This window comes from Aotus nancymaae, unplaced genomic scaffold (genome assembly GCF_030222135.1).
Source record: "Aotus nancymaae isolate 86718 unplaced genomic scaffold, 86718_ANA_hifiasm-v0.15.2.pri h1tg000007l, whole genome shotgun sequence".
Classification (NCBI taxonomy): Eukaryota; Metazoa; Chordata; class Mammalia; order Primates; family Aotidae; genus Aotus; species Aotus nancymaae.
In genome coordinates this window covers 49,486,847-49,558,935 of record NW_026988418.1, presented here as the reverse complement: position 1 = coordinate 49,558,935, position 72,089 = coordinate 49,486,847, and the positions used below count along the sequence as shown (strand labels likewise).

At 38.1% G+C, this 72,089-nt stretch overlaps 1 protein-coding gene across 3 annotated transcripts; it reads right to left on the bottom strand.

Moving 5' to 3' along the window:
• Positions 1–18,810: 18,810 nt before the first annotated feature.
• Positions 18,811–68,242, bottom strand: SH3GLB1 (SH3 domain containing GRB2 like, endophilin B1). 3 transcript variants are annotated; one of them, XM_012464793.2, is made up of 11 exons: positions 67,879–68,242; positions 56,705–56,846; positions 46,975–47,103; positions 44,226–44,359; positions 42,602–42,694; positions 38,011–38,049; positions 36,340–36,363; positions 31,848–31,937; positions 31,370–31,470; positions 24,570–24,798; positions 18,811–23,884 (listed from the first exon to the last, which is right to left on the bottom strand). In XM_012464793.2, the coding sequence occupies exons 1-11, from the start codon at positions 67,948–67,950 to the stop codon at positions 23,777–23,779; spliced, it is 1,161 nt and encodes a 386-aa protein (XP_012320216.1). In that variant the 5' UTR covers positions 67,951–68,242; the 3' UTR covers positions 18,811–23,776. The 3 variants fall into 3 exon arrangements, with proteins under 3 accessions (XP_012320216.1, XP_012320215.1, XP_012320217.1); XM_012464792.2 differs by having other exon boundaries at positions 37,963–38,049; positions 67,879–67,979; XM_012464794.2 differs by lacking the exons at positions 36,340–36,363; positions 38,011–38,049.
• Between the last annotated feature and the right edge of the window lie 3,847 nt (positions 68,243–72,089).

The window sequence follows — 72,089 nt, the reverse complement described above, 5'->3', positions numbered from 1 at the left end:
AAAGGTGAAGAGGGACAAACTAGAAAGAAAAGGACTAACACTGCTATGTAGTTTTAGGTATCAAGGACTTCTAGTCATCAAGCTAATTCTCACCTATGGGTAAGGAATCACTGTTGTAGTCTGAAAGCTGAGGAGATGATGCCTACATTTGTATAGGTAGTGGGTTGTGAAGTCATTTCTAAAGCAGGTTTAGTTCTGAAGTACATAGGAGTTTTACTTTATTGTCTATTGAACTGTAGTTCACAACTCATTAGTGGCTTATGATTAAGGCACATCCAGATAGCTGGCAAAGCACTGTTTCTGTGGATATCTGTGAGGGTGTTTCTGGAAGAGATTGGCATTTGAATCAGTGGACTGAGTAAGGAAGATCCACCCCCACCCAATATAGGTGAGTATCATCCAATCAGCTGAGGGTTCAGAAAGAACAAAAAGGTAGAGGAAAGATGAATTTGCTCTCTCTCACTTTCTCTTTTCAAAAATAAGCAATGGGAAAAGAATTCCATATTCAATAAATGGTGCTGGGACTACCTGGCTAGTTATGCGGAAGAATGAAACTGGAACCCTACATTTCACCATATACAAACACTAGCTCAAGATGGATTAAAGATTTAAATGTAAGACCTCAATCTACATTTTATAGATTATATATTCTAGAATTCTAGAAGGAAGCTTAGGAAACACCATTCTGGACATCAGCCTTGGGAAAGAATTTATGACTAAGGTCTCAAAAGTAATTGCAACAAAACAAAAAATTGACATGTGTGACCTAGTTAAATGAAAGAGCTTCTGAGCAACAAAAGAAACTATCAACAGAGTAAATAGACAACTTATAGAATGGGGGAAAATATTCACAAACTATGCAGCCAACAAAGGTCTAATATCCAGAATCTATAAGGAATTTAAGCAATTAAACAGGCAAAAAAGCAAAACAAAACGAAACTAAACAACCCCATTAAAAAGTGGGCAAAAGACATGAACAATCACTTTTCTGAAGAAGACATAAAAATATTAAAAAAATGGTCAACATCATTAGTCCTTAGAGAAATGCAAATCAAAACCACAATGAGATTTCATCTCACACCTGTTGGAATGGCTATTACTAAAAAGTCAAAACAACAATAGATACTGCTAAGGCTATGGAGAAAAAGGAATGCTTATATATTGTTGGTGGGAATGTAAATTAGTTCAACCACTGTGGAAAGCAGTTTGGAGATTTCTTGAAGAACTTAAAACAGAACTACCATTCAACCCAGGAATCCAGTTACTGGGTATATATCCAAGAGAAAACAAATGATTCTACCAAAAGACACAGGCACTCATGTGTTCATCACAGCACTATTCACATCAGCAGAGATACAGAACCAACCTAGATGACCATCAGCAGTGGACTGAATAAAGAAAATGTGACATGTATACACTATGGAATACTATGCAGTCATAGAAAAAGGATGAGATCATGTCCTCTGCAGCAACATGGATGGAGCTGGAGGCCATTATCCTAAGCAAATTAACATCAGAACAGAAAACCAAATGTCACATGTTCTTACTTATTAGTGGGAGCTAAACATTGAGTACATAAAGATGGCAATTATAGACACCGGAGACTAATAGAGGGGAAGAGAGGGAGAAAGGGCTGAAAAACTAACTGTTGGGTGTTATGTTCAGTATCTGGGTGACAGGATCATTTGTATCGCAAACCTCAGCATCACCTGATATACCCATGTAACACACTTGCACGTGTTCCCCCACATCTAAAGAAAATGAAAGTTGGAATTACTAAAAAAGAAATAAAATAACACTTCAGAACGTACTGAATCTCTTTAGGTTACATACAATTTTAATGGAAAGGAGGAGATTCTCTTTAAGGCCATGACCGTACATTAGGTAAAAGCAGAGTTTTTTTTTTTTTTTTTTAAGTCAGTGAGGTCAGCAGGGATCTTAATTTACTTCTCATGCTTTGCTTAGACAAGATAATGCACTTAGTACTGCTTGGTTGGTCTCAAATGCTTGGCTGCCTTTCAAAGAGCTTTTGATTTGGGGAAGGGATAGGACAGGGCATTCCCAGGCAGCCTTATCAGTACCAGACAGTACTCAGACTGCAGCCTCAATTGTGGAAATGTTCTTTTGTGAAACCTTTAAAAGGCTGGATCTGCTTACAGAGCCATTAACTGTGGGGTCCCAAAAGCCACTGTACAGGGATGGTGGAGCATCTCTAAGTGCACACTGGTCATTAAGCAGGAGCCATTCACTCTTAACCATTTCCAATCCAAGACATATTTAATAGATGCAGGGAGAGTTACAACATCATGCAGATGGGCTGGTCAGAGGAGGTTACTTGGAGGAAGACGGACTTTTTATCCATTAATTTGCTCATGAACTCAGGCTTTCTCAACAGTGGTTCCTCATCTGAACCACAGCACACAGGAATTGATTTGAATGACTATTTTCTCAGTTCTTCCAAGAATGGTGCATAGCTAGTGCCATTCATGAAGCATAGTAGAAAAGTTAATTTACACAGTGAATAATTGGGACATTAATTCTTTCATGGACTCTAGTTCATTTAGTCAGTATATTTACTGAGTGCCTACTTTGTGGCAGGCATTGTTATAGGTAGTGGTTATACAGTTGTGAACAAATGAAGTCCCTTTCATGGAGCTTACATTTTAGTGACTAATTCAGATTCAGAATAAACATAATAATATGTTATATACCTGGATCTTGAAGAGAAGATGGGATTTGCATAGTAGAAGGGAAGGGGAGGCCATTTAACGTGGTCTGGGAAGGCCAGGCCATACAGAAATGGATCTTGGACCCAGCTGCTTTCTGCTCCTTCCTGTAATGAGAAGGGCTGAAAGGGCAGGCTCTTACCAACTCTGACCACTGAAGTGCATAATCCCTAAGCACATGCCTTTTTGTTCATGGTATTATGGTCAGGCTGCACTTTCAGGGACTGATAGTCCTGGAGTCAGGCGTCACCTCAGATGGGACTAGGGGTTTGGTGACAAGCCTGGGGAGCTTGACCCACAGGAAGAGTGGACACCTACCTACATGGTGTGAGTTAGGCCTCCTGAAGGCGTCCTTTGGCCCATAGATTCTTTTCCCAGTGCCTTTTATGGTGCTCCAAATGCTACCCTTACTTACTCTTTTGGTTTAAGGTGGAAGTTTCCAAACCTATCCAGGCACAGTGTCTCACACTTGTAATCCAAGCAGTTTGGGATGCTGAGGCGCGAGGATTGTTTGAGCCTAGGAGTTTGAGATTGGCCTGGGGAAGATAAGGAAGACCCCATCTCTCCGAAAGAGAAAAATAAAAAAATAGCCAGGAATGGTGGTGCATGCCTGTAGTCCCAGCTATTTGGGAGGCTGAGGTGGGAGGATCACTTGAGCCTGGGAGATGGAGGCTGCAATGAGTTATGATTGTGCCACTGTACTCCAGCCTGGGCAGCAGAGTGAGACTCTATCTTGTAAAAAAGGAAGGAAGAAAGGAGAAAGAGAAAGAAAGAAAGAAGAAAGAAAGAAAGAAAGGTTCTCAAACTTTTTTATTTTACAGCACATTTAGTGTCTCAATACTTTTTTCATGAAAAAAAGCCAAAAGAAATATCTAACACTTCTGCTTATTAAGTCCAAATAACTTAATAGTAGTATTTTTTTTAAGGGTCTGATAGATGTTTCTGGGCTTCCCTTGAAAACATTTAAAATGTCCCGCAGTGCCCCGTGAGTTCACTATGGAACACTTAGCATGTGCTTGTTGTTAGGAACTTAAGGCATAGAAAGTCCCTGAGATATAAAGGTTCTTAACAGGGATAACTCATTATCAACTCTGAATGCCAGATACATCCATCGGGTTTGTTATAGAGTGATCTTAGCCTGAAGAGATGGGACACAGAACGACTAAGTGTTGATGGAAGAAAAAAAGAGGTAAAGGCCAGGCCCTAACGTGCTTGTGGTAGTCAGATAAACCTGTGCAGGGAAAAACAGACACGGGATCCCTGCACAGGGAGTCCCCAGAGCTGTATGAAGTGAGATAAAAGAGCAGGTGATGTAGCAAATGTGAGTTATCTACGCCCTTTGGGGTCTGTAGCCCACAGCATGTACCCACTCAAGTGAGAGCCTCTCCCACGTGTGAGAGGCCACACTGAAGGGCTGGCTCACTCTCTTTAGTTGGACCAGCACATTGATATTCCTGATGTTCCAAAGATGCCCCCTACCTGCTTCCCCTCCTATGTGCGCTTCTGGGATGGGCAGGACAGACCACCTCGGCATCCCGCTCACTTTGTTTTTGTATACAAACATTTGCCAGACTCTACCTTGAGCCAGGTGCTAAGGATGAATGAAGCACAATCTCTGTTGATCTGGTTAAAGTGGAATCTCAACATCTACCTGATGACCTTCAGACTCCCCAAGTCTCTTTCCCTCTTGGCTGGGGGATTTTCAGGTTTATCATGCTTTAGGGAAATATGGGTCTCTTGACTAGCTCTGTTCCACATATTGCCTTTGTACTTTGACAATTCATTCCTTTTCCTGACTCACAATGTAGAAGAAACTGAGTGAGAACTATGAAATATCTAAGACTCTAAAATGGCAAACATTGCAAGATGCATCCAATATTTATATATCCCCAATAAAGAAAAAATATACTGCCAATGATAGTTATAAGATATCACTGACTTTAAGATATATCTTGTTTATAGAAATGTTGACATGTGTATGACAGGGTGTGTCTTAAAATAGATAAACTATGGTAAAATTGAGTAAGCATCTGTGATGGTTAGGCATTTGGGGCTAGGCACTATTTATGCTATCTCAGTCAATCCCTACCTCTGTACCTATCCCTAACGATCAATGTCTGGATAACTAAGACACATTCATTGTTTTGCTACATCACCAATAGATTGACCTCTTAGTTTAGGTTTCTCGTAAAGCAGAGCCTAAGTCAAGGACTTACAGAGGAAGGTAGTTATTTGTGAGGTGATCTCAGCAAGCAGGTGTGAAGGGACAGGGAGAGTGCACAAGGAAAAGGAAACAGTCAATCACACGTGCATTGTCAAGGTCACCACTTTAGGCTAAAGGGGCTCAACTCTGAGGGACCATTGAAACCTCCAGAATTGTCCACCCATAGGAGGAAAGGTTGGCACATTTGCATCTAATGGCTCCCATTCTTCTTTGGTTGAGAGTTGTCCCTGGGGGTCTTTGACTACCCTCTCTTCATGGCTGAACATGTATGTGGGCTGAGTGGGCTCCTGTGGTTTTTGAGAATGTACTGTGGTGGAAGAACAGAGGCAGGGTTCACTTGAGGTGACACCATCCATCACAGCTACAGGCGTGGCTGAGGGGCTGAGACGCAGGGCAACAAGGGCATCTGCCCCACTCATGAGAAAACACGGGTGGGGTGAGACTTCTCCTTGTGCCTAGGCTGGTTGTTGGGCTACATTTCTATCACTTGCAACCTCAAGTTCTGATGGACCCAGTAGTTTGATGAGTCAGAGGACTTGGGATCCCAAGTTTTACTCTTGCCTCTGTGTGGTCTTGGGTAGGACTCTTCACTTCCCTGGGCCTCAGCTTGCTCCTCTGCTGAATGAGGGAAGTGGAGTTCACATGTTCTGAGGGGTCCCTTGGTCAACATTCCATCACTTGACCCTAAGTTTCTGTTGGCCGTGACTATCCTGATGATGAGTTTCAGCATCAGCTACCTTGCTACCTACGCTTTTCCTTCTTAAATAGTTTATCGAAGGCCACACAGACAGTAAGGGGTGAGACTTGGAGTTATGTGCAGGTTTGTCTGACTACACCAGCTGACCCTGATTCCACTTTATAACACAGAACTCAAATCAAATTGTCATCCTTCTTGAACCCATTCATTCATTCAATGAATTTTTACTGAGTGTCTACCCTGTGTCAGCTGCCATGCTAGACTCTAGTATGTGGCAGCAAACAAAAGAGAAAGTCCCTGTTCTTTTGGAATTTATATTGTAGTGGAGAGGGACACATAACAAGCAATTGAATAATTAAGTAATGAGGGGAATGTAAGTGCTATGAAGAATAAAGCAGGGTAAGGAGACAGAGAGTGGGAGAGTGCTATTTTGTATAGGATGCAGGCTGGTGGCCAGCCAGGTCTTTGCCCATGACCTTCATTGGTATGGCAGATGTCTGAATGCCAACCTCTGAAGGTTGACAACACTTCCCTAATTCCTTCCACCACTCCCCTCTATTTCTAGCTGGATCCTTGTGTGGAAGGTTGTATTTTCCAAATATGACTGTAAAAATATTTCCTACTCCGTATGCTCCTCTTATAACGTGGCTTTGATGCTCCTGTCCTCAAAAGGTGGGAGCTATGCTCTCTCGCTTTAAATATGAGTGGGTTTCTGACATTGAAAAAGTACTATTTTGTGACTTCCGAGGCTAAGTCATAAAAAATGATGCAGCAAGCAAAGAATTGAACAGATATTTGCACACCTATATTCACAACAGTATTATTCACAATAGTCAACAGGTGGAAGCACCCCAAATGTCCATATGGCATATACATACAATGGAATACTATTCAGCCTTAAAAAGGAAGGATACCCTGTTGTGTGCTTCAGCATGGGTGAACCTCAGGGACACTGTGCTGGATGAAGTGGACCAGTCACTGAAGGACAGATGCTACATGATTCCTCTTCTATGACATATCTAAAGTAGTCAAATTCATAAAAACAGAAAGTAGAACAGTGGTTTCCAGGGGCTTGGGAGAGAGAAAAATGGGGAGTTGTTGTTTAATGGGCATAGAGTTTCAGTTTTGCAAGATGTAAAATTTCTGGAAATTGGATGCATAACAATGTGAATGTACATAACACTAGTGAATTATACACCCAAAAATGGTTAAGATGGAAGATTTTATGTTATTTTTTGTTTGTCTGTTTTGAGGTGGAGTCTCGCCTCAAGAGTTCACAGGTTCTGAGAGGTCCCTTGGTCAGTATTCTATCACTTGACCCCAAGTTTCTGTTGGCTGTGACTATACTGATGATGAGTTTCAGCATCAGCTACCTTGCTACCCATCCTTTTCCCTTCTTTTTTTTTTTTTTGAGACAGAGTTTCGCTCTTGTTGCCCGAGTTGGAGTGCAAGGGCACGATCTTGGCGCACCACAACCTCGCCTCCCCAGTTCAAGGGATTCTCCTGCCTCAGTCTCCTGAGTAGCTGGGATTACAGACATGCGCTACCATGCCCAGCTAATTTTGTATCTTTAAAAGAGATGGGGTTTCTCCATGTTGGTCAGGCTGGCATGATCTTGGCTTACGACAACTTCTGCCTCCTGGGTTCAAGTGATTCTCCTGCCTCAGCCTTCTAAAGAGTTGGGATTAAAGGCAACCACCACCATGCCCAGCTAGTTTTTCTATTTTTAGTAGAGACAGGTTTCACCATGTTGGCCAGGTTGGCCTTGAACTCCAGACCTCAGGTGATCTGCCCACTTCAGCTTCCCAAAGTGCTGGGATTACAGGCATGAGCCACCGTGCCCAGATAATGTTATGCTTTTAACCACATTAAAAAGAAAAAGGTGATGCAACTTCCACTATGCTTGTCGTAAAACCTGCACTTGAGTCCTGAGCCACCATGAAAGTGGTCCAACTACCCTGAAGCTGCCATGCTAGGAGGAAGCCCAACTCACCTGTGCAGAGAGACCATAGGAAGCAGCCTTGAGATTACAGGAATAAGGAGGTATATGGCCAGCCTCCAGCTTCTCCAGCTGCCACCTGAATGCAACCTCATGAGAAACCCTGAACCAGAATGGCCTAGCCAAGTTCTTTCCAAATTCCTGATCAAGAAAACTTTGAGAGATAGTAAAAGTAATTGTTCTTTGAAGTTACTAAATTTTGTCATAATTTGTTCTATGGCAATAGCTAACTGAACAGCTTGTCTCAGTCTTTCAAGAAAGAATTTAAGTAGCTCTACCCTATCACTGTGCAGTGGCTGATGGTCTGGCCCTTGAGAGAAGAGCTCTGTCACCACTGTAGTAGCTGTGGCCTCATCCCCCAAGAGTGCTTGCTACATTTCATTCTACAAATATTTACCAAGTGCCTAATATATCATAGAGACTGTGCTAGAGTTCATTGAAGTCTAAAATATGCTCCTTGCTTTCAAGGAATGTAATCTAATGGAAGAGACAAACATATAAGCAAATAATTCTTCCTAATTAATTATTTTCTTTCACTGAAACACAGTTAACACAGGGGCATAATTTAGCCTGGAGGAGAGTCAAGGCAGGGATCTCTGAGACAGTGAAATGTAAGTTGTGACTAGAAAGATGAGAAAGCATTAGCCTTGGGAAGAATACAGGGAAGAATATTTTAGGCCAAGGAAACGTGGCTTGTGAAAACCTTGAAGCCAAAAATAACTTGCTCTGTGTAATATGCTTGATAAACGTGTTTACCTGGGCTTGCTCTGAGCTGTAGGTGTGGTCCAGGTCTGCTCCACAGGTCTCTCATCCTGTTTGAACTAGGGCTACCAGGGCAGACATTTCTTGTGGTGCCGGCAGAAGCCCAAGAGAGCAAGCCTAACTGTGCAAACACATCCCAGGCCTCTGCTTACCATACCTACTAACATCCCATAGGACCAAGCAAGGCATGCGGCCAAGCACACCATCAACGGGCAGTGGAGGACACTCCTCTCATAGAGGTAAGAGTAAGTGGTTTGTCTACCCACTTTTTGGGGACAATCCTCTACAGTGGTGGACTGTTCTATATCCTCAGCTAGTAAGACCTTTGCCTGGGCTCCTGCTTTTTAATCTATGCTATTGCTTTTTTAGATAGTGCTGCCACCCACTAGGTTGTTCTCATAGGCACTTCTAGCTGGGTTGTGCCCCTTTGCCTGCCCGCTGCAGCCCTCCACGTTGGCCCATGCCAATGCCTTGTTTGATTCTCCAGCCTTGTCAATCTGCTCCATTCCACAACAGTTAACTGTCTGTGCCAGCTGTATCCAGCTATGACAAGAAAATCTGATGAAAATGTAAGGTGCTGGCAAAAATCATTTTATAGAAATACATTAAAATTCACCTAAGCTGATTACAGTGTTGAAGAAGAATTGAACAGAAGCAGGATCATAAAACTCACTTATTGGGATGCCATGAAAATTAGCTAATCAGTGTTCACGGTTTGAACATAAAACAAAAATTGTTATTGATTTACATATAATGTCTTTGTTGGGTCTTCCAAAAGCCTCCTCAGCTAATATATAACAGAAATGGGAAAACAAGTGCTGAGTTTAGAGTCCAACCACCTTGCCTGTACTTTTGTTTGTTTCTGTTTTGCCAGTGGGTGGTTAAGATAGAAGTTCTCTCAGCAGAGAGAGCTGGCTCTGGACCTAGACATTGTAAAGAATTGCAGCGTGGATTGCAAAACACCATCGCATTCATAAGTCATGGCTCATTAGATTTTTGGTAAAAAACTTCAAGGGGCATCTTTTTTCCCTCCTCTGTTCTTGCCCCACCCCCATCACCAGTAGACTGTTCTATAGTAAATGATGGCCAGTTCTCCAGCCTGATTATTCAGGGTGCTTGGCTTGGCGACCATTTTCCTCTTGCCAACCGGCATTCCTTCATTTCACAGCTTCTTAGCCCTAACCTCTGAGAGCAGAGAAGTGGAAATGAAGAGGCGGGACTCAAGCCAGCTCATTATGCCTCTTGGTGGTGCTGGTAAGAGCTTGGCGGGGAAAGGAGACTGAACTGTGGTCCTCATCAGCAGAGGCAAGGGAGGAGGGGTCCTGCGGCTGCTGTTCAGCGCTACATCCTAGTGTAGGGGCAAACCTCCTTCCCCTCAACCTGTCTTAGCAAGGCCAATTGCAAAGGGCTTTTTCGTGGGCTTTGGGTGTGTTAGTGACATTCTGGTGTAATGATAATGGTCATAATCACAAGAGGATGTCTTCAGTGAGTAGGCACCAGACACTGTGCAAAGTGAATTATCTCAATCCCCACCAAGATTCTAGAGGTGGGAATTATTATGGCCCTTCCTTTACAGAGAAGGGAACGAACTTGCTCAAGGTCATGCCTCAGAGCAGCTGTAGAAACTGCGGAGAATGGAGCAAGCTGCTCTCCAGTCTGAGCAGCTCTGCCATCTCCCTGGCCCACCCCATGGACACTTCTTGTTCATGGACCTCTTTCTCTTCTAGAGGCACTGAAGCTTGTGTGGATGTCTCTGTCATACTCTCCCTCACCTTTGTGGAGGGATTCACTAGAGCTTCTGTCCAGCCCACTCCCCACCTGCTTGTGTGTGTGATTTCCACGGGTGCATTGTGGGAGCTGCCTACATGGCAGAGCCTCTGCCAGCCTTGGGTCCTCTTCCCAACTTTCCCATGGGCAATTGGTCACACTGACTTTGGATCCAGACTGCCTGGGTTCTGATCCTGCTTCTATCGCTTGTCACCTCTGTGACCTTGGGAAGTCACTTAACTTCTGTATGCCTCAGTTACTTGAGGCTAATAATTGTGCTTACTGCCTAGAGCTGCTGTGAGGGTTCAGTGAGATCATGCGTTTACAGAGCCATCAAGCACATGGTAAGTGCTCAAAAAACATGAGCTATTATTATTTCCTACTACATGCTGGTTACTGCCCTGGGACTAGAGGAGCATGAAAAAGCCTGGGCGTTGGGGAAGGTGGAGGAAAAAAAAAAAAACCTGGGCTTGGAGAAATTTAGGGGTCTTCAGCAACTCTGCACTGTTCTGGGTTCCGCTGCACTGTCAATTTTCAGGTACATTACAGATTGCGTTGGCTTTGGTGCATTGACCTAAGCGCCTCATCACCATTTATATCACATAAAATGTACTCTGTGTTTTAATTGACTGACTTTCCAAAGAATCTTTGGACAAGTTACTGATATGAGCTGAGTAGACTAGAGACAGAATAGAAGAGGTGCTAATTTTCTATACCAGGGATGAAGCTAGAAAGAGTCCTTGCTTACACTGAGAAGGGGATTCTTGGCCCATTGTCAGTACCATAATAGTGGGTGCCACATGGGTTTAAGGAACATAAGGGAAGGAATGTCACTTCCTGGAATAGCACCCACTGGGCAGGAATATCAAACTGTGCTTGAGTTGTTTGCTCAGCTGTATTTCAGAGGCTGCACTCTACCTTGGTTATAAAAAGGGTAAGTCTCTCTTCCTATCCATTCTAAACACTGGCCATTGGCCAAGTTAAATGGTATAATAGTGCATCGGGGAGTCCTCTGTAGACATTGAGAGCAAGTCTTTTGGAATTAGGGAGCCCTGGGTCAAAGCCCAGGCTCTACCACTCTACAGGCTATGTGATTTAAGAGCCTTCACTTCCCCTTTTGTAAAACACAATTAAGAGTCATACCTACCTCTCAGGTGGTTACAATGAGATAACGAACGTAAATCACTTTAAGCACGGGTGTCTGGTATGCAGCAAGTACTTAAGTTACTGCGGCTAATATTCCTTCATTTTTTCCCCTAAAGTTGCAAGGTCTCTGTTGATAAGACTTTTGGGAGAGAGGAACTGGGGAACAGACTAGGGAAAACAGGCAAAGGAATCCCTGCTCAGCCACCCTGCCCATTACTGTAGCTCCCGTGATCAGTGATGTGAAGCTACCACAAATATAGTGAATGACCACAAATAGAAGGTGATCTTTCAATTGCAGCCAGGTGGTTTTTAATGTAGACACATGGCTGATAACAGCTTAACAAGTTTCTGGGTCTATTACCAAACTCAGATCCTTGTTTTTGCATTTTTGCATTGGAATGTATGCACCATTGGTGGATGTATGTTCTCCATACTAGGGAAGTATAGACATGACCAGTGGTTTCTCCAGTTCTGAAGTGGTGAACAGAGAGCTGTGCTGTGTGGTCAGCAAACTCTGTAGTATAGCATTGTCACAGTAGTAAAGAAGTCACTATTCCAGCAAAATAATTCAAACTCAAAGTTAATCCAACCCATTTAATAATATGCACCCTAGTTGTTGTGCTGTATGGCAGTGAAGCAGAAATGATAAACTATTCACAAAAATGACTCTATTTTCCTTAGTTCTTCCATTGACCAGTCATATTTTCAGCTGTTCTCTTTGCTGGTTTTTGAGTGTGTTCATGTTCAGAATCACTGTGGACACATTTCCCACATCCAAGTCATGCCTTCTGCTACGTACTGACTTTCTTCATTTTCCCTCCAGTGGCATTCTTTTTCCCCAGGCCCTGTAGGTCCTTGAGTTTCAGCAACCCACCTAGCTCAGCTGTCTAGGTGTTGGGGAGCTCAACTTTGCAGAAAATGGTCTTAAAATTAGCGAGAGTGGGCAACATGCTGGGTGTCAAAGGAAAAGTGGGAATGGGCCATGAAGGAAGGCCTAGAGCACTGGCTTCCTTTGCCTGACAGTCTTGGGGTAAAGGTATGATGCATTAACATCAAGAGAAAGAAGAAAAGGGATCTGTAACTCAGGAAATCTATTGTCTCTAGAGACTCAGGAGCCTTGAAATGAGCTTAGCAGATTTACACTTAATGTCTCCATGTATAAACTTTGGTTTTCTCGTCTGCAGAGTGAGGACAACAATCTGTACCTCACAGCACTGTTGCAAACATGAAATGAGAGAATGTGTAAAGCGCCCCACTCAGTGACTGGCATGTGGTAAATGCCAATGATTGGCATCTATTTTTTAAAATAGTGCTCTTGTCCTGCCAAATAGGATATATAAGCCCCTCAGTGGAAACTGAGACACTGGCTAGAAAGAAACAATAAAATTATATTGCTTTCTTACCTGGAAAAAAGACAGATACATAGAACATATTCCCTTACAGCTGAATTTCAAAATAAACTTTTAATCCATGGACTCTTTTCCCTGTTCCTGGAAAAATTATATCCTAAGCATGTTCACGTGCTTACCAAATCACTCATTAATGAGTGTGCTATTTATTGGATAGAGCCAGTAAAATGATATTACAGTTTAATTTGATAGGTTGGAGTAATTTTTGAAGGCCTGTCATTATCCTTTTTCATTGTTTCTGCAGGTGAGTCAGCTTTGAGGTGAGAGGTGGTTTCTCTGCTACATGCAAACAAGTGGCTCTCAAAGATGTGCATTAGAATCACCTGGAGAGCTTATTGAAACACAAGATGGCAGAGTCCCATCCCCCACAAATTCCAGGGCCTGCACTTTGAGAAGCCCTGACTTACGCCAACACTGATTTCTCTGCACTTTCAGCTGTGGCAGTGATGGGGCTGGTAGCTCTCCGCTTGGCTTGATGATGTTTGTAGGTTACTTTAGTTGGTTAAGCAGCAGTTTATAGCTACTTTATGTTAAGAGCAATACTTTTTCTGCCCCAAGAAAAGTTACTAACCTGGGAAGAGTGCAGAAAATAATGGGCCATTGACTATATTTGGGGGGCATATTCCAAAAATAGGTGTCTGTGTTACATACTGATTAAGAGTTTGGGCTTTGCAGTTGGGAAGGCAAGCAATGAGACTTAGCTTTGCTATTTTTTTAGCTGTGCCGCTCTCTAAATTCTATTTTCTCATCTGCAGAATGGGAGAAAGTCTACTTTCTTTCCAGGTTTAAAGAAGGTAAAGCACATAAAGTGCTCAATAAGTGTTAGCAACTTTTTCCAGGGGGGAGTAAAAGCTCAATAATGCCTAAGACTGTGAGTGCCACTGTTCACATAGACTCATTAGAATTCACTAGAAAGTCTGAGCACAAAGTTGGTCCTTTTGAGGTATAAGTCAGTCCAGGTAGAGAGGGATTTCTAAAGGAATTTCTCACAAGGTGTTATTCAGCCTTTTCTAGAAAGATCAGACTGAATAGCTTTATACTCTAAAATATAAACAATCCCGTTACCGACCTGCCAGTAGAACTGTGCATGGTATTCAAGTTAATTCATAATTGTGGGTTTAACATTAGTTACTATGAAAACATGAACAACTTTGGCTTGTTTAGAACATGTTAGAATGCAAGAGCTAGAAGGACCTTAGAGATCATCTGGTTTAATCCTTTTATTTTACAAATAGAAAAATCTGTGGGCTTGAGGAGTTAAGTGAATAATTTGCCTGAAGGTATACAAACCACAAATTTAATTTCTACTGGACTTGCTAGGTAAATGCTCTCAGAAAGAATGGCTTGTGGATGATTATAAAACCACAATTATTTTAGTCTTCTGTAACATGTAATTGATATATATTCAAACAGCCTGGGTAGAGGGTGAATTCATTTAGTTTCCTAGGGTTATTATAAAATAAATTTATCTTGAGGCATTCATCAGAAGTTAAATGAAATAAAGCTGGCCATTTTATGAGAGTATGATAGAAATTGTTTTATAATCACACCATGAAATTGGAAGCATAGGCTTTGAAAAACTTCAGGTGAATATGATCATGGTGATATTCTATGATGTGGCAATAGCTGTGGCAATAATGGGGCTGGCAGCTCAATTGTCCCATTTTTCCATGTGTAGAAGCAGACCCTGACTTTTAGATTCTGAGAAAAATCTTGATCCTTTCTCCAAGTACTTTTGTTTTTGTTTTTATCAGAAGTGGAGTGACTTTCTATATAGATTTCACTTAATTTTTGGTGAAAAGAATTTAAACTCATTTTTTACATGATTGGTTAAAGCATAAGGGTTTGTACTTTATATTCTTGAGACCTTAGCCTCCAGCCTTCAGCTGCCTGATGTCTATGAAAAGCTTTGTTATGAGAACTATATATGAAACTTTCTCCAAAAAGTGTGTAGTTCATTACTTTAGAAATTCTAATAGTGACAATAAGAATAGTTAGAAATTGTTAAGTATTTACTATATGCCTGAGTTCAGCCCTTATATGCCTTTTTTAAAAATCCTGGCAACTGGTGTTTCACCAACTTTGGGATGCATCAAGTCACCTGAGGGCTTGTTAAAACACAAATTGCTTTGCCTCATCCTTAGGGTTTCTGATTCAGTAGCAGCCCGAGAGTGTGCATGTTCTAATACATTTCTAGGTGATGCTGATGCTGCTGAGCTGAGAAGTACTGTTTGCTACAAACCTAGGAGGTAAACATTTCAATCTGTATTTTGTAGATGAAGAAACAGGTTATCGTATCACTTGCTGAACACACAACTAATAAGGTGGCAGAGTTGGGATTTGGAAATTTGCTTCTTTGATTCCAAATTCTATAGTCAATTTCTGTGCTAGGTGGTTTTGTAATGAGACATTCTGTCTGGGCTGAATAGTAATAGTAATATTTTATAGCTTAGGAATAGAGCAGGACTCTATTACTCCTAACAGTGAGGTCCAAATATATTAAAGCATATGGATGTCGTGAGATGGTACTAATCAATGCCAGAGTGTAAGATAAAGTAATATGGCCCTTAAGAGGGACTTTATCATGAAGGTAGAAATAGACAGGTGACAGCTCCCTGACACCAAGGGGAGCTATGGGACAAAGGGGAGCCTTGGTTCCAGGACTGCAAAGTGTCCAACAGTGCAACTTATATTCACCAGACAATTTGGTGAGGGCTTTCTCCTGGGAGAATTGGCTTTGTAGGTGTAAATTTAAAGAGCCCTTACACTTAGAGAGCTGTGCTTTCTGGGAAGCCTGCGATTGAGCGTAATAGGGAAGAAATGGCTCTCATCATGCCATAGAGCTCTGACTTTCCTCTCTGTCTGAGGCAGAAGTGTAAGATAAAGTAATATGTAGGTATTTGATTGTAGGTAGGATTGAGGAAGGGGGTGGGTTAGAGGTCAGCAAGAAGCACAATGGCTGGATCACATCCTTGTCACCATGCGGTTGCCTAGGCAGTGGGCCCCTGTTGTATCAGTGAGGAAAATTCTATCAAGTAACTTAGGTAAGATTTTGAATCTTGATGAGCAAGCTTCTTGCCTCCAATTAAACTCTATGAATTAAAACAGCATTCCATACCTGCTTCTGTAGAATGCTCTATCAGATGCCAGTGACCAACTTTCAGCATGCTAAACCTCAGATTCACTGGCAGTGACCACAGAAAGTTTTTGAGGCAATTAGGGTAGGAGTGTGAGCTAGGATAGAAGGCCCTTCTTCACTAGCAGGTAGAAAGAAGAGGATTGACTTGTGGATATAAGTGTCTCTGGAGATTCTAAAACATACATAGGGGAGGGGAATCCTCCACTTCCTGATAATCTGACAGGCCAAGACTCAGTGACACTGTATTTCAGGGTGTTAATGTGAATAATTTTGTGCTCATTTATACTCTCAGTTTGATGAAAACTTCAATGCAGCAGTCATATAAAACACAATCCCTGAATCAGTGCCAGAACGCTGGCCTCTTAACTCTGCTTTGGTGTTGATGTCTCAGTGCTCTCTTTATGAGTGCTTCTCCCGTATGAGTAGCTGTCTCCTGAGCAACCAGTATGTTTCTGTATGTGAACAGTCAATCTGAAGCCCGGATCATACATCCTTCTTTGGGTCTCAGAAATCTGGGTCAGATTTGCCATTCAAAAATATTAACTGAGCAAGATCTTCTATTATACATTTACCTTTCTCCTGTTTCGTGTCATACATTTTCTCATGTAACTTTTTTGAAAGAAGGGAGAGGGAGAATGTATAGAAATGAAAAAAAGGAAGGGTGGAAAGAGGCAGAGAAAACGAGAAAGGAAGGAAATTTAACCCATTTTACAGAAGACATCTATATAGAAAAGCCCAACAATGGAAACACTCCAATCCAACCTTAAGGTAACTGACCCTGAATTTGAAATAGATGTAGGCAGCAAAAGTCCCTTCTGTAACAAACGACTGTTGTGCAGAGTATGAGTCGGCGATGAGCACTGTAAAATTAACCAGAGCCAATGAAGTAATAACCATGATGGTAGATTCTGGGGATTACTCCCCAAGAAAAGATATGCATTTTCTGTAATATTGATGTCCTAAAGAGCCAATGTTTCTTAGGGCAAATACACATAGTAGCAGCAAATCTGAATCATTAATAGATTTTTTGTAAACCCAATGCTGCAAGCAAGCTATGGGCTTGCCGAAACTCAGCTTTAGGTGTGCTAGGTGTCAGGGGACACAAAATCCTATCCTTAAGCTAAGTTGGCAAGTAATTGCCATCCAAGGCAATGCATGTCATAGTTGTGTGTATGCAGTTCTGCTGAGGGATCCCGAATCTCTTCACGAATGAATGAGTGTTTGAGCTTATTCTTGACAAATGAGGATCTTCAGGTGAAGCTGAACACAAGAAACTATATAGAAAAGGCGCAGGTGTCAAAATGCCTGGTTGTCGGAAACTGCCTACTACAGCTCAAGCTTCAGAGAACTTTACTAGAACACGGGACTAAGCAGAAACATGTGCTCTAAACCCTAGTGCATCAGGCTCTCAGAAAAGTTGCTTATAATGATAGTCCATCTCCTTTTACCTCTAAATAACTGTTTTCTTGTTCTCATAAACCTGAAGCCTCCTATATAGCCTTCCTTACTTACACCCCCCTTAAGTTCTCTTACTACTCATTCTTTATTGGTTGAATAGTTTGAGTTACAATCAACAAACAGATGTTAATTTATTATGGTTCATCCAAATATTAAAATGGGCTGGTCTCTGGGGCTTTGCTATGATTACTGCAGCTCAACCCTGGGACATCTATCTTTTTGAATACTGCTGAGCAACTTTTATAATTCACATACTTCTTTAAATAAATTTATCTCACTATGGATGAATCAATTCTGTGATCTCCAGTCTTGGAGATGCTACTGAGACTTAGCTAATTAACAATACTATTACTGAGCTGAGTTGCCTGTCCCATGTCAGGTTCTCACAGGTAGAGGTACAGCCCTCCAAAGCAATAAGATCAGCTGTGGGCCAAGGGTGGGGCAGTATCAGAAGGGGCAGTTTGCCAAGGCTCATCATTTAAAAAGACTGTGATTACCACTTTTGTACACTCTTGTAAAGCACGATAATGTTGAAATCTTCCACTACACATCTCGTCTGAGAGTTTTATCTGGTTAGATTACTTGAGTACCTGACTGGAAAAAATGAGCCAGATTCCGTAAGAACTAGGGTTGCATAGGTATAATAGGATATACAAGGCAATTCCCATTCAGCTTGACAGCGTTCAAGGAAGATTTTCTTTGGCAACGGCAGATATTTACTCTAGAGTTTGACAATAGCAACTGCTCTAACATACTCATCTAGAAATCCTAGTAAGCCGTAATATTATCCACTAGGTGCCAGACACTCTTCATAATATGATTAATCCTTTCAATGCTACAAAGTAGTTTATATTATTCTCATTCTAGAGATGAGTAAGCAGGCTCAAAGAGGTTTAATGACTGATGAAAGGCCAGGCAAACAAGTGGGAGAGCCACTGTTCTGCCTACCTTCCAAAGTCCTACTTTCCCCATTGTGGCTACATTTCCTAAATCCATCAACAGTAAGCCTGCGTCAAAGATATCACAAGATTCAAGTCTACTTAAGATTGTTCTTCCACTATCTCTGCAAAAGTCAGAAAGGTGATAATACTTCCAGGAGACTAAATAAAAGCAAGAGGGAGCAAGTACTACAAACATTTTCAAAGTATCACAAAATATATGATAGAGAAAGTGGGGAGAACAGTACATGATGTCACGATTTAAGAAACATTTGAGACTGATCTTTAATTTTGCAGGATCTTTTTGTCTCCTGTTACCCTTTATTTTTAATCCAAAGACTCGAAGAACATTCTAGTTGGAAGCCCTCAAAAGAAAGTATTCTTTCATATACTGCTAATAAAAGTATAAACTGCTTAAAGTTTTCTAGGGGGCAACATGGCAGTAACAAAAGCTTTGAAAAACTGGCATACCTTCTTCACTAGCAATTCCACTTAAAGGATTTATCTTCAGAAAATATGAACACATACAAGATTTAGCAACACAATGTCCTTTAAAGCACTTTATTAATGAAAAGTTGGAAACATAAAAATTCAACAGTAGTTTAATAAAATGTGGCACATATGATGGAATATCATGCAGCCATTAAAAGAGATGTAGAAATATACTTGATACAAGACAGTCATGGTATTGTTGAATGAAAAAAAGTTACAAAACAGTATGTACAATTTGATCCCGTTAAAAAAAAATCTATAAATGCACAGAAAAGTCTGGAAGGCCTTATACTTAAATAACAGTGGTTCTCTCTGGATGATGGAATTATCAGTGATTTTTATCTTTCTCACTGAATCTTTTTTATTTTTGCCAACATGGCTATGACTTCTATTATAAAAAAGCATTAACAATTCTTTAAAAAGTCTCCTTTGAAGTAGGAATGAGAGCAGAACTTAGCACCCTAAGAGGCACAGGGATGTACACATTTTCTGATACCGTTTTAATGGTTTGTCAGGGTGTTTTGATGTTAGTCACCAATAAAAAGGCACTATGTTGAGTGAAAATGTGGATGACTGTAGTGCTTACTCTAATTCTTTAAGCAATCTCTTCCTAGAAACCTTCCACAGCAACCAAGTACTGGCATTCTAAGCAACACTTCCCACTATGCATGTCCTTATACCTTCATAACCACTTGTAATATATCCCAGAACTTTCCCCTACATGGATAGGGCAATGTTGTTGGTAAGGGTTACAGAAGGCAGAGTTTTTCAAGTGATGTCAGAGAGTAGGCCTGAAGGTGAAATGCATGTTCTCTTAGTTCTATTGCAGTGGCTCTCAAGCTTTAGAGTGCAATAGTATTACTCAAATGGCTTTTACAACAGATTGCTGGGCTCCACTCTCAGAGTTTGAGTCAGTAGGTCTCTGAAAAGGCTTACAAATTTGCATTTTTCTTTTATTCAGCAAATATTTACTGAGTTCGTACTATGCGCTAGGTCTTGTGCTAAGAGTTGGGAATTTAATAGCCATCAAAAGAATTATAGTCTTTATCTCAGGGAGTCTACATTCTAGAGTGACAGATATATACTAAACAAATAAATTATAAAAATATGTAATTGCAGTGACTAGTGCTAGAACACAATAAAGATTAGAAGACTCAGTTTTTGTCTTAAAATATTTAAAAAGCTGTCACATGGAAGACTAATTCCACAGGCCCTTGAAAACAAAAAAATAAGTACAAACGAAGGTACAAAGTTCTTGAAAGTAGTAACTAGCGTTTTAAACAAGTCTCCAGGAGATGCAGATATTGCCAGTCTAGGGTCTCACACCTTGTGAATCACTGCTCTACTGAGTAGACCTTTTCTTTCTCCTTCAGAGTCTTGCTCTGCTGTCCAGGCTGGAGTGCAGTGGTGCAATCTTGGCTCATGCAGCCTCTGCCTCTGGGGTTCAAGTGATCCTCCTGCCTCAGCCTCCTGAGTAGCTGGAATTACAGGTGCACACCACCATGCCCAGCTAATTGTATTGTTAGTAGAGACCCCCATGTTGGCCAGGCTGGTCTGGAACTCCTGACCTCAGGTGATCTGCCTGCCTCAGCCTCTAAAGTGCTGGGATTACAGGCATGAGCCACTGCGCCCAGTCCTGGGTAGACTTGCTGATTAGCATATTATGTGAGAAAGGGCAGGGGTGGTGGTGGAACTTCCTCTCCAGCTTTTGAGACTCACGTGAGGTAAAAGCCACTTCTTATCTGGAAATCTCGAGGCAAAGTTGGCTATAGGCTGAACTATGAAGCTATCTCTCCATTACGGCACCTCATTGAAGCTTAAAGTGCTAAATAGTAGGGCAATGTATTTCAAAATTTCAGGTGTTTGGGAGATAGGGAAGGAATTTTTCCGGAATCCTGTCGGCATGGAGGTAAGTGGGGCCTCTATGGGTAAACAAGTCTGTGGGTTTTTGCCTTGCCATTCACATCTTCTGCACTCCACAATTTATCCCAGAAATGTTTTCCCAATACTAGCTTCCCAGTCTCACTTGGTTCTTTGTTCAGAGAGAGGACGACAAGAGACTATGAAGATGACTCTACCCCACTGGTGATCCTGGCCTCCAGATTTATTTCCTATGTGACGCAGAGTGAGGAGGCACATTCCCATTTTTGGGTTCATTTCTTAGAACATGAATTTTTCTGATTAGCACCATAAAAAAGTTTTAACACCGTGACCTTTTAGGTTAGATTACTTTGTGGAAAAAGGCAGACATAATCCAATCACTTTTTTTTTCCCATTTGTAGAAGAGCCTACAATTATTTTAGTTTTTCATTCATATATGTATCTTTCACATGTGACTATAATTTTAGATTAAGCTCAGTGGCACAGAGCTTATTTAAACAATTTTGAATTGCACCATGAATTAATAGGCTTCCCAAGCTTTTTCTTCCAAGCCTAAGAAACTTCACAGGCTTTTACCTGAGTAAAAACTAAACTTGACTTTAAAATAAGCCAAAACCAAAATAAAACCCAAACAACTAAACCCCATTAAAATAAAAAGCAATAAACCTAAGAACAAGCATACATATTGTGGTGGTTCTGTGGTAGACAAATGTACCAGTAGTCTTTGAAGCTTAACAGTATTGAAGACTTCTGTACATTACTGGGTTACTAAAATCAACTTTCACTTGATGGAAAGCTGAAAGTTCTAAAAAAGGATTTATACTGACTGTGGTAAGGTTAAACCTGGACTGGGGTCTGATTTAAAGAGGGTGGAGGAGAGGACTGACAGAGAGTAAACAGAGCCTGGATATAAAAGAGGTATCTCTGGTGCACAGTGATATGCAAGGCCTACAGACTTAGTAGGTCAGGATGCTACAAGGGCTAACAAGGAGAAATGGATATTTACAGGATGTGTTTACTATGTGCCAAGGCTTTCCCTAAAAAGCACCTGAAATACAAGATAACATTTGCTATTTAATCCTCGCAACCACCCTAGGGTGTCATAATTATTGTCCTCATTTTACTGGTAAGGAAAAGGCAGTTGTTATACATCTGAGTTGAAGCTTAAAGAGCACAGTATGTGAGGAACACCAGATTTGAACCCAGGACCATTTCACTCCATTACCGATACTCTTTCCCCTGTATTACTGTATTTCCCATAGACCTAATTTATAGTTGCTGTTTAAGTGGACCTGAAGTTTTGGTATGATCTTTCAAAGCCTACATTTGGACTTATAAAACATAATAGATGGCACTCTAGGCTGTAGAACTTCCTTTCTGAGGGAAGAGAAAGTTTCATTTACTTGGTTTTATAGAAAACTGACCAGCCTCAGCAGCTTTTGAGGGTTTAAGAATATGGCAATTCAGAGTGAGTCAAAACATCTTGTACAACTATAAAACTGCAGAAAAATTTGTCTCATGGCACAGAAGTAAAAGGGTAACAACTACTTTTAAAGTTTAGACTGTGAGTTAAATTGTCAACATGTTTACCAAGCTCTTACTAGGAGCTCTTAACACAAAATTTTAAAATGGTAAATGATGTTTAAGAATTCATTTTTTAAAGTACCAAAAGTATTATTTTAGTAGCTTAACATTCCCTCAATAAATGAGCTACACTTTTGTACTTCATGCTTAAGTTAGAGTAAATTACTTTAGTTGTCAGAATGTGCTATGCTGTCTTAGTTATCCATCTTTTTATCTGGAACACTTCTTCCCCAAACTGTCTCTCACTCCCAAAATTGGAGTTAGGTGACTCCCAAGTACAGTACCCTATATTTTCCCCATCACAACACTGATCCTGTTATAGGACAATTGCTTAATTTTCTGTATCCTTTACTGGTCTTTAAGCTCTTCATGAGCAAGAACTGTGTGCATATTGTTCAGGATAGTATCCCCAGTTGACCAGCACACATCTGGCCTTCAAAAAATGTTTGTTGAATGAATGAATGAGAACAGAAGTCTTAACATGGAAACAATCTGCCAATTTGCTGACGTATAGTTATGGCCCAAACAGCAATTTTCTGGCTTCCAATGTGTCACTCATAATTTCATTAGTATGTGTTTCATAACCAGAGAGTCTTATCAAGATAGCCTGTATTTATTAACAAATTTTCAATGTTTTAATATAAGCTCAGAGTCACCCCAAATTTGTTTGTATACAATTTACTCAATAATGTAGTTGCATTATTCCACACTTTTATACAAATTTGTTGTTCAATAAGAACAAATTCTCTTTACTGTACCACAGTTGTTATTAATGGATCCAATCCCAATTATGCATTAAATTGTGCCAATTGAATAATCTTAAAAAAATTTTTGTTAAATGAAGTAAATTTGTCCTTGATTTTTTAGAACCTTAACTACAAATTTATCAGAGAAATATGGTATTGCTTTTCAAGAACTACCTGTTCTTAAATTTAAAAGAAACCATTCCTTAGTATTTAAAAAAAAACCCAAAAAACTCTCAAAATAACCCATCAAAACACAGAAATCATTTGATTTCTGTTGGAAAACCAGGTAAACATGGTATAACTGTATTTTTGTCTATGAAAACATTCAGAAAATTCTACTTTTCACAAAAGAGGTTTATATCCTACAGCTCTTTTTAAAACTGAAAGTTTAAAACAAATTTTAATTTTATTCTTTGGCTATTAATTATACCTAATAAATGAGTCACTGATATTAATTCACAATAGATTTATTTTACATAAAAGAAAAAGCTTGCTGTTAATGAAAAATTCTGTAGAAAACAGTTCTGCTTTAAGTTGAGGCTCAAAAGTAGAAGCTGCTTATTAGCGAAACCTCAATATAAAAGAGAATTTTTAAGAAAACATTCTTGGCATGAAAGCTCTAACATAAATTCTGTAATGAAATATTTACCATGCAACTTTACTGGCAGAAAGGCCTGTTTCTGGTGGCTGGTATTTTCTTTTCAGTCTCTTAACACATTAACATGGAAGATACTTAACCTGCTTTATTTAGAGTTAATTGTATATAAATACAATGTCATGATGGGTAACCTTTCCATAGTCCACCTATTTAATTGAGCAGTTCTAAGTAGGTAATTGGCACCTTGCCCTTCTGGTTTCCCCTTTCTCCCATTAGCCAGTCTGAATCCATTCCAACAACACTGAACACAGTGATCACCTGCAAAATAAAATACTTCCAGTTATTAACTACATTAAAAAATAAACATGTAAAAAACCAATCACATTTATATTTAATTTGTTTAAATTATTCACCAAAAGGACTTTAAACATTATTATCAATTGTGCTGAAAAATAAAGGATTTATTTATTATTATTATTTTTTGAGGCAGGGTCTCACTCTGTTGCCCAGGCTCTAGTGCAGTGGCGTGATCATGGCTCACTGCAGCCTTGACCTCCCATGCTCCCACCTTAGCCTCCTGAGTACCTGGGACTACAGGTGCACACCATTACACTCAGCTATTTTTTTTTACATTTTTTGTAGCGATGAGGTCTTGCTATGTTGCCCAGGCTGGTCTTGAACCCCTGGCCTCAAGTGATCGTCCTGCCTTGGCCTCCCAAAAGTACTGAGATTACAGGTCTGAGCCACCATGTCTGGCCTAGATAAAGGATTTTATTGGAGGGAGTTTTATAAATCTTCAAGTTATTTGGCAGTTAAAAGTTTTAAGTATTTCTATGATATTCAATTATATTAAAGAATAGTAACTACAATTTTATGTTAATATAACTATCTGAAATCTATGAAACTATTTCCAAATAACTAATGAGGAATTTGCATTTTGTTATAATATTAGAAGGTAGGTCCGTTCGTGATATATTTTCCTTCTCATACCCATAATACTCACCTCATCTGCCAGAAGGGATAATTCAGTACTGTTTGCTGCATCATAATCATAGAGAACCCTGGCCTTCCTGCTGCCACTACACTCCTTAAGGTCACTGAGGTTGGAAGGAGAGGTGATTGCTAGGCCACTTGTTGAAGCCACGGCAGAAGAACCAATCGCGTTTGGTAAAACTGATGGTACAGGTGTCAGAGAAGTCTGATTGTTGTTACTAAGATAATTGGATGGAAAACTGTTGAAAAGAAAATGGCGAATTATCTATTTCCAAGTGACTAAAGTTCCTAAATGCTACCACTCGGTGGCACTGTTTACTGTCTACCAATGTTCACATTGGTAAAGATTTACAGATATTAATAATACTTTTATCTATCTTCCTTTTCTCTCTTGGGCCAATTATACTAGAGACAATTCAGGTGGTATTCAAATATAAATCCTTGAAAGTTTGTTTCAAAACTGTCCTTATAATATTAACTTAAAATTAATGGCTGTTTTTTTCACCCCAGGAAAAACAGATAGTTTATTTTTAAAGCACTGCCAAAAAGCTTCCATTAGAATGTTGTCTTAATGAATTGTTAAATCAAAATACTGATGAAAAACTACTTATATATCAGATACTATAAATATGAGGCTTTCTCAATTTAATTCTTTGAGAAATATTTGAATAACTAAACCCTTTTTTCATAAACTGGTCCAATCACATTTTCCTATTCAAATAAAATGTTTATTGTCATTTGTATTGTCAATATTATTTATTTGTATCTACACATTCAGCATTACTATGAGAAGCAGAAGACACAAAATGAAATGATACCATTCCCTTAAGGACATACACACAGTGAGAAGATAGACATTCAAATAATATATTATGATTGCTAATTATCTCAATGAAATTGAAGACTCAATGGTAGAAAGGACAAATTTCACAAGTTCATTTGTTCTATTTAAAAAAAATTTCTATTAGAAATCAGTGATATTTTTTGATTAACGTGCTCATAAATAACTTGAAGACAATTAGAATTTTTGGTTTAAGGCTACTGTTTCCCTAATAATACTAAATAGAAAACAGTACAAAATACTGGTCTGACATAATTCTAATTCAACCATTTCTAAGCTGAAAAATTATCTATGACAATTCATATTTAAGTTTTAATAAATCCATTAAACTAGAAAAGTCCCCTTTTCTTTTCATGACCACTATGCCATCTGGAAATCATTCAGTCATCAGCAAAATTCCCTGTAACCTTAACCTCTTCTCTAAACCTTCCCTTCATCCTCCTGTGCTAGTGTTTGTCTCCTATACTCCTCTTTTATCACTGAACCTAGAGGTCAATGGAGTCTTACGTTCTTCATTACCATTTTTAGACTCTTTTCCCTCAGCAATTCTACCCAATCCTTCAACTTCATGTTATTTGACTATATACACTACCAGTATCTCTTGTTGCAGTCACCTACAGATGCCTCATTCCCTTATTTTCATCTCTAGAAGATTTTAGCGCCTGGCTCACTGACATTGTATCTTAATTTTTGGTGACTTGAATACCCATATGGACAATTCTTCCAACACTTTAGCCTCTTAGATCCTTGAACTTTTCTAGAGACTTTATACCTGATCCTAGTTCAGCCACCCATTTCCACAGTCACATCTAGATCTTACCAATTCCAGTAACCACAACCCTTCCAATAATAATTGTTTTCACCATCCCATTCTCTAACCATCACCTTTTTCTTTCAAGTGCTCTCACATCAACAAGCCTACCAGCGTCTATGATCCTACTGACACCTTCTTCATGTCCATAGTTAATTATTATAATAAACCCTTACATAAGTTCTCATTTCTTATGCCTCTCACTTCATTGTACTGATTTGGTAAAAACCTCCCTATTTACCTACTCAGTATCCATGCATCTACTGTGACAGGAGAAACACAGAAAAGCTTGCTGTTTTATCTTCAATTTATGACTAGGAACCTCACATGCTACCTGGCAATGATACTATATTTCTCTAGTCCATTAACTTTCACTTTCCATTCCCCTGATGACTATTTCATATCCTCTCACCCATCCTCAAAATTCCAGCAATTCTCCCCATAACCATTACATTCAGCTGATGAGTTTGCTTCCTTTTAACTGAGAGGAAAAAGAACAATCAGGAAACTTTTTTTTGGTACAGGATTTCACTCCTTTTGTCCAGGCTGTAGTGCAGTGGTGCAATCTCGGCTCACTGCAACCTCTACCTCCTGGGCTCAAGCAATTCTCTTGCTTCAGCCTCCTGAGTAGCTGGGACTACGAGCATGCACCACCACACCTCGTTAATTTTTGTATATTTTGTAGAGACAGGGTTTTGCATATTGCCCAGACTGATCTCAAACTCCTAGCTCAAGTGATCCACCCACCTTGGCCTCCCAAAGTGCTGGGATTCTAGGCATGAACCCACGCTGGGCCAGGAAACTCTTGAATGAGCTGTCTATGCTCCTGATGCAAATTCCTCCACATGTGCACAAAATCTCATCTCTTTTTGCCTCTCATATCATTCTAGCAATTCTTCCCTTTCCCTCCCACATTATCAAATTTTCTCCATCTATTGTATCATTTCCATCAGCTTACAAACATGCCCTCATTTCTCCTAACTTAAAAGACAAAAAATTGCTAGACCCCACTTTCTTCTCTGGCTACTGCCTCCTTCCTCTGTTCCTCTTCACAATAAAACTCCTAGAAAGATTTACCTAAACTTACAGTCACAATTCCTTTCCTCCCAGTCTCTTACATTACAAACATTACTTTGCTCCTACTGTTTCACCAAAACTACTTGTCAAGGTCAGCAATGACTTTAATGTTCTGCAATCCAATGGTCAATGCACAGTCTTCCTCTCACTTGACCTATGCAGTGACCATTTTCTCCCACTTTCACACATGTTGTTGACTTGACTTCCAGGCCATACTCTTGGTTTCCCTTTCACCTCACTGCTTCACTCCTTATCATCCACCTAGCCTTGTTCCTCAACTCTCCATGCTAGAGTACTTCAGGGATCAGTCCTTGATCCTCTTCTTTTCTCTATACTTACTCCTTTGGTGGTTTATCTAGTTTTACAGATTTAAATATCCTTGATGTGCTGACAACTCTCTAATTTATCTCTCTACCCTGCCCTCATTCTGAGTCTAGACCTGCATATCCTAAAACTGGATATCTCAACTTAAATAGACATCTCGAACTTAACATATTTAACACTGGGCTTCTAATATAACTGACATACTCCCCCCACAACTCCATTCCTGAAACCTGTGTCTCCTCTGGCATTCCCCATTTTAACTAACAACTCCCCATTCTTTTCTTTTTTTTTTTTTTGAGATGGAGCCTCGCTCTGTCACCAGGTTGAAGTGCAGTGGCGCGATCTCGGCTCACTTGCAACCTCCGCCTCCCGGGTTCAAGCAATTCTACTGCCTCAGCCTCCTAAGTCACTGGGACTGCAGATGCGCACCACCACGCCCAGCTAATTTTTCTATTTTTAGTAGAGACAGGGTTTCACCATGTTAGCCAGGATGGTCTCAATCTCTTGACCTTGTGATCTGACCATCTCTGTTTCCCAAAGTGCTGGGATTACAGGCATGAGCCATCGCACCGGGCCAACTCCCCATTCTTTCAGTTGTTTAGGTCAAAAACTTGCAATAATTATTGACATCTTTATGTCCAATATACATATAGTCTGTCAAGTAAATCTTGCTACCTTTAACTGTAAAATACACCCAGGACCTGACCACTTTCATCATATCAACCACAATTACCCTGATCCAAGCGACCACCATCTTCTAACTGAATTACTGACTACATTATTGCAGCAAGTTTGAAACAGATCTGTCAGCTTCAACCCATGCTAACACCTATCCTCAACGTGGCAGCCAGAATGATTCTGTTAAAGCCTAAAATTATGTCACTCCTCAGCTCAAAATTTCCAAACGCTCCACATCTCTGAGTAAAGACCAAAGTCTAAATAGTAGCTTTCAAAGCCTTGCATGTTTTGACTCCCCATTTCCTCTATTCATCTCTAGCCAAGCCCTCCTTGCTGTTCCTTGACTATGCCAGCTATGTCACTCCCTCAGGGTTTTTGTACTTGCTGCACACTCTTCCTGGAGCTTCTTCTCTCAGATGCCTGCATGCTTTGCTTTCTTACATCTTTCACTACTCTCACCAAGGTAGTTCCCTGCTATATTTTTCTGTAAACCATTTATCACCTTCTAATATACTACATAATTTACATACATATTGCTTTTCTGCTCCCTTCTGCCCCCATGTAGAATGTAGATTCCAAGAAGGCAGGAATTTTGGTTATTTTATTTATATACTATTCCTCCACATCTAGAACAGTGCATTTTAAAAATGAAAACCATATGTTCCTCTGATGGATAAAGGGTTTTAATGATAAGAAGAAACAGTTTTAACTATAGCTTTTTCTCTCTAAAATTAAGACTACTGCTCCTAGTATCTCTTCCTCAGGGAACTCGGCTCCTCAGTAGTGATTAAATACATACATTTCTGAAGATAAGAAAAAGCTCTATTAATAGGAATATGTATATACACATGGCTTTTTTAGTTCTCTAACCATGATATTTTACTTTCAAATCTACTAGTATGATTTTAGCCTTTGTTTAGCCACTAAAGTCTACCTATGTCAATTGTGCAGAGTTAAAGATTTAAAAAATGAACTGAAAGGCCATTTTCACCTTCTAAAAACTTTTATTGATACATTAAAAAATCATAGTAAGTACTCATACTATACAAATGTCAATTAAGCCACTGGAGCTTGATATGTAAAAGCCTTCCAATTATTAAAAAAAAGGCTAATCTTGTTACTAGTACTTCTGCTTTCTCATCTTTAAAATATGGATAATAAAAGTACCTACCTCATTTGGTGGTGAGGATTACACAGTTAATAATACATACGAGGTGTCTGGAAGAGCACCTGCGTACAACTTAAGCTCAACCAAAGTGACTGCTGTTATTCAGTTACTACTACCTGTTGGTACTGTTATTACAACTATTAACAATATAATCTGGTTCTATTCTTCATAAATAGCTTTTGAATTTATTAGTGTGGATCTGGATGATTTGTGAAGTTCTATATTTGAATATTTCTATGTACTATCTTAAAAAGTATGAACTGCAACAAATTAAAGAGATAAAACTTCCCACAATGTCATTGGTCATTAGCAATAATATAATTGAGGGTAGAGAGATGAGCTACCCTCGATTATATTGAAAGATTTACCTAAATCTTTTCTACAATAGTAGCACTGGTTTTACTTTGTATTGCTGGAGCTTATCTCAAAGTGCAGTAATAATGTAATAACTGGATTTTGTTTAAATGGCCAAGTCCTAAGCATAGTGTGGCTTTATGCAGAATGTAAGTATAAATGGTAATAAGCAACCCCTATGCCGCACTTCCAGAGTTGCAGGATAAAGTGGAAAAAAGTACTAAGGCTTCTTGGGCTTAAAATAGTTGTAATGATATAAAGATAAAATGGTGTTTTGCCTTAAGATATTAATACCACTGATAAAACCTCAAACATATAGATATGTAAATCCTCCTGTAAATTCTGTTAGATTAACTAATGATTATTACATTACAACAAGTTTTGAAGTGTTAATATGCAGAAAGAAACACCAAAGTGACTTTTTTATTTACCTTATTCCTTGAAACGATTTTTTGATATTCTTCCTTCAGATGCTACATATCACTCCCCTGCTTTAATGGTTCCTCATTATATACATTCCAAACTCCTTACAACAACTTACTTTAAAGGCCATTCATGGTATGACTCTGCTTAACTCCTCTAGATTGAGCTACCATTCCATTCTTGAACACCATGCTCCAGCCTGAATTGACTACTATTAGTTCCCTGAACTTGCCCTACTCTCTCTTTCTTCTGGCTTTTTTATATACATATCCTTCCTTGCTTAGAATGTTCATCCCTGTCCCTTTCTTCATCTAGATTATTCCTACCAAGATAACTTTGCCTGGGAAACTCTGCTAGATATACCTTACTCACAGTTAGATGCCGTCACAATGCCAGGCACCTTCTACTTTTCTACTTACCACATAGCCTGTCTACCAATGGCTTACTTTGTATTTCTACTTCGACTAAGTATTGTGACAGCAGAGACCATGTTTGCCCTATACATTATTTTATTTTCAGTGTCACCTTATAACGTGAGCTCCATAAAGGCAAGCATCTTTGCCTGTTTTATTTGCTGATACTACCCCAGAATATGTAACAGTGTTTGGCACATGACAGATAGTCAATAAATGAATGAGTGATTGAGCTATGTGTTTTACATACTATCATTCTGCTTTAAAGTATATTATCATACTCAAAATAATCACATCAGTAGATATGAGGTCTTACAAAATGATCTAAAACTTTTCTTTTTTTCAAAATAGTAAACAAGTGAGTAATGAATAATTATAAACTAGTTTATTTTTAAGCTTAACTGTAAATGTAATTACATCTTCCTCAACTAATAGCACAAAGTATTCGGTGGCAGGAGAAAAGTTAACCTGAAATACTTTAACCTTATAGCACTGAGAAGGTATTCACTTTTTTTTTCCATTCCTGTTAACATCCCTCTGTGCGAGAAGGGCTCAAAATATTTTGTTACCTCAGAAATCTGATAATTACTTTTCTAAAAAAAGAAACTATTTCTCAGAAAGCTATTAAGAGCCTTTAATTCCTCTAATTTTCATCCCTACTATTACTTCATATGCAAAAATCTGAATTTCTCCTCTTTACACACGAAAAGCAAATTATCACCTTCCCAGTTGTTTCTGGAGGTCCAACATATACTGGTAACACTGTGCATAGTAAGTCATTTGGGCTTCTACAAAGTCATTCAGACAGCGAAGATGATGGGCCTGTGAAGGAAAGTTAATATTTCTTAGCTCTATAATCAACTTGAATGGCAAATGCAAGGGGGAGACAGACCACAATATTGTACTGAGGTAGAATCACCAGTATCTAACATCTTACTACAAGGTTTATTAAGACTGACCTTGGTGAACAGTCACTAGCAAACTCTGCTTAGCCAATAAATACCAACATGTGATCAAAGTGGGAGAACTAGGTGATAAGATGTAAACAAAAATTTAAAATATGTCTTTAGATATATTAGAAAGTAATACAACTTAAATTTCCTTGATAAATCACTGAAAAGTTGAGTTTTTCCTCCCAAAATTGCCTTAGGACTACCAAAGTCTTGTTCCAAATGAATTTCCAATGAATGAATACTCACATGTGTACTGCTGATTCCCTCTAGCAGAAGTCTGGTAATCTCTGCTTGACGATCAAATTCACTTTGAGTTATTCTTAATTCCTGTTCAGACTTAAATTATAATATACTTTTAGAATCTCTTTAGAAGACTCTGTCCATCTTATATACATTTATTTTAGACAAAAAATTCCCCAAACAAACCTCAAGTAAAAATCTAATCATAACCTCAAGTTATAATTGGAATTCCCCAATTCTGCTTTGTATGTAAAATGGTCCCCTGATTTCTAGACCTTAGCTTTTCTGTATTACTCAACTGGACAACTGATTCCAGTACTTCACTCAAAAGAATCTGTTATACTAAAGCTTAATGATCCACTCTTAAGAGCCTAGAAAAACTACTACGGGAAAGTCAAGATATTTCCATAAATTTTCTAGTATCAATTTTGCTAAATTTTAATATTTTATAAAATTTTAAGATGACCGGTTTTACAAGTATAAAATTCTCAATTATTACTATAGTTATTACTTTGACGTTAAAGATAGTCTTCAGTCTCAAATGCAAGACTTTAGAATGAAGCCACAGGATTTTTACCTCATGTTTAGCTGTCAAACACCTGTTGCTATCACCACAGTTTTTAGGTTCATTCAAAGGATTCTTTGTCCTACATTTTAAATGTCTTTTAAGGTTTCTTTTCAAATTGCATAAAAAATGCCTTAAGCAGAAATATAACTTATTAAGATATACTAGGGTTTTAAAAAGTTTTTTAAGTTATAATTGAACTTCAATCAACGGTGTGCTGTTAAATTCTTCTCCAAGAAATAAAAAAAAGCTCTCAAATCCAGATTTTCGTGATATAAATACTCCCACCATGGCTGATTTCCAGCTACTAAGGTGATGTCATAGACTGTGGAGTTGGGAAGAAATGTAAATAATAGTATGCCACTACTGGCTTCAGCCATCTGATAAAGGAGGCTTACTGCTGCAACAAAACAGTTCACTGAAAAATCAACAAGATCTAAAAAAGGCAAATAGTGGCAAAAACATCTCAAACCTTTAGTCAGAGTTGGTTGTTATTAAGTGGGAAAGAGAAATAAAACCTCACAGCTTACTCAGAATAGTTTGCTTATCTTCCATTGAGAATTATCATTGGTAACATCATCATTAGAATACGTTTGACTACCTCTCCAGCACAAACAGCTTTTTCCACCTATGCAAATGATTTATGACATTTCCAAGATATAACAAAAGTGAAAAAACAAAAAAACAAACAAGGTATGAACTTTTTCCTTTCAGGCCTCATCTTCCTCTCCTCACCCTTTTTGGTGCCAATAGTTAACCTATTGAGCCAGTCCACAAGGAAGTAGCAGCAAAGTAGGTAATCAGTTGTTGTGACATCCCATTGGCAACAAACCTAGCAGAGGACTAAGAACTAACCTCTAGCTTGGACTTATGGAAATAAGCTTAAATTACTTAGTAAATCAAAAGTAGAAATTAAATTTACTTGACTAAAACCAGAGCCCATGGTGTTTTGATAGCAGGGCTAAAGTGAGCTTCATCTGGAAGCTAATATGAAGTAGAAAAAAGTCCCAGGAGAAAAAAAGAAGCAACGTTTTTCCTAAGGAGAGCATTAAGGAAAACCAATTACGTCAATGTTACGCTTGCACTATTTACTGTTCTGCTTGGTTGAAAACAAAATGGCTTTCAGTAACATTAGTAACTACAGCAAACCAAAAGTAAATGTACCTCAGAAGTAAACTAAGCTAGTCCATGTAGGTCTTTGATCGTGAAAGTACAGTTTCATTTAATGGCCAAGAAATGGCAGAAAATCCTACTAATTGACATTATTTCTGGGTAAGGTGTAAGCAAGTAAACTAGGTAGCAGATTAAGGTGACAAGAAAGCTTGAGACTAAAGTGAAAATAATGTTTTCATGCTAAGTACACTGAATAAAAAATATTAAATGAAGGATGAGGGATCAGTCTTCCACGTTTGAGTTATATTTAATCATGAAGAAAGGCACCATGTTATAAAGCTTAGGACGTCCTTCTGTACGATCTAGACTTTATTTAGAGAAGGTAGATGATAGGGAAAAAGGTGTCTCATTTCCTGAACAAGTTTCAGTGCATGTTTGGGTGGCTTCAAACAAAGTCAAATGTCCCAAATCATCTATACTTCTGACATATATAACTGATCATAATAATTGATCTGAGAGGCTAAATTAGGTTCAGCATAATCAATTTACTTTGGAAGAAAATGATCTACATTAGAAAGATAGATTTAAAAAAGGGATGAAATTTTGTCCTGTAAAAAATCTCTAGGGAAAAGACCATCTACTGCTAAAAATAACTGCTACTAGACTAACTGATCTAGACTACATGATAGCATAACATGGGTTAGGTAAGCCAGAAGAGTTTTTTTGTTTTAATGTAACTGCAAGACAGACAAGAATCTGTTGGCCCATGATATCAGGATTGGGTATCTGTAAGCCATACATGTACCCCAGAATTTAAAGTACAATAAATCAATTAAAAAAATTTGGTAATGCTTCTGAAGCATTTGCTGTGATTATCTTGATCAGTGTTGCTTAATATACATATGGCTTAAAATCTTAAAATACTCTAGGAATACAGTTTTAACATTTATACATTTTTATTTTATTTATTTATATTTATTTATTTTCTGAGATGGAGTTTTGCTCTTGTTGCCTAGGCTGGGGAGTGCAATAGCTGATCTCGGCTCACTGCAACCTCCACCTCCTGGGTTTAAGCAATTCTCCTGCCTCAGCCTCCCAAGTAGCTGGGATACCATGCCCAGCTAAGCTTGTATTTTTAGTAGAGACGGGGTTTCACCATGTTGGTCAGGCTGGTCTTGAACTCCTGACCTCAGGTCATCTGCCCACATCAGCCTCCCAAAGTGCTGGGATTACAAGTGTGAGCCACTGCACCTGGCCATTTATACATTTTTAATTATAAAAATGTCAGAAGTGAGATGTGTAGAAGAAAAAAAAACCCTCAAATCCATTTTGATATGTTTCTTCAGATTTTTATGTATATGTATATAACATGAACATTTGTTTCATGAATTTCTTCCCATGTATTGTATTAAGTATTTCCTAAAGTGGCAGAGATTACAAAATCAAATCAGAAATTTTCTAGCGTACCTTTACGTCAAGGAGGAAGACATTCTGTTTTTTTTTTGTTCAACCTATATTCTCTCCTGTGTTACTCTGCCTTTTTTCATGCTAGAAGCTCAGGGAGAAATCAGAAGCCAGTGTGGAACTGTAACTAAATAGATGAACAGACTCCACAAAGGGGATAAAAGCATAAGGCAAAAATTTCATACTGGATGTCCAAGTCATAGAATCAACAGCTCTATAACCTAGGCGTAAAACAGACTGTATAATCAATCCTACAAAGCCAGAAAATAAAAGTTAAAGTTTATAAAGCTATTAATTGTCAGGGTTCACAATCACCACCTGTCCTCAGTCTCCAGCGTTATCCTCATGTGGAGGTCAGAGTTTGGTGGGCCTGAACATAAGAAGTAAATGAAAAATGCTTCTTAAGACTTAAAAAAGCATTTGAAACAAGTCTGCATATAATATAGTTTATAATTTTATTCCTTAAATTCTTGCTTAATTATTTGATTTCTGAGCCCACAGAAGATTAGAAATAGTAACACAGACAGAAGAACTGCTAGCAGCAGTCATACAGACAGCTTCTAGAAGCAATAGTCTGATACTGAGGGAAGAGACAACACAGTTGTGAAACAACAAATCCAACTGTTAACAGTATAATAATAAATATTCATAATAATGACCTTAACTGTAGTAAAATCAAATATTTGCTATCCTGTATTTAATGCTTTGGGGGACCGAGGTGGGTGGGTGGATCGCCTGAGGTCAGGACTTCGAGACCAGCCTGGCCAACACGATGAAACCCCATCTCTGCAAAAAATACAAAAAATTAGCCAGGCATAGTGGTGGGCACCTGTAATCTCAGCTATTTGGGAGGCTGAGGCACAAGAATTACTTGATCCCAGGAAGCGTAGGTTGCAGTGAACTGAGATCGTAGCATTGCACTCCAGCCTGAATGACAACAGTGAAACTCCGCCTCAAAAAAAAAATTCATTTGTGTGAAATATGATAGAACCAACTATCTGAAGATACAGGACACAGTGTTAACTATATTTTACATTTTAAAAACTGTTATTTAAAAAACCATTAACAAGCATTTCACTTGCCTTCTATAGCAAGGTACTGTAAGATTACCACTTAGCATAACAAGTATCTAAGATTTATCAGTGTGTGTGCAAACCATATCTCTGCAGGATCATTCAACTGCTTGGTAGAGCTTCTATTAGCTAAAGAGACCTGAATATATCCATCATTTTCAGATTTTATAAGATATAGTAACACAGACTGTGACTGGACCCATGGCTGTTGCCCAATAAATATTTACTAAATTAAAAACAATTAAATTCTTGTTTCAGTTTTGTAGTTTAATAATTTACTTACTTTTGTCACTTCCTCTGCCCAAATCTAGCCAGCATTAAAAATTAGAGAAAAATACAGAGCATGAAAGTTGGAATTTATTTTCCACAACTTAGTATAGAAAAATATAAATATTTGTTTAAATGGCATACTCTTTGTCAGAATAATATTAATAGATTAAACACAGTAGTAACTAAACATACTGTGAAAATATGACTTTTATATGTGTCATTACTATCAATTTAAAAAACTTATGCTAAGTCTATAAATTAACATTTTTTCCAAAATTGAGAATACCTAACCTTTCTGAGCTCCAGTATTCTCATCTGGAAAATTAGAGATTTGGACTAAATGATTTCAAATTCTCATTTATGCATAAATTCTAAAATTTTAGGAAATGAAGCAAAGCAAGGATTAATGGACACTGAATGCCAATACGGCCTTTTTGGAGGGAAACAGTAAGCTGGACATATAATAAATATAAAATTGCCAGCGGTAAATATATTTTACTGTAAGCAGATTACATTAATTGTAAAAACAAATATTCATGAAACAAAGTCTTGTTAATTGTTTAGAATTGTTTTTATCTGAGACAAAAAGAACACCTATGCTTTATATGCTAAATTAGCAATGACTGAAATATTTTCACCTTTTCATTTACCTATAAATAAGACAATGGAAACACATTAATGCTTTCTCTTGCTATCTAAGGTAAGCCCTAATTCAGCCAGGACTTCAATAATTAGTTTTAAAAAAACCAAAAACAAAAATGCATTTTATATATTCTGTACAATAATCTTTCCTATTACTTTCCTGCTTTTAGTTTAATGCTAGTGAATGAAAGCAGCCAATTAATTGCCAATTTGTTAGCTGTATTGCAGGTCCCTTGTCAGTTCTAATCAAGTAATGTATCTAGAAATATAATAAAACACACTATATCTACACATTTTTATTGGCTAATGTGCACAAATTGTTGGCTAAGTTCAGATTTTACAACTTGCAATTTTACTAAAATAAGAAACTGCTAATAGCTCAAAAATTTTCTCAAACTAAGCTCAACATATACACTGGATACCATAAAACAATTTGCATTCTCTATTCTTTCCCAAGGCTATCACTATTCCAAAACTTTCTTAAGTGAGTTAGCACTGGATGGAGAATGAGCCTGGCCACTATAGGAGTACCTAACCTACTGGGGTCTGTCTTGGCCTGAAATGGAAGAAAAAATTAATTCTATGTTGAGTTTGGGTGAAAAAAAGGTAAATTATGAAGGTACTGAGCAGCAAAGTCAATGTGTTTACCTTACACCTTTCTTTAAGTATATTTTGTTAATTTTCTTTGCCAAAAGTGAAGATATGAAATGCCAGCTTAAATTAGCATCTTTTACTCAGTGCAAAAAGGCACTATATATTTATGTATAAATTCATATTCCAAAATCTGTATTTGGTATAAACAACATATTTGGCAATTAGAACGTACAATTTCTTTTGAAGTTCCGGTATCACTTTGGCTAGTATTTTTTCCTTGTATTTTTGCTGTTAGAGATAATGAATACATGGTTCTAATTATTTTACAATTTTACATGCAGCTAATAGCAAGAGAAGGCACTTTGATTCAAGATGTAGAAAACACAGTAGGCCAACAAACCTTCAGCCATTTTACATGCAGGAAGTTGAGCACGTAAGAGAAATTTACCATAATGTTATCTCCTTCAAGGCGAGCTGAGTTTAGTTGCTTAAGTGTGTAAGTAAGAGACAAAAGAACACATTATACCAATGAACACAGTGAAACAAATTACTCTGCACAATAAAGAACACATTAAACAAGCAAAAGAGCCAATAAAATATTTTTTTCTACTTAAAAAACTCCACTATAATTATTGTTCTATGAAACTGCATATAGTGGTGCCTATTCATTTTTCCCCCAAATTCAAATTTTCAAAACAAAATATGTTGATGCTTGACTTTAAATGAGAATCATTTAGGGAAAATGTAACATTTTTAAAACTGCCAATTACCTAAAATTTTTATTAAATTTTCACTAAAAAAGTCCGTCTGCCTACCCCAAAGTTTCCTATTCAAAGATCATTTCTATTTTATGAATTTATGATGCTTTCAGTTACATTCTCTTTTAATCAGCCTCAGCCAGGTCTTGGCATACTCTGAAGAAATATTAAAGGCATGTCAATCCTTGTATTTCTAATAAACTTTAAATTCAAATGTGTACTTAAAGGTTATATGAGGATGCTCTAAATTTATTGAGTTTACAGATTAAAGATTTAGACTACTGTGGAAAACCTTAAATTTGCTATATGTTACTTGAAGAAGTATTTTCCATCAAATTTGGATATCCCAAAATAACTCTAAACCACTAACTGCAGAGCTCTGAAACCAGCTGCTTTTTACCTTTAGCATTACTAAAACTATAAAATATTTTTTAAGTTTACATTAGATTAAAATTAGAAAATGTAGGTGCCTTATCATTGAAATGCATTACAGCTGTGTATCCTTCAGGCAAAATGCCTGGGACCAGAAGTGATTCAGATTTCTGGTTTTGGAATATTTGCATTATACCTTTTTATCCCCCAAACAAGAGAACTACAAGACTTCTACCAGCACTGGCTGAGCAACCCTAATGTGAAAAGCTCCAATAAGCATTTCTTTGGAGCACATATAGGCACTCAAAGAACTTCATATTTTAGAGCATTTCAGATTTCGGATTTTTCGATTAGGGATACTCAACCTGTAGTTATTTTTGTTCTTACTTCTCCGGTATGTTTTATCACTTATACAATGTATTTTTCAAAACTGTATTTTTGTTTATTGTGAAACCTTAAAGTAGGATTTCTTTTTTCTGCTTAATTGGTATATTTTCGAGAAATGCCTTTGACATTGCTTTATCATTCTTCAATATGCTAACTGATAAAAAGCAATATTAGATATAAGAAGAATTTTTTTTACTGATAGAGCTAAATCATCAAAAAGTTTGATGTGTTATACCAGATTGTGAACTGAGGGCAGCAGAGAATTTTACATTATTTATCTATGAACTACTAAGTAGAGTATCTTGCTCAAAATTAGCATTCAATAAATACAGAATTTTTAAAAAGTCACAAGTAAGTAAACTATTCAAAAAGTGCCAATGTGGATAGATCCCAAACTTTACTATAAGAGTAACTAGTTACAAAACAATTAATCCATCAAAATTAATAAAGAAGTGAAATCAAAGTAAGTCTAAGGTTAGATCAACCACTTCAGTTGCCAACTAGGAACCAGGAAATGTATCAAAGAAGGAAAAAAAAGCAAACCCAAACTCCTAGTGATTTCTATTCTTTTGTATTCTTCAAGTAAATGGAAGAGAAATAAAGAGGGTAAAAAAGGATCAGCAAATACAGGCATACCCCCAGGCTTTATGTAATAATAAACTAAGAGAACTTTCCCTTTCCTAAGTATTTCAGACTCACTGCTATAAAGTTTGAAGAAAAATGAATTGGTTATCTAGGGGAAAAATACAATTAAAATCAGGAAATAGGACTTTCTGTCTAGACTAAAACTTTAGTGTTTAGCTGTAAATTTTGCTTTATGTAATATATAAGTTCTAGAAGAGCTGTGTATAAATAAAATTGCTCAGCTGAATAAAATCATTTGTATCATCTTTTACTTTAAACATAAATTCCCATAGAAAAAACCTTTATCCTCAAAACTACACAACAGAGAAAAATTGCCAAGATCTTTTCTAGATATCTCAAAAGGAAACATCTCTCAAAATTGGTCTACTATTATATTTAGGTCCTATATATTTTAAGAGCAGTGGTAAAATAATTTAGAAATATTAAAGGACTTTGTACACTGTTAAATCTATATGTGCTTTCTGGTACTTTTCCAAGTAGAAAAGCAGACTATCATTCCTGCAATAGTGCTTATTAAACAAAGTTTTATACTGAAACTTGACAACAGTATTTTTATTCCACAATCATCACTGAGCACATAAAGGCATCTTGAATACAGAGATTCTGTCCCCATTAAAATTATTTATTTCCAAATGATCCTTAAGTTTTTTTCCCTGCTTATGAAATTACCATCTTTAAAAAACAGTTTATAATTTACTTTTCAAATTCATTATTAGCAACTAGAAACTAATAAAAGAATTCAAGGTCTCCTGCTATCTACAGTGTTCATTTTCAAAGTTTGGATGCTGCAGATAGTCTGTTTAGGGAAGTTTTGTTGTTTGTGATGATGATGTAACGACAAACTGTGAAGTGAAAATGCCAGTGAATTTGGAATTAATGTCTTATCAAAGATAGCTCTTCTCTAGCAGTATCTAATACAGTGTCTCCAAAAAAGAAAAAAAACATAGAAAAAAATAACTTATTCTGCTCATACACAGTATGGGGTAGTTCATAAGACATTACTACCCAGTACCAAGTTAATCAGTTTTAAATTTCACTCTAAACTAGTTTTCAACCTTTTAATCCCCCAAACAAGGGAACTACAAGACTTCTACCAGCACTGCAGTAATATGCTCATTAAGGCAATCACTCTTGATGTTGTCAGTGGCAGTGACTTGGAAACAGAAGGCAGGGGTAATACCATGCCATAGGTCAAATTAAGAATTAACTAGTTAGCATCTTCTAACAAATTCATACTTGGTTTATTTTGTACTATTTTAAAGGTATACCAATTCAAATCTGATTAATGTTTCAAATTTTGAAATGAAAATATGGACAGTATAACTTTGATTAAAAAGCTTATAAATAAATCTTTGAAGAAAAATTTAATTACTATATTTAATATACACCTACTCAATTTTAAGACTATCCTGGGCCGGGTGCGGTGGGTCACGCCTGTAATCCCAGCACTTTGGGAGGCCGAGGCGGGTGGATCACAAGGTCAAGAGATCGAGATCATCCTGGCCAACATGGTGAAACCTCGTCTCTACTAAACATACAAAACTTAGCTGGGTGTGGTGGCATGCGCCTGTAGTCCCAGCTACTTGGGAGGCTGAGGCAGGAGAATTGCTTGAACCCGGGAGGCAGAGGTTGCAGTGAGCCAAGATCGCGCCACTGCACTCCAGCCTGGTGCCCGGCAATGAAGCAAGACTCTGTCTCAAAAAAAAAATAAATAAATAAAAAATAAAAGACTATTCTGAGGTTGATTTTCTGAAACATCAACTAGAATTTATTTATCCAAATGAGTTTCCTCTCATTCAACTTCGCTGCCTGAAAGTCCAAATTGCCACTGTTTGTTTGAATGATTTTGGAACTATTCTTGGTGAACATTTTTAGTTAGTTTGTAGTATGTGAAAAGGAAACTGATCTAATTTTTAAGCCACATACACGTATTCTCAAACTTGATTCTCATCTTAATTATTATCCTTTTTGTTATTTCCAATTATAATAAATCTGTCTCCAAAAATATCTGCTACCACCAAGGATATTTAAAAAAAACATGACACAGCATTAGGAGCTACCATAGTTTTTATTCTTCAGCAGCAGCTGTATAGCAAAATATCACTTGTTTTTTTGTTTTTTTTTTTTAAAGACAGGGTCTTGCTCTGTCACCGAGGCTGGAGTGCAGTGGTACAAACTCAGCCCACTGCAACCTCCACTTCCCATGCTCAAGATCCTCCCGTCAGCCGGGACTACAGGTGCGTGCCACCATTTTCGTACTTTTTGTAGAGATGGCGCTTCGCCATGTTGCCCAGGCTGGTCTCAAACTCCTGGGCTCAAGCCATCTGCCTGCCTCAGCCTCCCAAAGTGTTGGGTAACAGCATGAGCCACTGTGCCTGGCCATGAATATCATCTTTTGATATGACTACTTTACACTGATTTCGATGTACTAAGTTCTGATGAATTTGCTTAGGAAGCACAAAAACAAGCTCCTAAAGTTATGTTCTCGTCTTAATGATAGTCTGTATCTTTCATGGTATATTACAAATCTTTTTTTTTTTTTTGAGAAGGAGTCTTGCTCTGCTGGCCAGGTTGGAATGCAGTGGCAGGATCTCGGCTCACTGCAACCTCTGCCTGCCAGGTTCAAATGATTCTCCTGCCTCAGCCCTCGAGTAGCTGGGACTACAGGCACGTGCCATCACGCCCAGTTAATTTTTTCTATTTTCAGTAGAGACGAGGTTTCACCGTGTTAACCAGGATGGTCTCAATCTCCTGACCTTGTGATCCACCCACCTTGGCCTCCTAAAGTGCTGAGATTACAGGCATGAGACACTGTGCCTGGCCAGTATTTTACAAATCTTAAAGTTATTAATAAAAAATATTTTTCTATTTACTTACTGAATTTCTAGTTTCTGCAGCTTTTGCCTTTTTTAGTCTGGTTTTTGCAGCATCCAAATCCAGTCTCTTATTTTGCAGTAGTTTCCTTTCTTTCTATAAATATAGAAAAAAAAAAAAGGCTAAGATGCTAAAATCCTGTAAAAGCATACACATTTAAAGTATTATTCCCTAGTAAACATATGTATCATTTGCTAAAGATCTATGACTACCAAATTGGCTATAAAGTGACCATTCAGGTATCTGTCCCCTCACCCCCTTGTTACTGTTTTAAATTCTAAAATAACTGAAACATTATAAATGTCTGGGAAAGATGGCAGGTGATGATGGAAACAAAGGAATATCAGTTTTAATATTTTGTGATCCTACCCCCGCCTCGGGAACATTTGGCAATACCATTTTGGTTGTCACAACTGGGGGAGGGATGTTATTGGTGTCCGCTAGCCAGAAGCCAGAAATGCAGTCAAACATTCCACAAGACAGTCTGTCTCTGCAATGAATTATGCAGCCCCAAAGTCATTAGTAGCCAGACTGAAAAACTGTTTCAAATTGTTTCAGATTATCCAGAAAGTGCCTATAAAGAAGGAAGTATGGGCCTGGGGCAAGGTTCCTTGATGCCTGAGCAGGCTACTCTTAATGTGTCATAGCACCAAATACAACCTAACCAGTCCAAAACAGAATTTCAAATTTGCAGAATAATGAATAAACATTAGTATAGTATCTTAGAATTCTTCAGGGAATTTCAAGCTTCTGTATAATACGTAAGTTTATTATAATTAAGTTTGCTTAATTTCACCCCACTGACAAGCTATTATCTTTTTTTATTTTTATTTTATTTTTTTGAGATGGAGTCTCTGTCACCCAGGCTGGAGTGCACTGGCACGATCTCAGCTCACTGCAATCTCCGCCTCCTGGGTTCAAGCGATTCTCCTGCCTCAGCCTCGGGAGTATCTGGGATTACAGGCACCTGCCACGATGCCCGGCTAATTTTTAGTAGAGATGGGGTTTCACTATGTTGGCCAGGCTAGTTTCGAACTCCTGACCTGAAATGATCCGCCCACCTCAGCCTCCCAAAGTGCTAGGATTACAGGTGTGAGCTACTGTGCCCAGCCGCTAATATCTTTTAACTTATACTTTAACTTGGTAGTTCTTCTGTCTCAAGCCAAATACTTGTTTATATAGAGACAAATCCATTGTGAACATATTGAAAGTTTCTATAATATATTGTAACAAGAAATCTGCAAATTAAAGTTTGAAGTATTTATAATAAAGAGCAGCTTTGTAAAACTTCAGAAAATTTTCATTCTCTATCACTACATGGTGATATTTTAGACCATATTTTCATAATCATTCCAGGAACCTCTCTATAGATTTTTAGGGTTGCTCATGAATGAAAAGGGATAAAAGCATCTCAGTAACACTGTAGAATACACAAATGGCATAAATATATCAGAGTCCTTTATTTTGGTTTAATTTTGTTTTCTGGTGAACATGCACCTACCCAGATTATTTAATTTTGTAATCCACTACATCTACACAGTCATTAAGAGGCCAAATTACTCATTAAAAAGAATAACTATATTATCTAAATTATTTTACTAAATAATGGAGACATTTTTCAACTCACAGCAATTGTTTTGTAATCTCCTTCTATAAAGTTTCTTAAAGGAGTAAGAAAATTTAAGGCTGACGTTTGAATCAGTTCTCTGTCTGCCGTTCCAATTCTTTTCTGGGTTTCTCCACATTTAATAAGGGCGTTACCTGCAAAGGAAAATAATTTTTTAAAATCATTGTCTGGTAATATCAGAAAATAAAATCATATAAAGATAAATCAGCAATTTGGTCTGTTTAAAAGTTAACTGTTACTTGTTTGCTTAAGTGAAATCCAATAGAATTACTGTAATTAAGGTAGTTTTATTTTAAAAGTAAATTTAAGAGTATAAATTTCTAAATGAAGGAGACAAAAATGAACTTCCTATTGTATCATAGATAATTGTACCAATTCTACCAATGGGACTAAAGAGGGCAGATATACCCCAAAATATTTATGGTCACAACTCAAATAGTGTACAGTTGGCCCTATGGGTTCTGCATCCATGGACTCAACCAACCACAGATCAAAAATACTCAGAAAAACAAAGATGGTCGAGGAGCCAGGCACAGTGGTGGCATGTGACTGTAGTCCCAGCTACTCTGAAGCTGAGGCAGGAGGATCATTTGAGCCCAGGAGTTTAAGGCCAGCCTGGGCAACACAGCAGGGCCTGTTACTATTTTTTTTTAAAAAAGAAAAGAAAAGAAAAAAAAGATGATTGCCTCTGTACCAAATATGTACAGCCTTTTCCCCCTTGTCATTATTCCCTAAAATATACAGCATAACAACCATTTATATAGCATTTACATTCAGATGATTTAAAGTATAAGGGAGGATGTGCATAGGTATATGCAAACACTGTGCCATTTTATACAAGGCACTTGAGTATTCATGGATTTTGGTATCCTTAGGGTCGGGGGGGGTGGCCTGGAACCAATCCCCCATGGATACTGAGGGGTGACAATGGTTATACTTATAAAAATATAATGCTTACAAGAGATCAAGTCACAATTTGTCCTGTTTCTACATTCTTGCGCTTATCATCTCAAATATCTATAAGTAATAGTTCATACCAATAAGTTAAAAACAAATCCATGCTTTTGCAATATATATACGCTGATACTTAAATAAGACAAGTACAGTAAGAAAGTAGAAGTAGAAAGTAGAACAGAAAGAAAAGAAATCCCAATATCAGGGTTCCATTTCTAGTTTTACTTCTAATAAGCTTTAGCTTTGTGGATCTTAATCCCTTCATGTTAGAATAAGCTTGGATCTGACTGGTAAGGAAGGTAATATGGATAGTAGTTAAGAGCTTTGTCACTGGATATAGACAGATCTTCATTTGAATTACTATTCTAGTTATGTGATTGTGGATTAATTATTTAACTTTTCCAAACCTGTTTCCCTGTCTTTAAAATGAAGGTAATATAATTTATCTTAAATGCAGAATATAATGAGAATTTACTTCAGTAATATGTAAAAATATATACTATATAATGCTAAGCCCATGCCTGAGATACTCAATTTTTAGTTATTAATTACTAATAAGGTAATAGGTTCACAAATCCCAATTCTAATAACCAGGGTACATTCACTGGAATTACTAGAGGTGCAAACAAATTTAAATGGCAAGAAAATCTATAAGGCTTACTCATGTTCATGCTCTGCTAAAATCTTTTTCAGCCTGGTGAAGGAAGGCGCTGCTGAGTCTCTTTCACATACCTTTATGATCCCAGCATCATCTAACTGAGCTGGCACAAATAGGCAATAAAACATCTGTTTAATGTATAATGTTTTTCTAAAAATTAACAGTTAAATTCAGAAATAATTTTATTTTGAAGTTAAGCATTTTCAGACTTAAAAATTAGATTCTGAAGAACATAACGTAGAAGTTTCAATAAAATGTAGAAGTTTCAAAGCTGTGTATCTAAAAAAGCCTGTCAAAGGATTAGTGGCATTGGTATTTAGGTTATTTCCTTCCGACATAAAGATAACTACTAAAATTTAAAATCCATTTAATCCTAAAATTTGTAAACTATTCAGTAAATCAGAACTATGTGTAGAAACATATACCTACCATTTCATACCCAAATAAAGACCAGTATCTTGCAGATGTATTAATAAAGACAATTATTAGACATAAACAACAGGAAAAACTACTGAAATCTGTAATGATCTCATGTTATGAGAAAATTAGATCAGAGTAACAATAAAGATGTTTAATTTAAAGTCTGTGCAGCAACTAATAAAGCTGTTGTAACTAAACCACGACTATAGGAAGTCTGAAATACATAAGAGAAAAACAGAAATGAAATGTAATCCAAACATCCAGAGATAAGTCATTAATATTTTTTGGTTACTGACATTATTGCAAAATTATAACAAAAGCACTGATTTGTTCAAGCACTATGTGCCAAGTACTTTTAATATAAAATAAGCCCAGAAAGATTTTTTTAAAAAATGAAGAGAAATATACAAACAATAATTGTAATATCACAATTATTACAACATAGGTATTATAAGGTCAATGGGAGTATAAGTGAAGAATTCATTTGACTTTTTAGAACTAAAAAAGATGCAAATTATCTGAATAACTAAATATAAGCTTAAATATATTAAATATTAAATTTAACTGTACATATTTTACCTATATTTTTCACTTCATCAATAATTTTTAACATAATAAATTTGAAGTTAAAATCAATTCTACTAATATGTTAATAACAGCTCTAATAAATCTAAACATAAAGATATCCCTTATTAGAACTTTTTGCTTTTCACTTACCATAAGCTGTTCCTGGGCCAAACTCAGTCCCTGCATCAATCATATATTGTCCCAAAAGTTCTGGGTTGTTTATACGACTTGGAGCTTTTCTATCCAGTTTCTCATAAACAAATTCTTCTATCCTGGCATCTAGGAGAAAGGTTAAAATTACCAACGATTTCTAAAAAGCCAAACTAATTAAAAGATTGTTTTGTTCCTCTATCAGCAGCCATCTATTATCTGCTAAATATAAAATTAGCATTCATTCAAGCTCATATCTTAATAAACACATATTTTAAATTTTGTTAGACTATTATATAATTAAAAAATTATATTTTGGAAATTTGATAAAATATCTTGGCACAAAAGCATTTTAAAATAAAAGTAAACTTATTATTTGATTATTCTACAAGATTTTAAGTTCTAGAACAGGACTGATTAATTCACTTAATATTTATTGAAGGTGTCTTTGCCCTGTTTTAGCAGTTTAACTCTAATTTTTATTCTGAATGTACATTCATAATTTAAAAATCAGGATTTCTGGCCAAGAAAATATGAATATAAAGTACCTAGAAGAACCTAAGACTTACATCTGACAGCTTTAGCATAAGCATTTGCTCTCTCTTTTTCTTGCCTAGAGTCTAAATATAGACACAGGTGCTTAAGCAATAGAACAATCCAGGCATGGAATAGTCTACAGACAGATTAGCAATATGATGCCTTAGCTTTAATTTATGTTTAAAGTATACAAGTATGTATATATTATCTCTGAGCATGCATTCACTCAAAAGATTTCACCATTAAAAATAAGTTTAAAATACTAAAGGTTAAATGCAATAATAGAACATTAGAACAAATGGAAAGGGGGAAAAAAACAATAAAAGCTGAATAAACACTTGGTTAGCAAAAAGTTTAAGACCAAAGACATTAACATTTACAATGTTGTCCAACATAGAGGTATTTCAGGAACAAATGAGAAAATGGCTTAAGTTTACAGAAGCAATGGTTAAGTATAAATTGAAGCTAAGTCAAATAGGGTCCCTATAAGTACCTCACATAGATTCCTACACATGAGGAAGTTTCACACAATGCACTGAAAATTTCAAAAATGAGTTGAACCAGTAACAGAAACATTTCAGGAGTTGGTAAAAGGGTTGTTATAATACATAAAATAGAGTATGGCAATAATACTTGCTTTTGTGGTAGATTTTAGTATAAAATCAGAAGTTTTAAAGCAGAAATTAAATACCTTTAAACAGTTAAAACCAAAAAGAGTTTTTTTTAAAACATAACCACTTAGAATACACTAGTTAAATTTCAGAACTTCATTTTTGGCTGGGCATGGTGGTTCATGCCTGTAATCCCAGTACTTTGGGAGGCCGAGGTGGGAGGATCACCTAAGGTCAGGAGTTTGAGACCAGCCTGGCTGACATGGTGAAACCCCATCTCTACTAAAAAAAAATACAAACAAGAGCCAGGTGTGGTAGCACATGCCTGTAATCCCAGACAGGACAATCACTTGAATCCAGGAGGCAGATCTTGCAGTGAGCAGAGACTGTGCTGCCACTGCATTCCAGCCTGGGTGAAAGACTGAGACTCTGTCTCCCCCCCAAGAAAAAAAAATTTAAAAAACCCCCAAAACTTCGTTTCTTTACTCTGATTCTTAATTTTGACTGCTTTTCTACCTAGCTGGTCAAAAGTTTAAAATGGAATATTACGTTGACTTCATTCAGTTAATAAAATATTTGGTATATTAATGTTTAATTTCAATAGGTTATAATAAAATCTTAAAATATGCACGCAATTCTGCTACAATGCAATATGTATTTCTGCATAACATATTTTTGAAAAACCCTTTCCTGAAGATCATATACTGTAAACAACATAGGAATTACAAGAAAAGGAGGGTTGGGTTTGGCTACCCAAAATCTATGTAACTTGATAACTAGAGCACTGGCTGGGCATGGTGGCTCACGACTGTAATCCCAGCACTTTGAGAGGCCAAGGTGGGCGGATCACCTGAGGTCAGGAGTTCAAGACCAGCCTGGCCAAGATGGAGAAACCCTGTCTCTACTAAAAATACAAAAATTAGCTGGGTGTGGTGGCAGACACCTGTAATCCCAGCTACTCCTGGGAGGCTGAGGCAGGAGAGTCGCTTAAACCCAGGAGGTGGAAGTTGCAGTGAGCCAAGATCATGCCACAGCACTCCAGCCTGGGTGACAGAGTGAGACTCTGTCTCAAATCAAAACAAAAACAAAAAACCAAAACCAGAGCACAAACAAAAAACATAAACGATTCTTACTACTACTTCCTGACACAAAACAGGGGCAGGAGGGAATTGTATTTTATTTCCCTGCTTACCAGTTGTGAATGAGCTTATTTGCCATTTAGAACAAGAAGAAAAATGTCTATTACTTTTTTTTTTTTTTTTTTTTTTTGTTGGAATGATTTTTTTTTTTTTTTTTTTTTTTAATTGCATTTTAGGTTTTGGGGTACATGTGAAAAACATGCAAGGTTGTTGCTTAGGTGCATACGTGGCAGTGTGATTTGCTGCCTTCCTCCCCTTCACCCATATCTGGCATTTCTCCCCATGCTATCCCTCCCCAATTCCCCACCCCCCCCGCTGTCCCCCCCACTCCCCCACAACAGACCCCCATGTATAGTGCTCCCCTCCCTGTGTCCATGTGTTCTCCTTGTTCAACACCCGCCTATGAGTGAGAACATGTGGTGTTTGATTTTGTGTTCTTGTGTCAGTTTGCTGAGAATGATGGTTTCCAGGTTCATCCATGTCCCTACAAAGGACGCGAACTCCTCGTTTTTAATGGCTGCATAATATTCCATGGTGTATATGTGCCACATTTTTCCTGTACAGTCTATCATCGATGGGCATTTGGGTTGGTTCCAGGTCTTTGCTATTGTAAACTGTGCTGCAATGAACATTCGTGTGCATGTGTCCTTATAGTAGAACGATTTATAATCCTTTGGATATATGCCCAGTAATGGGATTGCTGGGTCAAATGGAATTTCTATTTCTAGGTCCTTGAGGAATCGCCACACTGTTTTCCACAATGGTTGAACTAATTTACACTCCCACCAACAGTGTAAAAGTGTTCCTATTTCTCCACATCCTCTCCAGCATCTGTTGTCTCCAGATTTTTTAATGATTGCCATTCTAACTGGTGTGAGATGGTATCTCAATGTAGTTTTGATTTGCATTTCTCTAATGGCCAGTGATGATGAGCATTTTTTCATATGCTTGTTGGCCTCATGTATGTCTTCTTTTGTAAAGTATCTGTTCATGTCCTTCGCCCACTTTTGAATGGGCTTGTTTGTTTTTTTCTTGTAAATCTTTTTTAGCTCGTTGTAAATTCTGGATATCAGCCCTTTGTCAGATGGGTAGGCTGCAAAAATTTTTTCCCATTCTGTTGGTTGCCGATTCACTCTATTGACTGTTTCTTTTGCTGTGCAGAAGCTGTGGAGTTTGATTAGGTCCCATTTGTCTATTTTGGCTTTTGTTGCCAATGCTTTTGGTGTTTTGGTCATGAAGTCCTTGCCTACTCCTATGTCCTGAATGGTTTTGCCTAGGTTTCCTTCTAGTGTTTTTATGGTGTTAGGTCTTACGTTTAAGTCTTTAATCCATCTGGAGTCAATTTTAGTGTAAGGTGTCAGGAAGGGGTCCATTTTCTGCTTTCTGCATATGGCTAGCCAGTTTTCCCAACACCACTTATTGAACAGGGAATCCTTTCCCCATTGCTTGTTTTTATCAGGTTTGTCAAAGATCAGGTGGTTGTAGATATGTTGTGTTGCCTCCGATGCCTCTGTTCTGTTCCATTGGTCTATATCTCTGTTTTGGTACCAGTACCATGCTGTTTTGATTACTGTAGCCTTGTAGTAGAGTTTGATGTCTGGTAGTGTGATGCCTCCTGCTTTGTTCTTTTTGCTTAGAATTGACTTGGCTATGCGGGCTCTCTTTTGGTTCCATATGAAGTTTAAGGTGGTTTTTTCCAGTTCTGTGAAGAAGGTCATTGGTAGCTTGATGGGGATAGCATTGAATCTGTATATTACTTTGGGCAGTATGGCCATTTTCACGATATTAATTCTTCCTAACCATGAACATGGAATGTTTCTCCATCTGTTTGTGTCCTCTCTTATTTCGTTGAGCAGTGATTTGTAGTTCTCCTTGAAGAGGTCCTTTACATTCCTTGTTAGTTGTATTCCTAGGTATTTTATTCTCTTTGTAGCGATTGTGAATGGCAGTTCGTTCTTGATTTGGCTCTCTTTAAGTCTGTTATTGGTGTATAGGAACGCTTGTGATTTTTGCACATTGATTTTGTATCCTGAGACTTTGCTGAAGTTGCTTATCAGTTTCAGGAGCTTTTGGGCTGAGATGAGGGGGTCTTCTAGATATACAATCATGTCGTCTGCAAATAGAGACAATTTGACTTCCTCCTTTCCTAATTGAATACCCTTTATTTCTTTTTCTTGCCTGATTGCTCTGGCTAGAACTTCCAGTACTATATTGAATAGGAGTGGTGAGAGAGGGCATCCTTGTCTAGTGCCAGATTTCAAAGGGAATGCTTCCAGTTTTTGCCCGTTCAGTATGATATTGGCTGTCGGTTTGTCGTAAATAGCTTTTATTATTTTGAGATACGTTCCATCGATACCTAGTTTATTGAGGGTTTTTAGCATAAAGCGCTGTTGAATTTTGTCGAAGGCCTTCTCTGCATCAATTGAGATAATCATGTGGTTTTTGTCTTTGGTTCTGTTTATGTGGTGAATTACATTTATAGACTTGCGTATATTGAACCAGCCTTGCATCCCCGGGATGAATCCTACTTGATCATGGTGGATAAGCTTTTTGATGTGCTGTTGTAATCGGCTTGCCATTATTTTATTGAAGATTTTTGCATCTATGTTCATCATGGATATTGGCCTGTAGTTTTCTTTTCTTGTTGAGTCTCTGCCAGGTTTTGGTATTAGGATGATGTTGGTCTCATAAAATGATTTGGGAAGGATTCCCTCTTTTTGGATTATTTGGAATAGTTTCAGTAGGAATGGTATCAGTTCCTCTTTGTATGTCTGGTAGAATTCGGCTGTGAACCCATCTGGGCCTGGGCTTTTTTTGGGTGGTAGGCTCTTAATTGCTGCCTCGACTTCAGACCTTGTTATTGGTCTATTCAGGGTTTCGACTTCTTCCTGGTTTAGGCTTGGCAGGAGGCAGCTGTCCAGGAATTTATCCATTTCCTCCAGGTTTTCTAATTTATGTGCATAGAGTTGTTTGTAATAATCTCTGATGATGGTTTGAATTTCTGTAGAATCTGTGGTGATATCCCCTTTGTCATTTTTTATTGCATCTATTTGGTTATTCTCTCTTTTCTTTTTTATTAGTCTGGCTAGTGGTCTGTCTATTTTGTTGATCTTTTCAAAAAACCAGCTCCTGGATTTATTGATTTTTTGAAGGGTTTTTCGTGTCTCTATCTCCTTTAATTCTGCTTTGATCTTAGTTATTTCTTGTCTTCTGCTAGGTTTTGAGTTTTTTTGATCTTGCTCCTCTAGCTCTTTCAATTTTGACGATAGGGTGTCAATTTTAGATCTCTCCTTTCTTCTCATGTGGGCACTTATTGCTATATATTTTCCTCTAGAGACTGCTTTAAATGTGTCCCAGAGATTCTGGTATGTGGTGTCTTCATTCTCGTTGGTTTCGAAGAACGTCTTTATTTCTGCCTTCATTTCATTGTTTATCCAGTCAACATTCAGGAGAAAGTTGTTCATTTTCCATGAGGCTGTGCGGTTCTGGGTTGGTTTCTGAATTCTGAGTTCTAACTTGATTGCACTGTGGTCTGAGAGACTGTTTGTTATGGTTTCCGTTCTTTTGCATTTGCTGAGGAGTGATTTACTTCCAATTATGTGGTCAATTTTAGAGTAGGTGTGATGTGGTGCTGAGAAGAATGTATATTCTGTGGATTTGGGGTGGAGAGTTCTGTAAATGTCTATTAGGTTTGCTTGTTCCAGGTCTGAGTTCAAGTCCTGGATATCCTTGTTAATTTTCTGTCTCGTTGATCTGTCTAATATTGACAGTGGTGTGTTGAAGTCTCCCACTATTATTGTGTGGGAGTCTAAGTCTCTTTGTAAGTCTTTAAGAACTTGCCTTATGTATCTGGGTGCTCCTGTATTAGGTGCATATATATTTAGGATCGTTAGCTCTTCTTGCTGCATTGATCCTTTTACCATTATGTAATGTCCTTCTTTGTCTCTTTTGATCTTTGTTGCTTTAAAGTCTATTTTATCAGAGATGAGAATTGCAACTCCTGCTTTTTTTTGCTCTCCATTTGCTTGGTAAATCTTCCTCCATCCCTTTATTTTGAGCCTTTGTGTATCCTTGCATGCGAGATGGGTTTCCTGGATACAGCACACTGATGGGTTTTGGCTTTTTATCCAATTTGCCAGTCTGTGTCTTTTGATTGGGGCATTTAGTCCGTTTACATTTAGGGTTAATATTGTTATGTGTGAATTCAATCCTGTCATTTTGGTGCTAGGTGGCTGTTTTGCCCTTTGGTTGATGCAGATTCTTCATTGTGTTGATGCTCTTTACCTTTTCGTGTGTTTTTGGAGTGGCTGGTACTGGTTGTTCTTTTCTATGTGTAGTGCCTCCTTCAGGAGCTCTTGTAGAGCTGGTCTGGTGGTGATGAACTCTCTGAGTTCTTGCTTGTTCACAAAGGATTTTATTTTTCCTTCACTTATGAAGCTTAGTTTGGCTGGATACGAAATTCTGGGTTGAAAGTTCTTTTCCTTAAGGATGTTGAATATCGGCCCCCACTCTCTTCTGGCCTGTAGGGTTTCTGCTGAGAGATCTGCAGTGAGTCTGATGGGCTTCCCTTTGTGGGTAACCCGACCTTTCTCTCTGGCTGCCCTTAGTATTTTCTCCTTCATTTCAACCCTGGTGAATCTGATGATTATGTGTCTTGGGGTTGCTCTTCTAGAGGAGTATCTTTGTGGTGTTCTCTGTATTTCCTGGACTTGAATCTCAGCCTGCCTTGTTAGGTTGGGGAAGTTTTCTTGGATAATATCCTGAAGAGTATTTTCCAGCTTGGGTGCATTCTCTTCGTCACATTCAGGTACACCTATCAAACGTAGATTAGGTCTTTTCACATAGTCCCATATTTCTTGTTGACTTTGTTCATTCCTTTTTACCCTGTTTTCTCTAATCTTGCCTTCTCGTTTTATTTCATTGAGTTGATCTTCGACCTCTGATATCCTTTCTTCTGCTTGGTCAATTCGGCTGTTGAAACTTGTGCATGCTTCACGAAGTTCTCGTGTTGTGTTTTTCAGCTCCATCAATTCGCTCATATTCCTCTCTAAGTTGTCCATTCTTGTTAGCATTTCATCAAGTCTTTTTTCAAGGTTCTTAGTTTCTTTGCATTGGGTTAGAACATGTTCTTTTAGCTCACGGAAGTTTCTTATTATCCACTTTCTGAAAGCTGATTCTGTCATTTCATCACACTCATTCTCCGTCCAGTCTTGTTCCCTTGCTGGTGGGGAGTTGTGATCCCTTGTAGGAGGAGAAGTGTTCTGGTTTTGGGTGTTTTCATCCTTTTTGCGCTGGTTTCTTCCCATCTTTGTGGATTTTTCCACCTGCTGACTTTGTAGTTGTTGTCTTTCTGCTTTTGGTAATTTTAAGTCTGCTGTGGCAGAACTCATAAACCCCCTGCTCTTCCCCCGAGGTGTTCTGTCCCAGGGAGTTACTGTTTTATGATGTTCCCCTGTGCGGTTGCTGTTTTCCCTGCCCACAAGGTGGCAGCCTAGTCACACTCAGGATGCAGAGGCTTCGCTAAGCTGCTGTGGGCTCCACCCAGCTTCCGTGTGAACTTCTGGGTGTAGTTAGAACTGCTTCCGCTATGTTGGCCCGCCCCTGTAGTGACGGAGTCTCTGTAGTGGCGGATTGCCTTGGTACAGAACAGCAGGGTGCCTATGGAGAACGCCCCTCCTCCACAGAGCTGGACCGTCCCGGTTTCAGTTGTGTTTCAGGTCTTCTTGCTGGGTAAGAGGGGACACCGTCTCATCTGATCTGCCTCCGGAGCCGCTGCGTTGGCTAAAGCCGCGGCTCTGAGATTCGTGGCGCTGGCCTGGCTCCCCGTTTCAGCTCCCCTTGCTGGCTTATAGGGGACTCAGACTCTCTCACTTTATACAGTGAGCCGTTGCCTCAGGGTGCCGGCCCAGCGGCTGCGCCGTTCAAGCCAGCGGCGCCAGCGGCGCTGGCGACCCGTGTGGCTTCTCTGCGTGTGAATCTCCTGGTCTGTGGGCAGTAAAAATCAGTCTGGAAATACGGTGTCCACTCACCCTCTGTGCTTTCTCTCGGAGCTGCATTCCCGAGTTCCTCCTAAGCGGCCATCTTGGATCTCCATGTCTATTACTTTTAAAAAGTGCCAGAGTATATAATTTAAATGGCTTTAAATGAATAAAAAATATTACATGGTGTCCAAAGACTTTGGGACTCACTCAAAGTGTAAAAAGCTTATTTTATTTATTTTCAACTTTTATTTTAGATTCAAGGGGTACACATGTAGGTTTGTTACCTGGGTGTATTGAATGATGCTGAAGTTTGGGGTACACATGGACCTGTCACCCAGGTACTGAGCATAGAACCCAACAGTTACGTTTTTCAATCAAAGGCCTTATTTAAAAAGTCACTACCATTTAACTAAAATTATAGAGAATTACTAATATTTGTATAGTGCTTGGAGTTTAAGTTAGTATCTAAAAGTAAGTCTACGGCATATCACAACATGGTCCCAAGCAACACTGGGGCAAACAGGAAAGCATACATTGTACCTTTGTTCTTCAGTTTTGATATGCAAAGCTCACACTGAAAAGACTGGATGTTGATACACCTGGTTCTAGTCCAATTTCCACTTCTAATTGGCTATGCTACATTGGACAAGATGCTAACTCATGAGTTTCGTTCACTAAACAATTATTGTGCACCTTAACTGCAAGGTTATTGAGTTGACTAATCTGAAAATCTTGTAGTTGTCTGAAGATCAAATGAAATAGTTTATGTGAAAATGTAAAACTTAAACATAAAAAAGGTACCTATTTAAGCATCTATGTAACTTTGTCTTAATTATCTAGGAACAATTCTTCCCTAGATGAAAAAGAAAAACATATTTATATACATAGCTCCTCATAACTCTTAAAATTCAAAGTCACTGCCTAAAATTGAGATTTTTTTTTTTGAGACAGACTCCTGCTCTGTCGCCAGGCGCCAGGCCGGAGTGCAGTGGTGCGATCTCGGCTCACTGCAAGCTCTGCCTCCCAGGTTCAAGCAATTCTCCTGCCTCAGCCTCCCAAGTAGCTGGGACTACAGGCGTGTGCCACCACACCCAGCTAATTTTTGTATTTTAGTAGAGATGGGGTTTCACTATGTTGGCCAGGATGGTCTTGATCTCTTGACCTTGTGATCTGCCCGCCTTGGCCTCCCAAAGTGCTGAGATTACAAGCGTGAGGCACTGTGCCCAGCCTAAAATTGAGATTTTTATGAGAATTCTATAGAAGACTGAAAAATGTCATTTTTAAATATGTAGGAGTACATAAGTGTTTATCACTTCACAAAAACACACACAAAAAATCCCACAGACCCTGAAGCTACAATAAAAAAAAAATCCTATGTTTTCAGATAGCCATTAAAACTTTTTCTTAACATTTAAAAACCCACTAATAATACTTAAGGTAGATAAGAGGTAGAATTTCTTACTTGGATTTGGCTGCAATAACACTTCAGTTTGTTTCATTATTTTTTCTGTCCATATTTTGGTACATTCAGCTTTGCTAAGGAGGTTCTCTAAGTGAGCATCCAATTCTGTCTTCTCAGCCTGGCCAAGCTTTTCTTCTGTGAACTGTTATTGATTGTAAAACAAAAATTAAATATACTGCAAATTAATTTTAGGGAATCATATCATTAAGTAAAAAAAAAAACAAATTAAAAGCTAAACAATCCTATACATACAAATAACCATGTTCCAGCTTTGTAAGTCATTGTTTATGAATGCTTTTTTGCCCCTATGGTAATTTATCCATATCTCTTTTGTGGATGACCTTACCTTAGAGTCATCACATATCCTTAGTTCTGCTAAAATGTATGGTGTGAATTCTATAGAAAATTTAAGAATACTTGGTATATAAAGCATGCAACTATTTCAACTACCTACCCTAGGTAGACTAGGTTAATGATAAGGAGTAAGAGCTCTGAGTCAGTTGGATCTGAATTCAAATCTTGACTTCACTGCTTGTTGTGTGACCTGAACAAGGTATTGAATATTTCTTCTTTGGTACCCTTTCTTATAAAAGAGAGACTTGTGTATGTAAGTCACTTTGTTCGGTGCCTTGTAATTATTAAGTTTTAAAAGAGCTGTTTATGTTTATTGTGGTTTATTTATTATTGGCACTTTAATCACACCTAGTTAGATAAATAGTTTCCCAGAACATACCATAAAACCTGTCATTTGGCCGGGCGCGGTGGCTCATGCCTATAATCCCAGCACTTTGGGAGGCCAAGGCGGGTGGTTCACGAGGTCAAGAGATCGAGACCATCCTGATCAACATGGTGAAACCCTGTCTCTACTAAAAATACAAAAAATTAGCTGGGCACAGTGGCGCGTGACTGTAATCCCAGCTACTCAGGAGGCTGAGGCAGGAGAATTGCCTGAACCCAGGAGGCGGAGGTTGCAGTGAGCCGAGATCGCGCCATTGCACTCCAGCCTGGGTAACAAGAGCGAAACTCCGTCTCAAAAAAAAAAAAAAAAAAAAACACCTGTCATTTAAGTTGTTTTTTGAGGATATGTTCCAGCAATTTATTTATAGACTAACTTTTGGAACATATCCTATTCATACTATGAAGGTGTCTAAATTTTAAAGGTCATACAAGTGGTTAAACATACTCAACAAATCTGTTTTTATTACTGGATATACCGGTATTTGAGGAAATATAGCATTGCCTATATAATAATAAAAAGGTAAAAAGATTCTGTGTAGATCTAGAGCCTTCTGGGTACTTTTAATTAAGCATTAGAGGTGATGACTCAAGCTGTTTATCATGCATCATTTTCCTCTAGAATATGTGGCTTTCTCCCATCTTAACACAGATATATCATCAGCACTAATTCTATGTTCAGTAATGACTCACTTCTAGCTGACAAAACAGTGTTCGCCTTGCCTTTTTCTCCTTTCATTTCTTAAAAATCTCTTGCTGCTCTATTTTCTGAGTTTTAGGGTTTCTTTCAGCATCCTTCTTGGTTTAATACTTTCAGGTTATTATCAACACCTTAAGCTGAAGGGGCCTCTAATATTTTATTCTTAGACTTCTGGTTACAATCTCCATTGAGGGTCCTGTTTGAGGGCTAGAAATAACAGTTTAAATAGCTTTTGTAAAATCTTGGGTCTTTTTGAGAGTGGTCTAAAGCCCCAGCCCCTGACCCAATGGGTGGAACTGAAAATAGCAGTTCCAAAGCTATTGCCTGAGCCCATAAACTTGCAGTGTAGTTGCAGGATTGGGCACTGAGCAAAAGCAAACCCTGATTCCAAGGCCAGCTGGATAAACTATGCAACCTAATTCTTAAAAGAGAACCTGGTATTCTTTACAGATCCCTGAAGATTCTAAGCAACAGACCTCCTACTAGACTTTTATATGTTGAAGGTCTACCACCAATGGCTAGTTAAAATAACTCCCAGATAAAGCAACCAATAGGAATGGAAGAAAGGAACTACCTTTCACTCAGGTGAACATCATTTATAAAGAATGATCTAAAAAAAATTCTTCACTTAGCACCTTAAAAATTGAAACCGCATGCAGAGATTTCCCTTTAATAAGCAAGTATATCTATTTGTTTGTACATTTCATTTATTCCTTCAACAAATACTTATTAAGCACCTACAAATGTGTTGGGCACTCTTCTAAATACATGGGTTTCAGCAGCCAACGAAATAGACACGGTTTCTGTTCTTAGGAAGCTTATATTTTAATGGCAAAGACAGACAATAGATAAATAATTTGATCATAAGGATATAAAGATACAAAGATAGTAAACAAAGGACCAACATGGTTGGTTTTATTGTTTCTGAGTGACAAAAATCCAAATACAGAGAAAGAATTCATTCTTCAGGGAGAGGGAGAACAGAAGAAACAGGGAAGGCTTCAGTGGGGGAGGGATGGGCAACTTGGGCCTAGACAGGGGAGCAGGAGTTTGAGGAGTGTGAGATGGGGGTAGTTAGAGAAACAGCATCTCTGAGTAGGTAACAAACGATCTGTGATTGAATGGTATGAACTATGTTAGGATTTAAGCAAAGAGTATAGTCCTGATGATTTATCTTCCAGTTGCACAATTTCTATAAGCTCATTGGTACCACCTTCACACATATTAAACATTAATTTCTCTTTAGAAATCCTTTATAGTTAATAACCAAGAACAGATTAATAGAAAAATTAACAGATCAATAATTTAAAATCAGTATTTATGGCCAGGAGCAGGGGCTCCCGCCTGTAATTCCAGCACTTTGGGAGGCTAAGGTAGGCAGATCACTTGAGCTCAGGAGTTCCAGACCAGCCTAGGCAACATGGCAAAACCACGCCTCTACAAAAAAAAATACAAAAAATTAGCCAGGTATGGTGGTGCACACCTGTAGTCCAGCTGCACTCCACTGCACTTCATCCTGGGTGACAGAGCCAGACCCTATGTCAGATTAATAAATTAATAATAAAATAAATAAATATAAAATAAATTAGTCACTGAGTTTATCCGATACAAATTGGGGTTCAGGGCAAGTTTTCTCCTGATGGTATTTCAGGAAAATCAGCAATTAGAAAGGTAATTATTTGGAAAATAAAGCATTTCAATCTTCAGGTAAAAAGGCCTGTTTGCTTAATTATTTAATATTTTCTTTGTGACTCTCATGAAACTGCTTCCCAGGTATATCATTAAATATACATTCTTTTAGTGAAAAGAGTATGAAAGTATAACAGAGCAAAGATGGGTATTTGCGCCAAGTAATTTATTTGTATGAATCTGAGAAAGGAAGAATATATGTTAACTGATATAAACACACACAATTAGTAGTTTTTTTGTTTTGTTTTGTTTTGTTTTACTATTCTAGTTCAGAATATATATGGAACCCTTACACATGAGTGAGACAGTCTGATTACAGAAAACCTGTTTGGCAAATAGCAGTACTGTAGGAAGGGTCACATGAACAATGTTCTATGTTTCACATTTCAGTACATTATATATAGTTTTGTTTTATTTTCTAATTTTTTTAATGTTTTATTTTTTCAACAAGACCATTTACATCTTTCTTATACTTCTGTGTCAAGGCTTAGTGTATGTTCAAAAATTCCATTAACTAAGCTGTGCATTCTACATCAAATACTCGAAAGAATCTTAAAATATAGGTAGGAATCATAATTTTAGTGATTAATAAATTGAGGCTCAGAGTGATTAAACACTTTGTCCAAGGTGTCAGTGTTGGGATTCAATCTCACATCTGAATCATAGTTTTACTATGCTATACTACCCTTCCAGTAAATACTTCCTGATTTCAAAAAATAATATTTTTGATTTCTATTACTATTATTCAATCATAGTCTGTGCTTCCTTTCCCCTATGTCTGTTTACAGCACTCTGGACAGCTTTCTCCTCCTGTTCACTTCTGCTTCCTATAAGATATTCAATAATTATTCACCAAATTAAGGGTAAACTAAATCCTGTCATGAATGAATAAAAGGGGGGAGGACACACAATAAGGACTCTGCTAATGCTATCATATTTTAAAATTAAAATTATAAATTAAAATCTTATTACTTAAATGTATAATTGTAAAAGACATAATATTTCTCACAATTTTATCATTGTGGAAGCAAAAAGGTTTTTCCATAATTAATCAGAAGGTACAGTGTATTAAGATAACAAAATAATATAGTATTTAATATATTTTCTCTAAAGCACTGTAAATAATGCATCTACTACAGAAATTATGAGCTATCTCAACTAAATTAAGATTTAAATTACTAATCAAAATATTTATGGCTTATATATATTTTCTTCTGACTGCAAGATGATCAGCATATGATGTGCTTCTTGCCCTCAAGGATTTTATGATCTACTAGGATAAATACTGCCTTAACACAAACAAAATTATAATAATGGCACCTTTTCAGAAGGACAAAAGACCTCTTTCTTTTTAAAAAAGATCCCTTTCCTAGTTACCGAAAAATTTTAAATTAACCATAAAAATTTTAGTTTTCAACATCTTCTAGTCAAAAATCATTACTAATTTTGTAATCTCTTGATAACAGGTGTTAATCAGAAACTAGTTGACTGTAAGCATATCAATATAGTTTAATAATTAATAACTTTTGTGTAAATAACCTAGAATAAAAGGCAGACTGTAAATAAGTCATCTTCTTAATAAACCCAATGTTCTCTAAAATATAATTTGATATATAATTTTTTAATATTTCATTTGTAATATGGCAAAGTGGCATAAGACAGAAAGTTTAATCCCCTCTCCTTTATATATTTTCTCTAAATATTACTTTACAGAAAGAATTGTCTTTAAGTCAGCTACATTATACCAGGCACTGTAATCTTTCCTTTACTACAGGATAGGCACATAACTTACATTATTAAATAAGGAGCCTGGATTCCAAACTCTGCTTTTAGGGAAAAAAAGACAAGTAAAATGGGTGTGTGATCAAAGACATCTATTTAATGAAAACTCTAATCACCAGTTCTTTGGGTTAAGAGTAATACTCTAAAAGTAATCTAAGTTTCTTGGAAAATATATAACACAGGCTCTGAATAATGTATTAGTAAACCAAAAAGTGGATCTTTCTCCATTGGTTCTCAATTTTGGCTGCTCTTTAGAATTACTTGGGGAGCTTTAGAAAACACTGATGTCTGATCTAATCCCTAAGATTCTAATTTAATTGGACTGGGGTGCAGCTTATGAATTGGCATTTATAAAGATTTCCAAGTATTTTAAGTGCAGCCAAGACTGAGAATCACTGTTCTAAACTCATTCATAATTATTTAAAAATGTATCACTTGGTTTAGTGCATGCTGCATTACTTTCCTCTTTGGCCCATTTAGGAATTTCAGCTGCTATTACTGTTACCTCACTAAGCTGGAGTTTTGCTTCAAATACATTAACTGTGTTGAAGTTCTACCATTAAGTTGGTCTCCAAAGAATATTAAAGTAATTGACTTAGGTGTTTGATCATTTAAAATATAGTAGCGAAGCAACTAGAAGCACATCAATTGGGTGTGGTTAAGAGTATAGGATCATCTGTAGCTCTGCAATTACCTTAAAAAATACTTTCAAGAAATATGACAAATCGAAAAGTTTCATAGATTTTCTAATTACCTTACTCATGTAGTACATAAGTGAAAATTTTAACATCAGGTTAACAAACTATCTTCTATCTACTTTACTAAAGTAATGTCAATAGCACCAAAGGCTGTGAAAACAGTTTTAAGTAACACTAAACATGCAGAACTTTTATATAACAAGAAAATGTATGACTTTCCAATGTGACATGTTTTACTTATTAGAATTTAAGAAACATGGTAAAGTTGTCACAGTTTGAATTCTGTAAAAGAAACAGGATTTCAGAAGTGCCTGAGAGAGTTGTTTGGCCAAGCTGGAACTCCAGGGAGGGTCTGACAGGAGCTAGTTAATGGCAACATCATATTCATCTTTACATCCTAAGCTTAGACACACCATGACACTTGCCGAAATAAATGGGAGATCAGGGCCAAGCTCAAAACTACACTTTAAAAACTATTTTCCTTAGAAAATAGCTGGTGTTCATGAAATTCATAGTATAACTTCAATAATCAGTTTACAGGAAATGTTAGAAAATTAAAATGAACTCCCTCCCTAAATAACTTGATTTGAAAAATTCTTTTCAGAAAGTATGTGCTCTTATTTTAATGATGGTGAACAAAGATTTGCTTCAGTAAGAATTCTGAATTAAAAACACATCTCTTATTCCTTTATCCACTTGAAAGATTTATCAAATTAAGACATTCACAAAATGGCTATTTACTACAAAGAATATTTAGTGACAAATTTGAGACTATTATTATGAAGTCTTTGAGGGCAGAAACAGGGACTCATTCAGCTTTGTATCTTTCAATGCCAAGCACCTAGGAGGTGCTCAATTTATATACAGGTTCAACAGTTTGTTATTTATACTGGTATTAGTTAACTTCAAGGGCAGCAAATATAATGTTAGAAAATACTGATAAAGATACCGTTATTTAACATGCTTATTGTTGCCTTTCAAAGATTAAACTGCATAATGGATAGTAATTTGCCTGGTTAAAATGACATAAAAGTTAAGATGAACCATGTTAGATGTTGTGAGAGGGGAGTAAGAAACAGATTTGATGCCTTAGCACATATACTTATTAAAGATGTGAAAGTCAAAGTAACAATTTTAGAGTTCCAAGAGATCTAACATAATAGTTCATTAGAAGAAAAGTGCCATATAATCACTCAGAGTTGAAAATGATTCAGGATTTCACAGCAAGCTTTTGTGGTCTAAGCCTTCTCAGCTGAGATGGACTTGAAGTTATATCTTCAAAAAATTTTCTTTATTTTTACTCTCTCCATTGTAGATAAATAAAATTGTATCTTAAGGAAAGGAAAGAACAGGCAGACAGGACACTCGAGGAGTTTAACTATATGAACAAAAGCCTAAAATAAGTACAAGATATTTTGGAAATTAGAAAATAATTTGAAAAACAGTGTTTATACAAGTGAGAGAAAGGACCAGATTGTAAGGGAGTATGTAATACTCAACTAAGAAGTTTGGATTGAAAAGATGGATTCTAAGAATAAATGGCTTTTAAAACGCTAGTTAAATAACAATTAAGCATGGGTAAATTACCTGATACTTTTGTATTTTACCATCTTGAGGAACTTAAAAACAAGCACCCAAATGGACTAGTTAAGAATAAATATTCCTACTCATTTATACATTCTACTTTAACATTCTTTTGAAAGTACCAAGGCTTCTAAACAAATTTTAAAAGGAGGGAAGTGGAGTGGTGATGGGACTCATCTATGTGCTTTACTAGTTTGACCTTTTTTAAAACAAGAAACATGTTTAATTTTTAACTTAGAAATTTTTAAGTAAAATGGAAAACAATGTGTGACAATTGGCCAACCAAAGAATGGTATATTCCTTAAAGTACAATTTGATTTGAATGAAAATTATTATTTATAAATGTGAACGTTTAATTATCTCTCTACTGTTCTTATTGCTTATAAAGAGATAATGGCATAGCTCTTAAGCTATTTTTAGCTTGAAACTTGGTACCTTGGCATTACACTGATGTCAACGCAATTAAATGTAGGAACTCAGTAACGAAATAAATACTGAGATGAGAAAGCAGTGTTTTGTTGAAAATTACCACACTGCATTCCAAATTTCACATGTTCTATTTTAAAAGCATCCTTTTTTTGTCTTACAAATTTTATCTTTTTAAAAAGTATTGTGGAAAATGTCAAACATATACAAAAGTATAATAGTATAATGAAACCTCCTGAACCCATAACCAGTCTTCCTCAACTATCAACATTCTGCTAATATTTTTTCAGTGACCTCTTTTGTTTTCTTCTGAAATATTTAAAAGCAAATCTCAACGGGGCATGGTGACTTACACCTGTAATCCCAGCACTTTGGGAGGGCAAGGCAGGTAGATAACCTGAGGTCAGGAGTTCAAGACCAGACTGACCAACATGGTGAAACCCCATCTCTACTACAAATACAAAAATTAGCTGGGCATGGTGGTGCACGCCTGTAGTCCCAGCTACTCGGGAGGCGGAGGCAGGAGAATTGCTTGAACCCAGGAGACGGAGGTTGCGGTGAGCCGAGATCACGCCATTGCACTACAGCCTGGGTAACAAGAGCGAAACTCCGTCTCAAAAAAAAAAAAAAAATACAAAATTAGCCAGGTGTGGTGGCACATGCCTGTAATTCCAGCTACTTGGGAGGCAGAGGTAGGAGATTCACCTGAACCCGGGAGGCAGAGGTTGCAGTGAGCCGAGATCGAGTCATTGCACTCCAGCCTGGGCAACAAGAGCAAAACTCCATCTCAAACACATACACATACACATACACATACACATACACATACACATACACATACACATACACATACACATACACATACACACACACACACACACACACCAAATTTCAGATATGGTATAAGTTTATCCATAAACATTTCAGTATGTATCTCTAACAATTACACACATTATAAAAAGACACATTAAAGGAGCCTGTTTCTCCTCAATTTTTCCCTCAGTAAATGGCTCAAGCCAAAACCTTGGAGTCATCCTTGACTCCTGTTTCTCTCATACCTCAGAGCCAGTCCGACAGCCAATACTGGATAACTTTGAACCTTCCCTGCTACCACTGTAATCTAAGTCACAATCGCTTTTTACCTGTACTATGGCCACAGCTCTCTCATTGGTCTCCCTAATACCCCTGCAACTTCAGTCTTTGTACTTCTTCCTGCTGCCTGAAATTCTTTTATTCCAAAAAAAAAAAAAAAACAAAACCTGGGTCTGTCACTTCCTTGAGGTCTCTCTCTTGAATTTCATTCTATTAGAAAGACTTGCCCTGACCATCCTATCTATACAATATGATAACAACCACCATCCCTGTCTTTATTCTATGCTTCTGGCCATGTTTTTATTTTTTTATTTTTTATCATCACCTGATATATTTACAAGCTTAACTTCTGCTACAATGTAAGCTCCAGGAAGCAGACACTTTGTTCATTTTATTCATCGCTGTATCACCAGTGTCCACAGTAGTCATAAGCAGACATGCAGTAGGCACTTACATATTTAATACTGGAAAGAAAATTATTTGATAGCTAACAGATTAGCATAAATTTTAAAACTTTTTTCTAAAGAATTTGAAACAAAGAATTAAAATTCTTTGGGAAGTACACCTTTTGAGAACTTTGCTAGATTTAATTTTTTAAATCGAGTCTATCCACAATTTAAATCAGACTAAATTCTAGTAAATGTGTCCGCTTTAAGGAGTGTGAGTTCTATGTCTGAAACATATCTAATTGTATTTAAAAGAGTGGCATTATATAGTGTCAAATCTTCATTAAGCATCTACAATTATATAGGTAATGAGCACTAGAACAAAAATATCCAAGGCTCTAGTCCTCTACTGCAGTCAACGTGAAAAGCATAGAAATGTCTCACACATCAAAATTCATTTCAGACCCTCAGTCGCTCATTCTTCTTGTACCTTGTCTTTCACTATTAGAAGCCGGTGGATTTAAATCAAAACACCATTTTAACTATAAAGGTTCAATGTCTTTACAACATATCATATTTTAGGGAAAGAAGGGAAGAAAAGGGTTAAGGCAGCTAGCTTATTACTCACCATGCAGATTTTAGAACTCAGAAATCAAAAGCTAGAAGGAATTTCCCATCTCTAAAGTGTTAACTTGCTGTTGATATGGAAATGATCGGATTGTACCAGATGATTTTTAAGGTCTCTCTAGGCCATAACATTCTATTATTCTAGCTATCTTAAAACTGGAATGCTTATCCAGGAAGAAAAGCAGCTTGGAGTACAAGGTCAGACAGCACCTGGTTATTTACTAGCTGTGCAAGTTTCTTAACCTCTGTAAGGCTGCTTCCTCATATGCATAAAAGGGGTTAATAACATCTACCTGGAAAAGTTATGGAAAAGACTGGAGATAATATGTCAAATGCATTGCAAAGTGCTTGACAGGTTTTTCATAATATAAGCAGCTATTACCTTGCTCTAGCTCTACCAGTTTTTGCCAGGGATAGTACAATGTAGGATCAACTGTGCCAACAAAATTGGGGCAAAGACAAGGAAAGCAGTAAAGCAACAGAACAGATTTACATTTCAGCGCCAATTTGGTATGCATATCGGAAAATTATTTTTGTTTTCTTTTTACAAAAGAGAATGTTGTTGCTACCGTGACTATGCCATTAACTTAAACACCAGATTGTTTATAAGTCATGTTGTGAAATTTACATCTGTTCACAGATTTCCTGAGTTGGCATAATGTGGGTGACGACTGCTGGAAACGGCCCAAGTTCCTTAGTACCGACACTTCCTTGATTGCAGAATATTGAGAGGTGGTCAACTCTTCCCCTTAAAGCATATGTGAAACATACTACTGTGACTACAGTCCTAACAACATGAATCTCCCCGCATCTCTCCTTGATCTACAGCTGGTGCTTCCCATTTGGAAGATTGAGAATCCCCCAACCCTAGCTTTCCTGTGGCCTTGACAAAGTCTGAACGCCAACTGGCGATCCCCGTTTCCCCCGCGGGCTGCCAAGCCTAGGACAGTCCTTTCAGGGAGAAAAAGGGCTGGAGGGAACTGTGTTGGCAGCTCTCTGGGTTAAGGGGCAGGAAAAGGAAACTCCCTTCTTGGACTGGGAGGGGAGGGTGAGACGAAAGGAAAGGGTGGGGGTAGTGAAGAATGGCCTGTGTCTCAGTTACCCAAACCGACTCAGAAGCCTCCGACAGCCCCGGGATGGAGGCCACATGAGCACTGGCGTCGTGAGATCAGAAAGGCGGACAGTGCAGCCTCAGTGTCCTCCAGGGATCGGAGGAAGCTTCCCAGCTGAGTCCTCACCCCGCGTCGCTTCCCGGGGAGCGGCGGTTGGTCAGGAGCCGGGCAGAAAACGGCCGCCAGGCCCGGGGGCCACCAGGCCGCGCCCATCTCCCGGGCCTCTGGCCGCAGCAGGCCCGCTGAGTGGTCGGCGAGGCCCAGGGGCGCCGCGTCGGGCTGGGGTCCCCTCCCTCAACCTCCCCGGGCGCCGCCGCCCCTTCTCCCCCTAGCACCAGGGTACCTGCACGGCGCGACTGAGGAAGGTGCCCGCGTCGGCCGCTAGCTTCTTCACGTTGAAGTCCATGATGTTCATCCTGGGCGGCAGCCGGGCGGAGCCGGCTGACCTAGCCGCGAGGCGGAGGCGCCGCGGCCGGGCTGGGGCTCAGGGCTAGAGCGGCGAGGGCAGACGTGGTAGGTGGAGGGAGGCGGCGCTAGCCCCGCCGCCGCCGCAGCTGTCGTTTCCGTGAAGGGGGAGGAGGAGGCGGGGCAAGGAAGAACTAGCGCCCGCGGCGGCGGCCTCAAGGCTGGGTCTGTCGACCAGGAGTGCGGCTGCTAACGTCTGCTTCGGGCCCCGGAGGGGAGCCGGAGATGGACGGGCGACCCCGAGATGGGCGGGCGACCCCACTGTGTGGAGCCGGGTCCCTACGGGGAAATCGAGAGCAGGCCGCGGGGCGGAGACTTTCTCGAGATTATCGCGGGAACAGCGACCCCTTGAGGATTGCGGCGGTTCAGCCCCGGGGCGCGCCGGGAGCTCCGCCCGCCTTCTGTGGAGGAAGCGGCCAGGGCAAGCTGCAGGGTCTCGGCGCCGCTGTAAGGTTGTACTTAACCTCTGAGAACCCAGAGCAAACAGGACCCACATTTCCCTTTTTAAGAGTAAATATAGAAGTTGCAGCATGGAATTACAATATGTGTGACATTAGAACCCACAGGCCCCGGTCACAGTACGGCACTGCGCGACACACTGGTCCCTGAGGCCTGGTTGCCGGTCAGCGAACGTTTGCAGAATAGGATTGGATTTCCTGTCCCCTACCTAGCTGGTTGCTCATTCATTCAGCGTAATTGAATACCTACTGTGTGCCAGACACTGAATCAAGTGTCGGAGATAGCACGCTGAATAAGACAATGTCCTGCCCTCAAGCTCCGGGCCGGTTACTTGACAACCTTCGGGGACCTCAACACTACGTGCCTACTGTGTGAAAGCAAAGTGCCATGTAGAGGACACAAAGACGGTGAGCGACACAGGATAGCCCTTAACAATTGAGCGAGACTAATTTTAATAACAAATGAGGTATGATGTGACATCCGTTCCAAATCCTGTCATTCCAAGTAACTTCTTAAGCAGCCTTCGTGATACAGCCTCTGCTCGAAAGGAATTAAAACAGGTACAAGCATGGAAGGAGATGTTGCTATCACATTTCAAGAATAAGAAAATGCTCTCTATATGTTTTGGGTGGTTGGGCAGCAGGCAATGAAATGAGCTCACATTCAGTCTTCCGTATTTTACTGAAACAGCAGTCACAGATCCAATAGATGGTAAAGGTTGAAAGACGAGTGCAGTAAAAGCATTGTAAAGACAAGAAGAAAACATGTAAATATTTGTGTTGTTTCATTCTTTGTTGTGGTGACAGAAACAGCCCCCTCTTTCTAAGGTAACTCCAATATAATGGACTCTCCCAGCTTTGAAATACTCCATGTCTCTTTCATTTTTCAGAAATATGGAAAAGAAAATATATAATCAAAAATCCTATATCTTATTTATGGTCTATTTTAGATCTTTATGTGAGAAAGCACTTGCCCTCTCTCCAGAGCGCTGCTTTTAAAGTAGGTGTATTTGCCATAACCTATGCTCATCTCTACAACAGGATCACACCACCGTGTCCAACATTAAAGGGGAAATTCTTCAATGGTGGACACGGTGGTATCCCTGAATCCTCATCTGCAAATGTTTCGATGTTCCCAGTCTTGGGAAAACAACAATGTTATTTTTTCCTTTTGCACCCTCTATAGTTGTAATCCTATTTGCCATTCTCCACAAAACACTTACCATGTTTCATATAGCCTTATTCTTAGCCTTTGATACTTTTTTTTTTGAGACAGAGTTTCGCTGTGTCGCCTAGGCTAGAGTGCAATGGTGCAATCTTGGCTCACTGCAACCTCTGCCTCCCTTGTTCAAGTATTCTCCTGCTTCAGCCCCCCAAGTAGCTGGGGATTACAAGCATGCACCACCACACTTGGCTAATTTTTTGTATTTTTAGTAGAGACAGGGTTTCACCACGTGGGCCAGGCTGGTCTGGAATTCCTGGCCTCAAGTGATCCACCTGCCTCAACCTCCCAAAGTGCTGGGATTACAGGCGTGAGCCACCGCGCTCAGCCGTTAGGCTTTCTTTACAAAGAAAATATAAATCATCACTCTGTTTGGCAGAAGCCTCTCCACCAAATTCCCTTATTTCCACCTCCTGTTCTCTCCACACTCTTTCCTCCATTATTGCTAAATGTTTCAAAGGAATAGGTGTTTCAGGTGTTCTGAGTAGAGCCACTGCTCCCTTAATCTTGGCTGCACATTGGCATCACCTGGAGAGTTTAAGCAACCACTAATGTCTAGATCCAGTCCCAGAGTGTGTACTGGGCATTAGGATGTTTTAGGAGTTCCTCTAGGTGATTTTAATGTGTGACCAAGGTTGAGAACTAACCTGTCATCCTCTAGAACTTGCTCCACCAGTCTCTACCTTTTGATTGATTGATTCTGCCCTACAGACTGATTCTATTTCTCTTACTAGATATGAGTCCCTTAAGGGCAGTGACCATTTCCTATTTATTTTTATATTTTCATGGTTTACATGCCTGGCAACATAGTGAATTCCCAAATGATTTACTAAGTAAAGAAAGTAATCAAATCAAGATATTTACAGTGCTAAGTTCTTCTGTGACAGCATCCCCAGCAACCTACATTTCCAACTACCGATTTATCCTCAGATTCAGTATTTCCAGTGGCAACTCTGTTGTAGTTTGCTTTTCCTGAAAACTGCTTCTTTTCTTGGGTTTGCTATATTGATACATTGAATCATACACACCAAATCACCTAAGCCAGAAATCTGAGTCCCCTTTGATTGTTTTCTCTTATTTCCCACCTCCAATTGATCTATCCTAGCAATTTCTTCTCTGAAACTGTTTCCTATTTATCATTTTCATCCTTTTTTCAAAAAATCTTTTTTTAACTAGAAACAATTTACAAACTAAGAAAAGTGTTGCAAGAATAGTACAAAAACTTCTGTATACCCTTTGTCTAGAAATCCCACTCAAACTTTGCCAATTATTCCAATGTCTCTATAGCAAAAACATTCAAGCCAAGAAAGATCATGTGCTGTATCCAGTTGGCATGTTGCTCAATCCTCCTTGAGTCTGGATCAGTTCTTCAGACTTTTCTTAACACTACTCCTTCCCCAGAGTTAGCTACTGTTCTTAAATTGATTGAAATCTATTATGTTTTTGTACTTTCATTGAACTTATATGTATCTATAAATGGTACTACTATGTTACAGTTTTAAACTGCATAAATGGTATCATAAAGACATATCCTTTTGCATTGGGGGTCTAATAATTCTGTTTGTGTATTTGATGACTCTTATTCTTTGTGGATTGATTCCTTTTAGCTTATTTTTTTGTTTTTAAATAGTTAATTTTTAGTGATTTAGAAAAAAAAAGTTTCTTCTGTCAGAGACCCCTAAGGTTATCACTGGCTAGTGAGCAATTTTTATATGAATTTCTTTCTTGGCTTAGAAGTTGTAGGATTATTCAGATATAATTCAGATATTATAAATTTGAACCCAGATCAGTGGGAGTACAAACCATGTTTTGAATTCTCAAGGGAAGTAGATATTCCTTATTTTGGTCTCTTTCAGAGCTTGTACCATGACAGAAAAGCTTCTTACTATACTAGGGAGTGAGTTTTATCTAGTCTACCCTTTCATTGAGGGTACAGAACTTCATGAATTTTTAACTTATGTGTGTATGTGAGGTCTTGAAGTTGGAGGACAGAGTGTGCTGACAGTTACTGATTTCTGCTTGCATCAAGGTCTTATCACTAGTTACCAAGTAGTTTTAAAAATTAATTAATTAAAATTGGCAGATGAAAATTGTATATTCTGTATTGTGTGCAACCTGATTTGTAATATATATACATCTTGGAATGGCTAAATTGAGTGATTTAACATATGCATTAACTCACGTACTTATTTTTATGGTGAGAACACTTAAAATATGTTCTTAGTGATTTTGAAGAATACAACTTTTTAACTATACTCACTATGTTTTGCAATAGATCTCTTGAACTTATTTCTCCTATGTAACTGAAATTGTATATCCTTTGACAAACATTATCCAGTTCCCTCACTCCCTCCCAGCCCTTGCCAACCACCATTCCACTCTTTGCTTCTATGAATTTAACTTTTTGAG

Excerpts from the sequence above, each read along its gene's own strand:
- SH3GLB1 (XM_012464792.2), bottom strand. The coding sequence starts at position 67,950 with ATGAACATCATGGACTTCAACGTGAAGAAGCTAGCGGCCGACGCGGGC. Across the intron at positions 36,364-37,962 it reads TGCATGTAAAATGGCTGAAG|ATTTGGGCAGAGGAAGTGAC; the intron begins GTTTGTTGGCCT and ends AATGCTGGCTAG. Across the intron at positions 31,471-31,847 it reads AGGGAATCAGCAGTACACAT|GCCCATCATCTTCGCTGTCT; the intron begins GTGAGTATTCAT and ends TTTCCTTCACAG.